Below are 72,089 nucleotides of genomic sequence, written 5' to 3'. Positions count from 1 at the left end.
GCAAAAGTATTTTCAGTTATTTGTTACAGATATATGTGACATATGTTAAGATAACTTGGTAAATTTTCCCACACTTGGCTTTTATCTTCCTTTTTATCGTCCTCTATTCCATTTTAAATGAATTTTAACATTTTAGTTTGTTTCTCAATTTATGTCCTTTCCGAGGTAACAATAATTTCGGTGTTAAAACCTAGTTTTATCGTTCATAAATATGTATAAACATGATTTTGAGTTCATTTAATTGAAAATTTTGTAAAATTTTACTAGAATTGGGTAGTTAGTATATAAGACTAGGGCGGTTCTTTATTATCAGAGAGCACTAGATTCTAATACAACTACTGCTTTACTAGTATTTTTAATGGTAACCAAGTGTATAAAGTAAAAAAAAAAATTTAAAATCCGAAAGAATTTAACCCCTTCCCACACTTAAGATCTTGCAATGCCCTCATTTGCAAGAAATCAGTAACAATTTAAATTATTGAGGGTGATTTGTGTGAAAATGATTAAATTTTTACCAAAGTCTCCAAATATATTGGCGTTTGTTTGCTGAATGATAAATGGTGCACGTCATTTGTTCATTCCGTCTTGTTGTTATTTCACATATATTTTGCATCTTGTCTTCAAAATTACTTGCTTTTGCTGAACTTAATGCCAGTCTTTGAAAACGCGTTGTTTTACCCTGTTTTGTGCATAAAAGAGAATACATACAATACAAATACAATCATACATGCAATTTGAAATGGAACTTTGGCATCCCACTTTCAAACTATGAGAAAAATATTAGTACACAATAATAATAAGAATATCAAACATTACATAAACGTAATAAAAATGTTAAGTGTTTAAAATAATAAAAATATAAATTACCAACTTATCTCTACTGATCAGGAGGTGGGTTAGGAGGAAAATTAGGATATGGATCCCAATTCATGTTCGCGTCCGGGTTCCATGGCTGATTATAGGTGAACTGGTATGCTGCGTCATAATCATATGAATCATAGGGTGGTCTCATTTCTGGCTGATGTGCGGAATAGTATGCGGGTCGGGTCGGATAATACATCTCGCCAGGCTGCAACTGGCTTATAATTTGGCGCTGATGATAATCCCATCGGCCATGCTCTCGTTGCCGGGAATGCTCGTAGTCATTCCGACGTTGCCATGCCTCGTACTGCATATGCCTATCATAGTTCGTCATGTATTCATCCTCCATACGAACGCCTAAATCAAGAGCAGTCTCCCGAACAACTCCTATAATGTTGTTCGCCTCCTCCATCTCGTCATCCGAACCTCTCTCTACCTGTCGCTGAGGTCCCTCGTATCGATATACCCGACCACGTCTCATCAATAATACCCTTGCACCGTGATAAAGATTTGAACTTATAGTTTCACCTTCGTCCTCTATTTCGTTCATTGGACCCCCTTGGTGCTTATCCACACCTAAATACTCTCCAATGAGAGTAATGAAAATACCACCACCTATAATACTCCCCGATTTCATCCCCGAAACTACATTAGCGAGATAATAACCAACACAATAGAGAATGTTAACGAAACTCCTCGGGTCTCTAATACACTTGAGGTAGAACAAATCGTTTACGGTCAATTTCTCCTTATTTTTACCCCTTTGTGTAATTGTGTTTGCTAAGAATCTATGAATCACCCGGAGTTCGGCTCTGTCTATATCTAAGTATGTATGATTTCCACTGGCGTGAAATTCATTAAAGTGGGACATACGCCTCCAGACGGCGTTAATATCAAATTCCCTATCTATCCTTTCTCCTTGGGCAATCAGGCTATTACAGTCGGGGCTCAAAAGTTCCGCAGGGGTGTAAATCTGTAAGGCCCTGGCTAAATCTATCATGGACATTCTGTACATGCGTCCACCTAACAGAAATCTAATAAAGTTTCTATCATCTATCCTCCTAACATCACTGTTTAACTTAATAGTACTAAGTAATTCTATACACCATTCCCTATATATGGTTCTACGAATGGAAAATAGGCGCATCCAATCGTTAAACTGAGAATTACCATACCTTTGCACCAATAATTCCCGAATCGGTTCGGCAAGGTCAACTGTTTCCAAAGGTACCCAGTCAATTGCCCTTGGCATTTCAACAACCTTAAAGTAGAGAATGTGCATGTTCTTTTGATAATCTGGATACTCTATCCAACATCGATCAAATCTTAGATTTGGGTGTAACTGATCTTCATTAATGTCTAAGCTCAGAATCATTTGATGTGGAGCGAATTGACGAAACTGATTCATGAATAATTGATCTTGATCGTGATAAGGAATATGTTGCTCCTCATGTTCTTCTTCTTCTTGTTGCATATGTTGTTCTTGTTCATGAAACATTTCCGGTTCGGGCTCTGGTTGTCTGGACGATGATGCACCGTCCGTATCTGTATTTCTCTGCAAAACACATTAAACACAAAATTTGTGCATCCAAATATGCATTAGTGTTAGCAAAATAATAACTTGAAACAATTATGATGACATGTTCAATTCATAACACATTTTATACACATTTTCTTAACAATAACAATTCTACACTTTTACATACGAAAATGTGTACAATGTTTTATCACATTTAAACTCTTAACCATGTCAACAATAATCATTATAGCAATTAAACACTTGTTACATGGCATTCAAATCAAACTAGTGCTCATTTTCATATTTTTGTCAAGTCTACACTTTGTCAAATAAGCATATACGAAAAATGTACATCAAGTTCATAAGCATTTATCTCAAATAACATGCCAAAATAATCACTACTAGCAATGAAACAAGTTTCAAATGGCCTTTATATCAAATTATCCAAGTTCATGAATTTTTAGACTTAAAAAGTCCACTTTAATTCTCAAAAACATGTTTAGGCTCAAAGTTTGGATCAATTAACTACCTAAACATGTTACACTACTTAATTTAGCAACAATTCATGATAAAAATCGGCCATAACCTGTTTATATCAAAAAGCCCCAAATTGCTCAAGAACACAAACCCTAGATTCTTAAAAATTTGAAGTTTTTAGCTTCAATTCATGTTAAATAGCTTCTATCTAGGATATACATGCATAATATAACAACAATTTAGCTCTAATTACACCTAAATTTAACAAAATCAAAATATAAAATTTCTAGCTCAAGAACACAAAAATTCGAATTTAAAGAGATTAGGGGTGAAATCTTTACCTTTCTCCTGAAGGGGTTGAGACTACTGAATCTAGGCATGATTATTGTGAAATTTTTGCAAGAAATTTGGTGAAAATTGGTGAAAAATTGAGAGAGTTTGGGAGGTTTTCGTGTTTGTGTATGTGTGTTTATTGTGAGAAAGAAGCAGGTCGACTGGAATTTTGATCCTGGCCAGTTTTTATTAGCCATGCGAGTCGCATGGTTTCCTGCCCATCCCCATGCGACTCGCATGGGGTTAAATTCCAGGTATATTTTTTTTTTTTTTTTTTTTTTATTAAAACCTTAAGCTTTTAAAACATAAAATTTAATAAAATTTTAAAAATTTTGTTTCTTTTTAAGACGAGGTCGTTTCGGGACGATGCCCTAGTCCGTCCCTCGACAAAATTTTAAAATTTTGTCATTTTCAAGCGATTGTTTTAAAAGCTTAGATTTTTGGATTTTTTTAATTTTTTTGGCATACTTTAAATCAATAAGATTAAAAATAATGATAATAAAAGTTCTCGTCCCTCCCTTGGGTAAAGCAATTTCGGTTCAAAGACCTAGTCTTCAACTTACGACGAATTTTAAAAATCATATTCTTAACTTAATGAGATAAAGTAAATTTTTTTTTTTTTTTTAAATTCACACAACTTAAATATAAAATTCAAAATTAATATTAAAAATTCACACCAAACTTAAAATTTGAAATGCATAAAATTAAAATTTCATATTTTAAAAATTAAAAATTCACACCAAACTTAATTTAAAAATTCATATTATAAATTCATACCAAACTTATATTAATTTTTTTTTCAAATATTTACAATATATTGTTTTTACAAAGTTTACAATATTAATTTAAGATTTATATTAATTTTAAAAACATGGTAAAAAAAATAAAATTAAAAATCTTTTTGTCTTTTTATCCCACTTTAATCAATCAAATATTATCAAAAATATGCGCCCCTCTTTTCGGTAAAGTAATTTCGGTTCCAAGACCTAATTTAACTCATGACGAATTTTTGAAATATTTTGGTTTGATTGATTAAAGATATTTATACCTTAAGAATAAACGTTAAATTTCGCAGGGATGTAATAAATTTTTGAATGATATCAATAATTTCGGTCGCCAAACCTAATTTTATTTAATACCAATTTAATACTTTTTAGCGAACAAATTAGCGTTTATTATCAAAAGGTTAAAAATAAAAATAAAAACTAAAAACTGTACAGACATACCTGTGAAATAGATTTCTTAGTTATATGATCTATTATATTCATAAGATAGTCGGTTTAATTGGTTTTCCATGGCTCCAAAGGCGTAACCTCGAGCATTCAGTGTCTTTTCTTCTAAACATATGAACGGTCCGTCTCTGCATAAAGTAACAAATTCGGTATTTGAATAGGTTTGATTATTTGAACATTTACCTCCATGTGACCATTTTCCGCATTTGTGACATCTTTCTAGGTGTCGTGCTCTTCTTTTCGCTGCGGATTTTGATTTTCCTTTACCAAATTGTAACTTATTATCTTCGCATCTGGATCCTTTTCTAACTCCGTCCATTCTTTCTCTGATTACTGATACTAATTCGCTCGGTAGTATATCATTATTTCTTTTAGTGATCAAAGCGTGTAGCATTAGACCATGGTTTAGTTCACAGGCAGTCTTCATTTTGTAAAAACCTAACAAAAATAAAAATTCAGAATGGGGTGAGAAGACTAGTTCTTTAGGGTCTGCTAGGGAAAGACCATACGTGTTCCATTTTCGAGGACTACACGAAAACAGACAATCTAACTCTAACAGAAATACATATTATCCTTTAAAGACTTGATTCTCCCCACACTTAGTTAGCTGTGGTGTCAAAATTGTGATTAACTTCGTTGTCGATTTCCATTGAACCATGTATGTAATGTTTAACTCTGTGACCATTAACTTTAAATTCAATCCCATTTGAATTTATCAATTCTATCGTTCCGTATGGGAAAACTCTTTTGACTATGAATGGTCCAGACCATCTTGATTTCAATTTTCCAGGAAATAGCTTGAATCGTGAATTGAAAAGAAGAACTCTGTCTCCTTCTTTAAATTCTTTTGAACTTCTGATTCTTTTATCATGCCATTTCTTCGTTCTTTCTTTATAGATTAACGAATTTTCGTATGCTTCATGTCTTAATTCTTCTAATTCGTTTAGTTGACTTAATCGTAGACGTCCGGCTTCATGTAAATCAAGATTACATGTTTTCAAAGCCCAAAATGCTTTGTGTTCAATTTCTACTGGAAGATGACATGCTTTTCCATAAACAAGTCTAAAAGGTGTGGTTCCAATTGGAGTTTTGTAGGCTGTTCTAAAAGCCCAGAGTGCATCCTCCAATTTAATGGACCATTCCTTCGGATTTGATCCTACGGTTTTCTCTAGAATACGTTTTAAAGCTCGGTTGGTATTTTCAACTTGTCCACTTGTTTGTGGATGATATGCGGTGGAGATTTTATGAGTTACTCCATATCTTTTAAGAACTTTCTCAAGTTGATTATTACAGAAATGAGTACCCCGATCACTTATTAAAGCTTTCGGTGTTCCAAACCTCGCAAAAAGACGTTTTAAAAAGTTGACTACAACTCGTGCATCGTTAGTTGGGAGAGCTTGTGCTTCCGCCCATTTAGATACATAATCAATGGCTACGAGTATATATAGATTATTATGAGATTTTGGAAATGGACCCATAAAGTCAATACCCCAAATGTCAAATACTTCACATACTTGGATGACATTTTGTTGCATTTCATCACGTTGACTTATTTTTCCGGCCCTTTGACATGCATCACAGGATTTGCAAAGAAGGTGTGCGTCTTTGTAAATTGTAGGCCAATAGAATCCAACTTCATAAACTTTTCTTGCTGTTAGTTGAGGCCCATAATGCCCTCCTGTTGGTCCTGTGTGACAATGGTTTAAAATTTTACTAGCTTCATCTCCAAATACACATCGGCGTATTATTCCATCGGGACAACTTTTAAACAGATGTGGATCTTCCCAGAAATAGTGTTTTATATCACTGAAGAATTTATTTCGTCTTTGGTATGATAATCCTTTTTCAAGGAATCCACATACTAAATAATTTGCATAGTCTGCAAACCATGGGATTTCTTTATAATCTATCTTCAATAGATATTCATCAGGAAAGTTGTCTTGTATGGCCGATTCATTTAGAACTTCTAATTCGGGATTTTCAAGACGAGAAAGATGATCAGCGGCGAGATTTTCTGCTCCTCTTTTATCTCGGATTTCAATATCAAACTCTTGTAAGAGTAAGATCCAACGGATTAATCTTGGTTTAGCATCTTGTTTTGAAAATAGGTATCTAAGAGCAGAATGGTCGGTATAGACCACCGTTTTTGCTAGAACTAGATATGATCGAAATTTGTCAAAAGCAAAGACAATAGCAAGGAGTTCTTTTTCAGTAGTTGTATAGTTCGTTTGTGCTCCTTGTAATGTCTTACTAGCATAATATATAGGTTGAAATCGTTTTTCAATCCTTTGTCCTAAAACGGCTCCCATTGCAAAATCACTTGCATCGCACATTAGTTCAAATGGTAGATTCCAATTTGGTGTTATCATGATCGGCGCATTAGTGAGTTTTTCTTTAAGAATATTAAAAGATTTGATACATTCATCTGAAAAGATGAATGGCGCATCCTTTTCTAGGAGTTTATTCATAGGAGTGGCAATTTTAGAAAAATCTTTTATAAAACGTCGGTAAAAACCGGCATGCCCTAGAAAACTCCTAACTCCTCTAACATTTGTGGGATGTGGAAGTTTAGCAATTACATCTACTTTAGCTCTATCCACTTCAATTCCTTCTTTTGAAATTTTATGTCCAAGAACGATGCCTTCTTTAACCATGAAATGGCATTTCTCCCAATTAAGTACTAGATTTGATTTTTCGCATCTAATTAGCATTCGTTCCAGATTAACTAGACATGATTTAAATGTATCTCCGAAGACTGAAAAGTCATCCATGAATACTTCCATGCATTCTTCTATCATGTCATGAAAAATTGCCATCATACACCTTTGAAAGGTTGCAGGGGCGTTGCAAAGTCCAAATGGCATTCTTTTGTAAGCAAAAGTACCATAAGGGCACGTGAATGTGGTTTTCTCTTGATCTTCGGGTGCTATTGGAATTTGAAAATATCCGGAAAATCCATCTAGAAAACAATAGTAACTATTTCCGGCTAATCTTTCCAACATTTGATCTATGAAAGGTAAGGGAAAGTGATCTTTTCTGGTGGCGTCATTTAATTTTCTATAATCAATACATACACGCCATCCTGTTACAGTCCTAGTAGGAATAAGCTCATTTTTCTCATTTGTGATGACAGTCATGCCACCCTTCTTAGGCACGCATTGAACTGGGCTTACCCATGGACTATCAGAGATTGGATATATCAAACCTGCATCTAGCAGTTTAATAATCTCTTTCTTAACTACATCTTGCATATTAGGATTTAGTCTTCGTTGACGTTGCACATACGTTTTATGACCTTCTTCCATAAAGATTTTATGTGTGCAATACGAAGGACTTATTCCTTTAATATCATGAATTTTCCATGCAATGGCTGGTTTATGAGCTTTCAACACAGAAATGAGCTGTGATTTCTCATTTTCAGTAAGAGAAGACGATATTATTACAGGTAATTCAGATTCACCATGTAAATAAGCGTATTCCAAATGGTTTGGAAGTGGCTTTAACTCTAATTTCGGAGGTTCTTCTATTGATGATTTATATCGATATCTGTCTTCTTCTTTTAGCATTTGAATTTCTTCTGTTGTTGATTCATATCCATTAGCTATAAGTGTAGCTAACATTTCAGCTTCATCAATTGGTTCATTACCTTCTCCTAAAGAACATTCTCCTGTTCCTTGTAATTCTGGAAATTCTTCTAATAATTCTGCATGTGCATCTATAGTTTGAATATAATAACATGTATCATCTGCAGATTGTGGTTGTTGCATTGCTCTATCAACTGAAAAGGTAACACTCTCATCCTCTATACTTAGGGTCAGTTTCTTACCGAACACGTCTATCATTGCTTTAGCCGTGTTTAAGAATGGTCTTCCTAATATGAGAGGAACTTGAGAATCTTCTTCCATGTCTAAAACAACAAAATCTACTGGAAATACTAAAGTACCAACTTTAACTAGCATGTTCTCCATTATCCCTCTAGGATATTTTATTGATCTATCGGCTAGTTGTATGCTTATTCTGGTTGGTTTCAATTCTCCAAGGTCTAGTTTAGCGTATAGTGAATACGGCATTAGATTTATACTAGCACCTAAGTCTGCCAATGCTTCTATTGAACTAAGACTACCCAGAAAACATGGAATTGTGAAACTTCCTGGATCAGATAGTTTTTCTGGTATCTTATTCAACAGCACTGCTGAACAATTAGCATTCATAGTAACAGCCGAGAGTTCTTCCATTTTCTTTCTATTTGAGATTAGATCTTTCAAGAATTTAGCATATCTAGGCATTCCTGAAATCACATCAATGAAAGGAAGATTTACATTTATCTGTTTAAACATATCCAAGAATTTGGATTGCTCGGCTTCAAGTTTTTCTTTCTTCATTTTACTCGGGTAAGGAAGTGGTGGTTGATATGGTTTAACATAAGGTTTATCCTTAACTGTGTTATCTTCATTAACCTTCTCAACTACCGGTTCTTTTTCCTTATCTTGATCAGGTTGTGGTTCTTGTGGAGTAGGAATAGTTTCATCAGAAGTTACAGGTATTTCAGGTGGTTTAAGTGTTGTACCACTTCTTGTGGTAATAGCTTTAGCTGTCTCATTCCGGGGGTTAGCATTTGTATCACTAGGTAGACTTCCCGGTTTTCTTTCACCTATTAACCTTGCTAGGTTACTTACTTCTTGTTCCAGATTTTGAATAGAAGCTTGTTGATTTCTAAATGCTTGAGCATTTTGTTCATTAGTTTGTTTTTGAGATGTGAAAAACTGCGTTTGAGTTTCAACTAGCTTCGTCATCATATCTTCTAAATTCGGCTTTTTATCATCGGTTTGTTGTGGTGGTTTGTTTTGAAAATTCGGTCTTTGCTGATTGTAAGTATTATTGGATACTTGTTGATTGCTAGGACCTTGTTGGTTGTTGTATGGAATATTTCGGTTATAATTTTGGTTTTGATTGTAAATCGGTCTTGGCGATTGATAATTATTCTGATAATTATTTCCAGGCCTTTGGTTTATGTATGAAATATTCTCTCTTTGTTCCATTGTTAATTCAATACTGAGACAATCTTTTGTCAAATGTGGTCCTCCACACTGCTCACAACTAATTCGTATTGAGTGAATATCCTTAGTCATCTTTTCCATTCGTCTCTCGAAAGCATCTATCTTTGCCGAAATGGAATCTAAGTCATGGCTAGAATCGGCTCTAGCTGCTTTAGATGATCTAATGATATCTTTTTCTTGGTGCCACTCATGTGAGTGGGAAGCAGTGTTATCAATAATTTTGTAAGCATCAGTTTCGGTTTTCTTCATAATAGAACCACCAGCTGCTATATCTATGTCTTTTCTTGTAGTGATGTCGCATCCTCGGTAGAATATTTGTACTATTTGACAGGTGTCTAAACCATGTTGCGGACATCCTCTTAACAACTTTCCATATCTTGTCCACGCCTCATATAGAGTTTCATTTGGCTTCTGTGTGAACGTAACAATTTCTGCTTGAAGTCTTACGGCTTTAGATGCAGGAAAAAATTGTTTAAGAAATTTGTCAACTAAAACATCCCATGTATCGATCGCCCCTTCAGGTAACGATTCCAACCAATCTTTGGCTTCTCCCTTTAAAGTCCAGGGAAATAACATGAGATATATCTGTTCATCCTCCACTTCTCGTATTTTAAATAGTGTGCAGATTCTATTAAAGGTACGTAGATGTTCATTTGGATCTTCCTTCGGCGCACCACTAAATTGGCATTGATTAGTCACCATGTGTAGAATTTGTCCTTTGATTTCATAATCTGGCGCATTAATGTCTGGATGAGTAATTGCGTGACCTTGGCCAGTGCGTTTAGCTCTCATTCGGTCTTCCATACTTAAAGGTTCCAGATTCTCCATAATTGAATTTGTTGAATCGGTATCACTAGATGATTCTGATTTAATAGTTCGTTCCTCAACAATCTCTGTTTGAATGATTGGTGGCTCCGGAGGAAAGTTTAATGGTTCAGGATCTATGAACCGTTCCTGAATATTTTCCGGATTCTCAATTGTGAGGTTGGGTTCAAAAAATGGATTATCGGAAATTTGAACTGAAGTACTTGGTCGACTGGATGACGATTCTAAAGAAAAATCAACGGCGGCGATATTTGTTAAACGATGTCTTGATCGAGTTACAGGTGGTGAACGTACAAAAGGTGATGAACGTCTTGCTCGGTGCATTCACTGAATATCCTATTAGTTTTTAAAAGGAAAGAAAAATTATAATAAGTTATCCAATCAATAGACTTTTCTGATTTTGCCCACGTTTCGAATAGCCAAAAGATGCAGCAGAGGGGCAGGATTCGTTTGGTCTCAATATAATTGAGGACTGTTTGGCTCCAATAACCCGGTCCACGTACAAATTCAACTATTACTACGAACCAGAAAATTTTGATGTCTATTAATTTAACTACTTAAAATAAATTTTCGTTATTTTAAGAAATTTAGATAAGAAGTAGAAAAAAATTCTAAGTCCTAAAAACTAGAATGGCGAGAAATAAGAGAGAAAAAGAGTTCGTCGAAAAAGGTCGGAAAAGAAAAAATGGTTGAAAAATAAAAGGTGACGGAAAAATAAAAGAAACTTATAAAAACTTAAAAATACTTGACTAACCTAACCTTATTACTACAACTAACTTAAAATTATAATCGCAAATTGAAATTACTAATTGGAATGATAATTGGTACATAGTAAAAGGTGTCTAAAAATATTAAAGCTTACAGGGAAAAACTAAATCCCAAATGGAAATAACTTAAAAAGAAACTAAAACTTAAAAAGGCGTCGCAAAATTCTAAAGCACCTAAATCTTAGTCTAAAGAAAAAGCACTTAAGGAATTCTACGACAAAGCCTAAAAATCTAGGAGTAAAAATAACTATAGCAAAAACTAAGTTTAAAATTAAATATGAGCTAAAAAATACAAATATTACGCTACAACGATTAAAAAGGTACAAAATATAAAAGTTATAAAAAGTTATAAAAATATTAGATTTTATAAAAATATTATTTTTATATTTTATAATAAAAGTATTAAGTTTATAATAAATAAAACTAGTTTAAAAGTAATATAAATAAAATAAACTAAAAACTTAATTATAATAATAATAATAAGATTAGGGTTTAATAATAATAATTAAATAATAACCGTAATAAATGCGTTTTTAGGGTTTGGTTGTGGTCTTGTCAGACCCCTCATGCGAGTCGCATGATTTAAGGGGGTGGGTCATGTGAGTCGCATGGATACCCTGAACTGGTTCAATTGGACTGGTTCAAATGACAGGTCACGTAATATTTAATATTTTATTTTCTTTTTTTTTTCTGTTTTAAATTTAAATAAAATATATATATATAATCAAAATAAAAACTTAAAAATAAACTTAAAATACTTTATAATTTTGTAAAAATAAAAGAAAAACTTAAAAATATACTTAAAATATTTTTTTTTCGATTTTAAAAGCTTTTTTTTTATATATTTTTTAATTTTTAAACAAAAATATAAATTTTACAAAAACTAATTATAACTTAAAAATTAAAAATATGGCGTTTCGCTTCGGCGAATGTCCCCGGCAGCGGCGCCAAAAATACTTGATGTGAAGCGAGGTGTATATAAAATAGTTATTAATTTTACTAGGAAATACTATTAAATACGATACAATTTTACACAAGATATTTATTTATTTATAGAATGGATATACCTAAACCTTGCTACAACACTTATAGGCAGTGTACCTAATCGTACAGTAGTGTAGTTTTTAGTAAGTCCGGTTCGTTCCACAGGGAAATCTTTAAACAAAGCTCAACGCTATATTAGTTTACTTTTATAAAAATACAAACATATATATAAGTAATATTATTATTATAAAGGGGGGTTTTTACCGTTTAATGACCGGTTTGTCGATTTTAAGATTTTAGTCGCAGTTAAAACCTAATGTAAAATATAAAATAAATACAAGACTTAAATTAAAGCGTAAAGTAAATAACGATAATGAAATTGCGAATAATAAAAGTGCGATAAAATAAAATTACAATAAATAAAAGTGCGATAATTAGAAGTGCAATTAAATATAAAATAAAGGAAATTAAATATGAAATAAAAGAATTATGCTTATTTAAACTTCCGTAATCATGATGTTTGACGTGTTGATTTTAGTTTTATGCCCATGGGTTAATTGTCCTTTGTCCTGGATTATTCAATATGTCCGTCTGGTTTTTGTCCATAACAGTCCATCAGTCATAAATATAAATTGCAAGTGTCCTTGTCAAATTATTATTATACCCGAAGTTAAATATTCCAACTAATTGGGGATTCGAATTGTAACAAGGTTTTAATACTTTGTTTAATGAATACACCAGGTTATCGACTGCGTGTAAACCAAGGTTTTACTACTTTGTTAACAATTACACCAATTACCCTTGAATGTAATTTCACCCCTGTTTTAATTATTCTAGTGGCTATTAATCCATTCCCGTGTCCGGTTAAATGAACGATTATTCGTACATATAAATACCCCGCCCATCGTGTCCGATCGAGTGTATATGGTAATTTATAGGGACGCCCAATTGTAAATCTTTATATTAACATTAACAAACTTTCATTTAGTTAAACAAATATAAAGCCCATTAATAGCCCATAGTCTAGTTTCCACAAGTGTCGTTCTTTTGTCCAAACCCCAATTATGGTACAAAGCCCAATTACCCAATTTTAGTAATTAGCCCAACATCATGATTACTTCGTTTTAAATAAGCATAATAATAACTTAGTTACGAGACATTAATGTAAAAAGGTTGAACATAACTTACAATGATTAAAAATAGCGTAGCGTTACACGGACAGAATTTCGACTTACACCCTTACAACATTCGCTAACATACCCTTATTATTAGGATTTAAAATTAAAATTAAAATTAAAATATAAATTATATATATATATATATCGTATATATTGAGAGAGATTAAAATTATTTGTTATAAAATTCGGCAGAAAACTGGCTTTATATAGGACCTGACCAGCAATTTCACTCCATGCGACTCGCATGGATTTGTGCCTCTGGCCATGCGAGTCGCATGGCCACCCTGGATCCAGCCAAATTGATTTGTTTTCTTCTTGCCGACGTAATATAATAATAATATATAATATAATATATAATTATATATAATTATATATATATATTATATTATATTCTTGTGCATAGTAGACTAGATATTTTTGGTCCGTTGCGTCGGGCGTTTCTTCTTGGCTCAGGTCCCGGTTCCGGATTTTCGGACATCTTCGCGTATTATTTTATATCGTGTACTTTGCGTCTTGTAACTTGTACTCTTGTCATTTTGAGACGTTCCTCATCAATATTTTGAACCTTTTTAATTGTATCTTGTACTTTTTAGCTCTTTGGACCTTTTTGTCTTCAATTTGTCGAATCTGTCTTTTGTCTTCACCTTTTATTATTTAAACGAATATCACTTGTAAATAGAACAATTGCAACTAAAAGCTTGTCTTTCTTGAGGAATAATGCTATGAAATATATGTTCGTTTTTAGCATTATCACCATAGTTCCATCATCAACCTTCACTCGACGCCATGAAACACTACCCTAATCAACCGAACCATCATATCATGATCACTGTTTACTGCAGGATCGTTCGAACCATTAACCACTTCACCACATTCCCTTTCCATCACCTCCCTTTCTCTCTATCATTTATCTCTTTCTATTTCTCTTCATCGTTAAACCACAACATAAACCTTCATCTTAAGAAACATACAAAACAGGCTGCTGCACTCCTATTTGTATTCGGACCACCTACAACCCATCTCACCATTAAAACACCACCGGAGCACACCATTGAACATCACTTTAACTACTGCTGTTATATCCATTTGTAAGATTCTTTTCTGTTTCAATTCAGTGATACACCAAAACATTCATTATCACAATACACCATCATCCATCACCTCCTACCACCACCATCATCTTCATCAAATCGACACCCAACACCTTCACCACTACGATAACCAAACCACCACAATCTATGTTGACTGCTGTACGATTATTCCCAGCTGTTGTTACAATCTGTTTTCTGTTCAACCTGCAATGAAAACCAAAAAGCACCTACTACTCATTGATCACCTTCTGTTTGGTCTCCACATCATAAACAGGTCATTAACTTACAAATCTTTATCATCTAATTAATTTAATAAACTCAATTTTAATAATTTAGATTTCAATTAAATAATTCCAAAGCTCAACTAATTATTAAAAATACATACAGAATATATATCAGAAATAATAAATTGAGCTTTACAAATTAACTTTAAAAGCATATCAAACTAGCAACTGCAATATCAAGTATATATATTGTATACTAAATAACTAAGATTTAATGCATTGATAAATAACTCAGAATGTATAGAAAGCATACCTAACAGATATGAATAGACATAAGATAGATACAAGTGAATTGTTGCAGACTTATGTGAAACGAATTTAGAAGAAATGAGCCAGGAGATGAGCCTGCAAAACAGAAAAAGCTGATGACAGTTTCATAGACGGTTTGATTTTTTTTTTGGAACCAAATTAGGGAAAATTATAGAAACCAATTTTATTAGTAAATAAAGATATAATTAGATAACTTATTGTGATCGATCAAATTAAAGTACAGAAAATAGAGGAGATAAAGAGGTTAACAGACTATTAATGAATCAAATAACCTAAATCACAAATTTATAAATCGATTGATTGATTTATTGATGGAGGATGATGAAGACCGATAATAAAAATTGAACAAGGATAATGACGATTCAACTAACCTGCTAATTCAGAGATGATTGCAGTTTGATTGATCTATTGACGACGATGATGATGATTGTTGATCGATTGTTTGATGGTGATACTCTCCTCTGCGTACCTGCTTCTACAATCTCGATCTGCTTTATGAGTTAAACAAAACGCGTAATTTCTTTTATTAGGTATAAATAAATATAATAATAATAATAATAATAATAATAATAATAATAATAATAATTATTATTATTATTATTATTATTATTATTATTATTATTATTACTATTATTATTATTATTATTATTATCATTATTATATACAAGAAAAGCAGAATATATGAAAAGTATATTATGAAAATATTGTAAGTGTTTCTTATTAGTAGGTTATAATTATAAGTTATATAAATATTAATAATCATAAAACCATTTATTTATTTATTTATTTAATTATTTTAAATTTATATAAGCTCAAATATATATTAGTAAGTGTTTAACATACTTAATTAACTTTTAACAATTAAAATATTAAAGAATTATTGATTAAAATATTCTAATTAGAAATTAACACTAATAATTTACTATGATGATAAATATGATGATCTAAAAATTGATAAACCTATTTAATTACTAACAGAACATATAAATTAATAAAACATAAAAACGGATATGAAAGTATAACTATATACATATATATAGCAGATGAAATATATATATATCGTACTAATAAGTAAGTATATTATATAATTAAAAATTGTTTTATTACTATTACAAATTAATTATATTATTTAATATATTTACATGATATAGGTTCGTGAATCTGAGGCCAACCCTGCATTGTTCAGTTGTTCAATATAGTCATATGTATTTTTACTACAAAATACATTAGGTGAGTTTTATTTGCTCCCTTTTTAAATGCTTTTGCAATATATATTTTTGGGACTGAGAATACATGCGCTGCTTTTATAATTGTTTTACGAAATAGACACAAGTAATTGAAATTACATTCTATGGTTGAATGATCGAAGCCGAATATGCTCTTTTTGCTTGGTAACCTAAGAATTAGGAAACCGATCTACTAATTGACGCGAATCCTAAAGATAGATCTATGGGCCCGACGAACCCCATCCAACGTACCGGATGCTTTAGTACTTCGATGTTGTTTTATATCATGTCCAAAGGATTTCCCGGAATGATAGGGGATATTCTTATATGCATCTAGTTAATGTCGGTTACCAAGGTTCAATCCATATGAATGATATTTTTGTCTCTATGTATGGGACGTTTATTTATAAGAATTGAAAATGAAAATCTTGTGGTCTATTAAAATGATGGAAATGATTATTTATGTTAAACTAATGAACTCACCAACCTTTTGGTTGACACTTTAAAACATGTTTATTCTCAGGTATGAAAGAAATCTTCCGCTGTGCATTTGCTCATTTTAAAGATATTACTTGGAGTCATTCATGACATATTTCAAAAGACGTTGCATTCGAGTCGTTGAGTTCATCAGGATTATTATTAAGTCAATTATAGTAGGATATATTGTGAAATGGTATGCATGCCGTCAACTTTCGATGTAATGAAAGATTGTCTTTTCAAAAACGAATGCAATGTTTGTAAAATATATCATATAGAGGTCAAGTATCTCGCGATGTAATCAACTGTTGTGAATCGTTTATAATTGATATGGACTTCGTCCGGATGGATTTGGACGGGTCGCTTCAATATACACATGTCCTATTATGAAAGGACCCGTCCTAATCCACCTGGACGAAGTCATCAACATTTGGTCCCATTACGATGATCGGCTCCAAGTAATGTCCTTATATTGAGCAAATGCACAGCGGAAGACTTAATTCGTACCTGAGAATAAACATGCTTTAAAGTGTCAACCAAAAAGTTGGTGAGTTCATAGGTTTATCATAACAATCATTTCAATATGTTAATAGACCACAAGATTTCATAATCATAAACATAATACACTCGCAAGTGTATGTAAAGCATTCTAAGTGGTTGAGCACTTGGTAACCATACTTAACATTTAATCAACGTCGCATATTCCCTTTATTATGAAATCTCACTACACCGTACCAAGTGTAGTCACCAAAACGAAGTACTGTTCAACCGTTGAATACTGGTCGTCCAGTCCGGTTGGGGTTGTCAGGCCCGATAGATCTATTAACAGGATTCGCATTTACAATACCCATGTAAATAGTAGTTACCAAGCTACAGGGAAATATGCCAGTGGTACAACTCAACGTAGAATATATTTTAAGTACTTGTGTCTATTTTGTAAACATTTATAAAAGCAGCGCATGTATTCTCAGCCCAAAAATATATATTGCAAAAGCAATTAAAAAGGGAGCAAATGAAACTCACTTTTGCCTTGAAGGTATTTAATTCAACTTGGTCTCCGATAGATATCACGAACCTAACCATATATATAATATATCAACATATTTTCTTTTTAAGTAATCGTTACATATATATATACTTTTAATACTTTTAATATTTTTCTTAGTCCGTAGTTAGCAGTCCGATGTTAGTGGTCCACAATTAGTTGCTTAAATAAAATAAATAAAGACTCCATCGTATTCGTATTGATCAGAATTAATCTCGACCCATGGTACCATGTTGTCAAATGACGTGTTGCGTACATAAAGTACCGTGTTGTCAAATGACTTGTTGCGTACAATCATGAGGTCTTATGATTAATCTTCTCGTGTTGTTTACGGGTGGTCCTGAAATATATAAAATCAAATCATAAGTAATTATATATAAAATATCATATTAATTAGAAAAGATATGATTAATTTACTTTTTCTCCAAATATTTTCGTAGCTAAACTAGCTTCGGATACCCAATCTTGTTTTAGTCGTAGTTTCTTCATTACAACTCCGTTTTTGTTGGTTCAACTTGCCACTTCCTTGGATCGAGTCAAATTTTAAGAATATGAACTGAAAATACCTTAGTTTGTATTCGAAATTATAGGTTATAGGTCAAACTTTTGTGAAACTTATGAAAGTGATCATTTTCCATCATAAAAACAACATTTAATGATCATTTTTCTAAAAATACTTACACTTTGAGTTAAACCATGAAATTTTTATGTGTTAACATATTCATAAGAAATATCATTTTTCCAGAACATGAACTTCTAATTCAAAGTTCAAGATGATTTTTAATTATCCAACCCAAAACAGCCCCCGGTTGCACTCTGAAGACGTAGATTCAATTTTTAAGATGTTCTTTGTAAAACCAAGTTATATCCTGTTAGGTTAGCATATCATTATGATATATTACAGGTCTTGAAGTGTTTTAAAAGTCAAGTTAGAAGTATCTATTTAGTTTGCAAACAAGTTTGAAATCATTCAAACTATGTTCTTGTTGTTAAAATTTTATACCACAAAATAAGATAGCTATATGAATATGAATTGAATAAGATTATGAACAAGGTTACTACCTCAGGTTACTTGGACAAAGTTACTGCAAAAGATAAAAAATAATCTTGGAATCAAAGAGTGGTGGAGTTAGATCAAAAGGTTGGAAGTAAACTTCTTCAAATGGGTGGTTATTTTGATATGTTCTTGAAAGAGTTTTCTTATGGTGTTTAAGGCTTGTAATTGAAGCTAAATGATGGGAAAAATGCTTGGAGATGATCAAGTATGAAGTTAGGAGTATTTTGAGAGAGAAATGAGGGTGTAGGTATGAGAAAATGGAGTGAAGAAATGGTGTTCATTTATAAAAACGTTTTTAGTTTATAAAGAAAGAAAAGGATTCCTAATTTTGTTTTCTTACTAATAATTCATACTACTTGACAAATTCTAGTTACCTCATATCTAGGGCAGTAATAATGTTGATTAGGATATTGATTTGATGTGTATATACCAATAGTAAATACGTATAGAAGCTGTGTATGATACGGGTACATATACCCTAGATATACGTATAGAAATCTTGAGGAAACGGAATGAGAATTCAAATATAGCTATCTTTTGGGAATATACTTATATTGTTTTATGTATTTAAGTCCTTAAAAAGTGATTAAATACATTATATATACAATACATGTATAAGCATTATAGATTATAAATATATATATCAAAGAATGTTACGTATAGTTATCGTTTTGAAAACTTAAGTTAGTAGTTTCAAAATATACTTATAACTCATTGTCATTAGTACACAATGAGATGTTAAACCATCCTTAGATCATGTTAAATATATATAAATACATATATATACACAAACGTATAATTATAGTATGTTATATAGTTCGTGATATCATCGGTCATATTGGATGGTCAAACGTTGTGTAAAACTCTTTTCAAAAACACAAGTATCAACAATTTGGATTGCTTATCATGTTGGTATGGTTTAATTTATGTAAATATTAATCTCATAAGTATAATTTGGTCGGAAAATTCCGGGTCATTACATATTATTAGAGTATATTCAGACACATACAATATGAAATATATATGTATTTTATAGTCGCGTTAAGCTTAGTTGTCATTAGCTCCATATTAGTAGCATCTCATGACAAGTGGAAATTACACATGTACAATTAACAAAATTTATGATTTTAATAATAAATAATGATAATTAATTGATTAATGATAATTAACAAGGTATGGATCATGTCAATAACAAGTTATGAAAAAATGCTAATTATCAAAGGCATATTAAATAATCATAATTATTGATATATAACAGTCATGTTTAATGGATAAATTTTAACTTTCTTTTATCTCAATTAATTTTTGTTTCTGTTTGTTTCTAAATGATCTATTTTAGTTTAAATGTGCCTCCCGTCCGTAACCTGTATCTATTTTGTTATTATTTAATGGGTAAATTTTAACTTCCTTTTATTTTGTTACTGTTTGTTTCTAAATGATCCATTTTAGTCTAAATGTGCCTCCCGTTCGTAACCCGTATCTATTTTCTTATTAATATGTAGTTATCGAAATTAACAGGTACATATATCATATCACTTATCAAAACCATTATATAACGGTTTTTAAGTAGCCGTGCATAGCACGGACTTAAAACCTAGTTTAGATATATAGATAAATCAGGAAGAAGCCATCACGTGTAATGTTTGAATTAGTTAAAAATATCTTGAACAGTGTGGTAGTAGCCAATAAAATTGGAGGATTCACTTGTGTTATTAGCTGATATGATAATTAGTTCGTAGTGGTATACTATAATAATAATAATAATAATAATAATAATAATAATAATAATAATAATAATAATAATAATAATAATAATAATAATAATAATAATAATAATAATAATAATAATAATAAATATAAGATATAAATAAATATAAAAAATATTCGTTTTTTGAAAAAAAATCATGACTAATGCTAATTATGATTTATAGAAATAAGATGAAAAAATAAATATTATTAATTCATCTCTTTTGATATACAATTTTGTAAAAAAATTTGTAATTATTTTCTATAAAGTTATTCTTTTCTTACAATATACCATGATTAATGATTAATTACGGTCATTATTAGTAACTTCAACTTAAATCCATAGTTACACAAAAACTCAATAATAAACACAAACTGCATGCTAAACACGGTCATTAATTAATTATAGGATAATACAATACATAGTCGCAAAGTAGAAACAGAAGACACCATTAAACGACACTGTAAATTCAATGCGATCGAATATTAGTAAAGTTAACAACCTACTACGTACACGATGAAGTAATAAATTAAAGACAATAAGTATGATAGATTAAGTCCAAAGAAAGGCACCCATGGCAAAGTTTCTCTTTTGATGAACATCACCAATATTAGTAGTAGGGAGTCCATATTCTTTAAAAAGGCAATCAAGCTTCCATTCAGGCATCTTCTCATAATCTTGTTTTTTGTACCTTGGATAATGAAGTGGCATCTGAAAATTACATGATGTACTATTCTTCTTGTATTCAGATGATGATGATGATGATACTTCATGATTCACCATGTTCATGTTATGATGATTATGACCATTGATCTTCAAACCTGTTGCAGAATTACGGCTAATTGTTTGACCCATGTCTAGCTTTCTTTGTGTGTTTATGTTATTGTGATCAAAACTTATTGCAGTATTATGTTATATATAGACAGACATGACCTAAGTTTTTTATTTTTAGAAGTTGAGATCGACAACTTGGAGGAATTTAATGAACATTAATTCAAAATTCCATCACTATTTAGTTTCCAAAGTTGGGGGTAATCTATTTTTGAACATATATATTGGGGTATAACATAGAGGCACATTGATATGGGAAGATGCTCGAGTGCAAATGATAGCAAATAGCAAATCTAATTATAAATGGAAATAAATTAGTGTTTTTGCATATAAATGATCAATAACTCAATTAATGAACTCGTACATAGATTGATGAGATCATGGAAATTAGTATATCTGTATATAGGATTTTTACTCTTTGTTTATATGTGTGATAAATAAATTGTTATGATTTGATTTTTAATAAGAGAATCCTAAACGTTGTTCTTGGCTACAATTAGACTTATAACATCTTAATTTATAATTTCAATCTCAATTGAATCAATTATGAAATATAAACATTCCTTTTTCATACCATTTTTTCTTATATTAAATTAATTTGATATTAGTATTTAATCATAGTAATTTTGAGTTATAAATGACAAGCTTATAATTTCAAGGTCTACGTTTATTAATACCCTTAAATTAAATTAATATGCTAGAATAAGAAAAGAAGGAATAAACCTGAAAAATACTATACTTTATTTGAGTTATTAATAAGTTTAATACTCTATTTATCTCACTTTATTGTCCATATTAATTGAATAGGGCAAGATCATTAATTACTTACATATTATGTCTTCATTCAAGGATAAAATATGTTCATGTTGTTATCTAAGATGTACGCGTCCTAACTCCTAATCAAGTTGTTTCCTGACCGTTTCAAACCATTTCAATGTTAATCTCAAGATATGTTAGTACTTCAAATTAAACATGAGGCCTCTCATGAGAATATCAAGACTCCAATTACTACAGTCTCTTGAATGGTTACACGCCTGTTATTCTATGATAAAAAAAAAAGTGCTATCAATTTCCAAGTGTCCGAATTCGCGTACCATAATTATAATGACACGACCTAATTGGTGAGAATGAACTACAAATATCAGGGACGGATCTTGAACGACTTTAGTGGGAGGACCAAAATCATTTCAAAAACTTATATAAGAAAAATTCTAAAATCTTGGAGGGGCTATTATATAAAATATTTATATTTTAGATCCCAAAAAATAAAACTTACACTAAGAGAACAAATTTTTGGAGGGGCCGCTGCTGCCACCCCAAAGATCCGTCCCTGACTACAATAATAAAACAATAGTCATAGTGATCATTTCGTGATATATTTTATATTATAGTAGTAATCAATGTTTTGATATAGAATGTAGGAAGGGCATTGATGCATTTAAGATGATAATACTTGCAAAGATCAAATTCATGTATTAAGGACAAAAATGAAAATTTAAGATGGCTAAATGGTCCATTTGTTGACTTGTGTAATTTGGTTGATGGATCTATTCGGGGCTAATGGATATGAATGTACATGTGTATTGGATTTTATTCACACAAAAATGGTGGAGTATTAAATTAATGATGTAAATGATAATAAATTTGAGAAGTTGTTGATCAAGAAAAATGGTTACATGTATTTAATTCAAAATGACATATAATGGATAACAAGAATGTTATGGAATTTAATCTAAGGTCTAGAAAGAAGGCGAACGAGACATCTATTTCGGGTATTTATAATCTTAAAGATATTGTTAATGACTTGAATAACGGGGACGCAATTCAAAACTTGTTAATGAGTTGGACAGGTGCAAGTTTTCTCGTTTTCTTCGTCCTTTTGTATTCCTTGTGAGTATTCGTCATTTTCGGAAAAAAAAACAAGAATGTTGTGGAATTGTCGATGCAATTTATGTACTTTATTGAAAAGGTAACATTACATTAATGATTACATCATATAACCATAACAAACTAAACCCATTTTAGAACATAATCTCAACTTATATAATTCTAAAACAATCATAACCCAACATATTACTACTTCTAACAAATCAAGTAATTATTTAGACAACAAAAGAGTAGCCTCCGTCATCCAACACTTTCTGTTGGCAATACGAGTGGTGTTCGATGACCAGAATGGCAGAGTCCAGCGTTCCCTCACTCTTTGCGACGTTTTGCCCCAACGGTCATTATTCAATTATTACTTTTTAATAAACTTAAACACAAAATGGCTAGTTTGTTAAATATACTTTTTCATTTTTTCTTCTTCTATAAATAGAACATTTTCTGACATAAATCAAAACACACCAAAACATGTTAAACTGAGTATTGTATTATTTGTGATCCTTACAAACGTGAATCGCTTCAATATAAATAGCCAAGACTAACATAAAACCTAACGGACTATAGACACAAATGGACCCTTATAGAACACGGGCCAATGATAAATAATGATAAAATGTGGTCTGGACTATATCCGTCTAATAGCCCCCCGCAGTTGTAACGGGAGCAGGGCGGACGCTCAAACTGGATCTAAACTCATCAAAAAGAGCCGAGGGAAGGCCTTTGGTGAAGATATCCGCAAACTGGTAGCGAGAGGGAACATGCAACACACGAACATGGCCTTTCAGAACAAGATCCCGAACAAAATGAATATCAATTTCAATATGCTTGGTTCGCTGATGTTGAACCAGATTTCCAGACATATAAACCGCACTAACGTTATCACAGTAGACGAGGGTAGCTGATGATAGCGGACAATGCAACTGAAACGTCCGTAACTAATCCATCCGGACGAAGTCTTCAACAGTTGGTCCCATTGCGATGATTGACTCCAAGTAATGTCCTTAACATGAGCAAATGCACAGCGGAAGACTTAATTCGTACCTGAGAATAACATGCTTTAAAACGTCAACATAAAGTTGGTGAGATATAGGTTTGATGCTAGCAGCGTTATAACTATGGACCACAAGATTTCATGTTTATACATAATACACTGCTCGTGTATGGAAAAGTCGTTGAGCACTTGGTAACCATACTTAACATTTAAATCACAGCAGCATATTCTTAAATAAACCCTACACCGTACCAAGTGTAGTAACGAAACGAAGTACTGTGCAACCGTTTAAAACTGGTCGTCCAGCCCGGTTGGGGTTGTCAGGCCCGATAGATCTATCAACAGGATTCGCGTTTACGCTCCTCACGTAAATATTAGCTACCAAGTATAAAGAGATATGCCATGGTACAACTCAACGTAGAATTTATTTTTGATCACTTGTGTCCATAACGTAAAACATTTATAAAAACAGCGCATGTATTCTCAGCCCAAAAATATTTAGAGTTTAAAAGGGACTATATCCTCACCATACTGTATTTTGTAGTAAAAATACATATAACATCATTGAACAAGTGTAGGGTTGGCCTCGGATCCACGAACCTATACCATTTATTTATATATATATTAACACACATATTTGTAATTGAAATAAATTTATATATATATATATAATAAATATATATATATATATATATGTATTTATATATATATATATAATAAATATATACATATTTGTAATTGTAAGATATATATATATATATATATATATATATATATATATATATATCTTAAATTATATACACCTTATATATTTAGTTTGTAATAATAATATTGTTAATATAAAAATAATAATGATAATAATAATACTAATATTGATAACAATAATAAAAATGTTAAATATTAAATATTAATAAAAATGATAGTTTTTAATATTAATGATAATAATACCTATATTAATAATGATCATGTTATAATAATAATAATAATAATAATAATAATAATAATAATAATAATAATAATAATAATAATAATAATAATAATAATAATAAGAGTAATAATAATAATAATACTACCTCACATGAAAAGGCTCTAAAAAAATAACAGCATTTGACAGGGCTCGAACCCTAGACCTCTTGCTTCTCAATCACATCCTTAAACCAACTGCTCTGTTTATGATTTTCTGTTCTAATACGGATTTAAATTTTTTTATCCCTTATTTCAGTTTTCTTTTTCTAAACCCAATTACGTAACCCATTCTTATTGTGATCATTATATCATCATCATTATCATAGAACATGAATCTGATTATCACCATAAAATCAAGATCTTAACCTCATCTAATCATCCTTTTATCATCTTCAATATCATAACATCATGATCATAATTCCTTCGTCACCATAACCTAATCATTTTTTTTTTTTTTTTTGGTTTTGAATCGTCCTAATCTGTCTTCTACCTATCCTCATGTATCATTTTATTATCTTCGCATCATCATCATAAATAAGTGTATGTGTAAATTTGTTATCGTTGACAGGAACAAACAACAACAAAAATAACGATGTGCTTGTAATTCGTGGCCCAAGCTTCTTCATGAGCCCAATGACAATTAAAATCTCGGCCCAACCATATTATTAAGCCCAAAAGAAATCAAGTGTATCGTGTGTCGGCTGGAACAAGGAAAAAAAATTAAAGCGTAGCCGTCTGGTTAACTTACACGTATCATTCTTATCCTTTCCCTCTATCATCATAACTCGTCCAAATTGTGATTCAAAGGCCAGCTAGGATTTCCATCTAAACCTACTAATGGGTTGGTGGGGTTGTATGTTTGCTAATTACTTGATAACCGACCCACACATGCGTTTTATATAATTTCCCACATGACCATATTTCATTGATATCCCTACTACCCAATCCTCCCTTATTTTAACCATGACATCATATAAAAAGAATTCAATGGTTGTGTTTGATCAACGAAGAGGAACAAAAGAGAAAGAAATCGCAGATGATGTTTGTGGGTTCATGAAACAAGGAGTAAGAGAAAAAAAATATGGTGATTGACATGGTTGTAGATGGTGGTCGACATGGTGATTGTAGTGGTGATTAAACTGAACACAAGTACAGTAGGTGTTGATGATGACAACCGAAAATGTTTTAATGGGTGTTTTAAGTGGTGATCAAGGTGTTGAGAGTGGCGGTGAGGTGACGATTTGTTGTGGGTTTGATCTTCGAACGAAACAGAAGTAGTTTTGGTGAGGTTGTGTTGGTGATCGAATATAAACAGAAATCAATAAGCAGTGATGGTATAAGGTGGTTGTTTGGTGGTCGTGTAGGTGTTTGTTTGAAAGAGGAACGGAAGTAGCAATAAAACGGGAACGAGGTGATGATAGTTCAAAGTTTCTACTATGGTGGTGAGGTTTCTTGAACGAAAAGGGAAGAGAGAGATAAATGAGTGAGAGAGAGATAGAGAGGTGAAGGAGATGGTTAGGGTGGTGAGATTGATCGATCATATGAAGTAGTATATATATATGTGTGTCTTATATCTATATGTAATATTATAATATTTATCAACTTTAATCAAATAAACTTGTGAATATGATAAGAGATTAGTAATCGAAATTAATCATAATGCATAGTATAGCAGTCGGACTTTATAGTCTTCTTACCGACAATGAATCACGGATCAACAGATACGTAGGAGAAAAACAAAAAACAGATATCGAAAGATACCTACTTGTAATCCGTTTCCATATATATATTATGTATATATAGTTTAATATTAATAAATATAATTAATAATAATTAAATTACTAATAATAATAATAGATTTAATAATAATAATAATATTAGTAATAATATTAAAATAATACAATTAATATTAAGAACAAGGATTAAAAGTAATATAAATAATATAACAAAATACATGTGTTCACTTTCATATATTAAAGATTGGAAATAGTAGAATAACTAATACACATAATAGTTCGTGAATCGTCAGGCTTAGTTAAAGGGTAACTAATTATTCGAATGTAAATTTCAAACTTTCTAGACTCAACATTACAGATTTTTGCTTATCGTGTCGGAAACATATAAAGATTAAGGTTTAAATTTGGTCAGAAATTTCCGGGTCGTTACAGTACCCACCCGTTAAAGAAATTTCGTCCCCGAAATTTGATAGAGGTTGTCATGGATAACAATGGGAATGTTTTCATGACGAATATGAGGTAGTAATGGAGTTTTATCATTATTAAGAGATATAGATAAAATAATTCGATTATGTGAAGCGCACGATTGAAGCTATCACAAAAGAGTGAAATGAGTAATATGGAATCGTTTTAACCGATGACGTGGTTATGATTGATTTCCGGATTTTAAGGGATTTAGGGAAAATCTTACGTAATAAGATTTGGCGATCAGAATCTTCTTTGATTTAATACGGCGATCTGTTTTGATTTCTCTGTCGGATACTTTACTATAAATCTACTCCTTCGTTTCCTCATTTTTTTTTTCACAATTCACATTTTCTACTTCTTCTCCTTAATTCCTACTTTAAGACATTCGTCAATATGCTCCATCCCATTCTAATCCTTGATATATTCTTAATTTTCACATCTGCCATTCTCCTTTTTCATCTACCTTCAGAATAATCTATTTACTTCTACTATACTCTTATGTTTATAGTGTTTCTAGTTCTCCCGTGTCTTTATATCGCTATCTGCAACGATATACACGGTTTGTAATTTCGGGGTTGTTGTTAGGTTTTATATCTTCCCTTATTTTTCGGAGCCTCATGCTTTTGTTTTCTCTTCCCGACTTCGAGTCAAGCAAGTAATGGTCCGGAATTTGTAGGTATGAAATTCAGAATGGATATAGCTAATGTTCTTAGAAAGAAATGGTAATGACACGATTCTGATTTGTCAAATTACCAGAATATCCAGGAAAATAGAACTATCAAGATGATATGTTCCTAATACGTTTCGGGATTGAATAGAATGTAAGAGCCGTGTAACATGGCACATGATGACAGTACTGTGAATCATCATGCTTCATTAGAAACTCAACATGAGTTACTGTAATATAATGAAGTTGATCAAGTTTCATTATATTATACTAATTCATGCATCAGTTCCCAACACTACTTCAAAACATTCCTATTTTAAACTTGAAGGTTTCAGAATTTAGAAACTAACACAGTTTCTTTTATGTTGTAACGCATATATTACGGAGAGATAAATGATCTCGGACAAGAATAGTTGTGAAATATCTCCAGAAATATGGAGAATATGTATAACGGAAGATATGAAGATATCTTATAGTATCTAAGATAAGATGATGATGAATAATATCATCTGAAAAATTTAGAATACGGAGTAGGGTTCGTACTGACGGTTTCAACAGACACTGAATTATTTGGATTATTTGAAAGCAGGTTCAGTCGTTGTATTTGTTCTTTGTTTCCTTCACGGTTAGCTCAATTCATTTTTCAGTACTAAATTTTCTATCGAGCGTTCCTATCACTCCCTTATTTGTTATCAAACTTTTGGCCATTTAGGCCCTCTACAATTTTACTGTTTCCTCTGCATTTAATGCAGCCATATCTGAATCGTCGGTTATCAATCCGAGGTGTTTTCGGGCGACTTGTGTTTTCAGATAATTAAACGCTTATGGTAGTATGGTGGAATATAATAGGTTCTTCGGTAACGACGGCGAAAAGACAACGTATATATCGAGACTAGTCTTACTGAGAAGTCGAGGTTAACTTGCTGAAGCTGTGATAAAATTAACTAATTTGGAAAGGGAGTGCAACGTTATTTAGGGTAATAATAACACTAAAGGAATTAACACTGCTACGTGTTAAACGTTGACTCAGTCTCCGAGAGTTTTCGAGTGCATAACTATATGCAAGAATCTTTTCTTCCATAAATGAAGTGCGGTTGGTTCATCTTCCTGATCGAGATGTTTTCAAAAATCATGAAAGATTTGAACACGGATTGTAATTGTCGAGGTACAAATGAGGTTTAAGAGGAAATCAAGTGGCAAACTTGAAGATTAGTTTAGTTTCATATGTTATAATCAACATTTTAATTCATTTTAATTGTCCAAAGTTAGCAGTCCAATAGTCCGATATATTCATATATAAATTAAATATATATAATATTCGATTTAATTAATACGTATCGTTACCCGTGTACCGGTCTCGGTGCCGATCACAACTCAAAGTATATATATATTTTGGAATCAACTCCGACCCTGTATAGCCAACTCCCACCTTCACATATAGAGTGTCTATGGTTGTTCCGAAATATATATATATAGATGGGTCAATATGATAAGTCGAAACCTTGTATACGTGTCCCGTTATTTAAAATGCGTAAAATAAATAAATATATATCATGACCCATTATACAACGTGTTGTCTCAGAATTAATCCGACGTGTTGTTGTACATGTGTCCCGACGGTATGTAAAGTGCGGAAATTAAATAACAATAAATAAAATTGCGAGAATGTAAATTGCGATAAATTAAATGTTAATCAGTTAGCTGGGAACAGTTAGCTAGGAACAGTTAGCGTGGAATCTTAACAGAATTTCAATTAGTTAATTCGTTTGTTTCTAATAAATTTTATTATACCTAATGTTTTCTTCATTATGCCACTTGTTGGATTCTGATAGGTCAAAATCCAAATATGAAATTTGAATGGAAATGGTTATTCTGTGGTGAACGGATACGTATATCGGTAGTTGTAAGTAGGATAGTAAATGACCGTTGAATCAGATTCGAAGAATGTACAGTGTAACTTATTAATGTGAAATCTAAATATTCCTCGGGTATTACCTACCCGTTAAAATATTTTCATCATTAATAGTCTGTACGAAAAAAAAAAAATTTAATTACAATCTTTATGAAATATACTTGCATATATATTTTCTTCGGATGTAATCATGGATCTAATGAGTCAATAAGATATTAAACTCATTTGATTTATCGATAGTACTTGATTATATGATCTCTAAATCATTAGAGATTACATATTCGCCATGTCGAACGAAGATAAATGAGGTAGAATGATATGTAACGCTAAGATAATCGATGTAGAACAATATGTAGAACGAAAATCATATTCGAAGTATAGATGGTGATATTGAGGCGTGTGATGTTGATACTCGAGGTACAGATTGTGATGTTGAGGGTTTCGACGCGGTTGTGGTTATGCAGCCGGTGCTGCTGCTGGTGTTTGCAACCTTTGCACCACGTTTTCCAAAGCCGTCACGCTAGTGCGAAGTTTGTTAATTTCTGCTAATACACCGGGATAATTGGCGGTTGGAGCGAGCGGATGAATAAAATTCGAAATATGGGATGGTATATAATCGTGACGAGATACTCTAGAAATGAGAGAGAAAATGGTTTCTCGAACAGGTTCGTCGGTAAGTGCTTCAGGTTCACCACTAAGAGGGCAATTTAGTGGATGGAGAGGATCTTCGATGTGAAATGATTTTCGAATATCGGATGATATTCTAACTATATAGAATATATAATACTAAAGATTTCGTAGACTACAGAGGAACCTACGGCATATGTCAAGCAAGGCTACAGATGCGCTAAGATATGAATTATGAGATACGCTAAGGTATAAATTTATTGTCTATACACTATCGATGCACTAAATGCAGTAAGACGTGTCTAGACTTATGAATGATAAGCAGACAATTCCCTAGGGATGATAAGCAGATGATTTCCGACGAGATGTGATAAGCAAAACTTTTTGACATGCAGACATGGTCAAAGTCCAGACTCACTAATGTATCCTAACAACTACTAGTTAGACATACTAATGTAAGGCCTGATTCGCTAAGACCACCGCTCTGATACCAACTGAAACGTCCGTAACTAATCCATCCGGACGAAGTCTTCAACAGTTGGTCCCATTGCGATGATTGACTCCAAGTAATGTCCTTAACATGAGCAAATGCACAGCGGAAGACTTAATTCGTACCTGAGAATAACATGCTTTAAAACGTCAACATAAAGTTGGTGAGATATAGGTTTGATGCTAGCAGCGTTATAACTATGGACCACAAGATTTCATGTTTATACATAATACACTGCTCGTGTATGGAAAAGTCGTTGAGCACTTGGTAACCATACTTAACATTTAAATCACAGCAGCATATTCTTAAATAAACCCTACACCGTACCAAGTGTAGTAACGAAACGAAGTACTGTGCAACCGTTTAAAACTGGTCGTCCAGCCCGGTTGGGGTTGTCAGGCCCGATAGATCTATCAACAGGATTCGCGTTTACGCTCCTCACGTAAATATTAGCTACCAAGTATAAAGAGATATGCCATGGTACAACTCAACGTAGAATTTATTTTTGATCACTTGTGTCCATAACGTAAAACATTTATAAAAACAGCGCATGTATTCTCAGCCCAAAAATATTTAGAGTTTAAAAGGGACTATATCCTCACCATACTGTATTTTGTAGTAAAAATACATATAACATCATTGAACAAGTGTAGGGTTGGCCTCGGATCCACGAACCTATACCATTTATTTATATATATATTAACACACATATTTGTAATTGAAATAAATTTATATATATATATATAATAAATATATATATATATATATGTATTTATATATATATATATAATAAATATATACATATTTGTAATTGTAAGATATATATATATATATATATATATATATATATATATATATATATATATATCTTAAATTATATACACCTTATATATTTAGTTTGTAATAATAATATTGTTAATATAAAAATAATAATGATAATAATAATACTAATATTGATAACAATAATAAAAATGTTAAATATTAAATATTAATAAAAATGATAGTTTTTAATATTAATGATAATAATACCTATATTAATAATGATCATGTTATAATAATAATAATAATAATAATAATAATAATAATAATAATAATAATAATAATAATAATAATAATAATAATAATAATAAGAGTAATAATAATAATAATACTACCTCACATGAAAAGGCTCTAAAAAAATAACAGCATTTGACAGGGCTCGAACCCTAGACCTCTTGCTTCTCAATCACATCCTTAAACCAACTGCTCTGTTTATGATTTTCTGTTCTAATACGGATTTAAATTTTTTTATCCCTTATTTCAGTTTTCTTTTTCTAAACCCAATTACGTAACCCATTCTTATTGTGATCATTATATCATCATCATTATCATAGAACATGAATCTGATTATCACCATAAAATCAAGATCTTAACCTCATCTAATCATCCTTTTATCATCTTCAATATCGTAACATCATGATCATAATTCCTTCGTCACCATAACCTAATCATTTTTTTTTTTTTTTTTGGTTTTGAATCGTCCTAATCTGTCTTCTACCTATCCTCATGTATCATTTTATTATCTTCGCATCATCATCATAAATAAGTGTATGTGTAAATTTGTTATCGTTGACAGGAACAAACAACAACAAAAATAACGATGTGCTTGTAATTCGTGGCCCAAGCTTCTTCATGAGCCCAATGACAATTAAAATCTCGGCCCAACCATATTATTAAGCCCAAAAGAAATCAAGTGTATCGTGTGTCGGCTGGAACAAGGAAAAAAAATTAAAGCGTAGCCGTCTGGTTAACTTACACGTATCATTCTTATCCTTTCCCTCTATCATCATAACTCGTCCAAATTGTGATTCAAAGGCCAGCTAGGATTTCCATCTAAACCTACTAATGGGTTGGTGGGGTTGTATGTTTGCTAATTACTTGATAACCGACCCACACATGCATTTTATATAATTTCCCACATGACCATATTTCATTGATATCCCTACTACCCAATCCTCCCTTATTTTAACCATGACATCATATAAAAAGAATTCAATGGTTGTGTTTGATCAACGAAGAGGAACAAAAGAGAAAGAAATCGCAGATGATGTTTGTGGGTTCATGAAACAAGGAGTAAGAGAAAAAAAATATGGTGATTGACATGGTTGTAGATGGTGGTCGACATGGTGATTGTAGTGGTGATTAAACTGAACACAAGTACAGTAGGTGTTGATGATGACAACCGAAAATGTTTTAATGGGTGTTTTAAGTGGTGATCAAGGTGTTGAGGGTGGCGGTGAGGTGACGATTTGTTGTGGGTTTGATCTTCGAACGAAACAGAAGTAGTTTTGGTGAGGTTGTGTTGGTGATCGAATATAAACAGAAATCAATAAGCAGTGACGGTATAAGGTGGTTGTTTGGTGGTCGTGTAGGTGTTTGTTTGAAAGAGGAACGGAAGTAGCAATAAAACGGGAACGAGGTGATGATAGTTCAAAGTTTCTACTATGGTGGTGAGGTTTCTTGAACGAAAAGGGAAGAGAGAGATAAATGAGTGAGAGAGAGATAGAGAGGTGAAGGAGATGGTTAGGGTGGTGAGATTGATCGATCATATGAAGTAGTATATATATATGTGTGTCTTATATCTATATGTAATATTATAATATTTATCAACTTTAATCAAATAAACTTGTGAATATGATAAGAGATTAGTAATCGAAATTAATCATAATGCATAGTATAGCAGTCGGACTTTATAGTCTTCTTACCGACAATGAATCACGGATCAACAGATACGTAGGAGAAAAACAAAAACAGATATCGAAAGATACCTACTTGTAATCCGTTTCCATATATATATTATGTATATATAGTTTAATATTAATAATTAATAAATATAATTAATAATAATTAAATTACTAATAATAATAATAGATTTAATAATAATAATAATATTAGTAATAATATTAAAATAATACAATTAATATTAAGAACAAGGATTAAAAGTAATATAAATAATATAACAAAATACATGTGTTCACTTTCATATATTAAAGATTGGAAATAGTAGAATAACTAATACACATAATAGTTCGTGAATCGTCAGGCTTAGTTAAAGGGTAACTAATTATTCGAATGTAAATTTCAAACTTTCTAGACTCAACATTACAGATTTTTGCTTATCGTGTCGGAAACATATAAAGATTAAGGTTTAAATTTGGTCAGAAATTTCCGGGTCGTTACAGCAGCTCCCGAAGTAAGTTGCGAATCCAGCAAGTCTCAGCAACGGCATTTGCAACGCCTCGATATTCTGCTTCGGCACTGGAACGGGACGGAGTGTGCTGCCGCTTAGAGGACCAGGAGAGGAGATTATTTCCCAAAAACACACAATATCCAGATGTGGATCGGCGAGTGGTGGGGCATCCTGCCCAATATGCGTCGGAGTATGCCACCAAGGAGGTGGTGGAAGAGGCGAATAACTGAAGACCGAGATCCATGGTTCCTTGAATATAACGGATAATCTGTCGAAGAGCGACCATATGAGGCTCCCGAGGATGGTGCATGAACAAACATATCTACTGCACGGCATAAGAAATATCTGGTCGAGTGAAGGTGAGGTACTGAAGAGCACCTGCAAGACTACGATACAATGTAGGATCCTTAACCGGAGGACCACTCATAGTTAGTTTGGTGCTAGTGTCAATCGGTGTCCTACTGGAGTTACAACCAACCATGTCCGCACGCTCGATGATCTCAGAGGCATACTTCTGTTATGATAGAAACATCCCAGAAGAAGTGCGAGTAACAGAAATACCCAAGAAGTAGTTGAGCGGCCCAAGATCTGTCATCGAGAATTCCTGATGCAAGGAGCGGATGACCCGCTGAAGAAACTCTGTAGAAGATGCATTCAAAAGGATGTCGTCTATGTACAATAATAAATAAGCGGTATCCGTTCCCAGTTTATAGATGAATAAGGAGGTGTCACATCTGCTGTGCTGGAAACCAACACGCTGAGCATATCCAGCAAATCACAGGCACGTGGTGCCTGTTTTAGACCATAAAGGGACTTCTGCAAAAGACAGACATGATCCTGGTGAGCAGGATCACGAAAACCTGGAGGCTGATGCATGTAGACTGTCTCAGATAAGTGACCATGAAGAAATGCATTCTTGACATCTAACTGATGAACGGGCCAGTCTCGAGAAGCAGCAAGACTGAGAACAGTCTTGATAGTAGCCGGTTTAACAACCGGACTGAAAGTCTCATCGCAATCTATACCAACCTGTTGGCTGCGACCGTTAGCAACGAGTCGAGCCTTATACCTGCTCAGTGAACCGTCTGCATTAAACTTGTGCTTAAATAACCACATGGATCGAACTATGTTCGTGTTCGATGTCTGAGGCACAAGGGTCCAAGTACCATTTTTAATTAAAGCATTATACTCTTCGGTCATAGCGTTTTGCCAATTAGGGTCGTTATGAGCTTGAGAGTAGTTTTTGGGAACCGGAGTGGGAGAAGAAACAAGTAGATTTAGACGCTGAACAAGTTTGGTGGTACCGAGACGGTGGCGGGTGACCATGGGGTGAGTGGAAGTGGTGTTTTGTGGTTGAGGTACAAGTTGGGGAGGTTCTGGTATGGGGGTGAATTTTCAGGTGTAGGTGTAGGTGTTGGAATATGGACTGTGGGAGAGGGAGCTGATGGTTCGGGGGATGGTATGTCAGGGAAGTTACGAGAGTAGAGGTTGGGTGGTGGGTCTAGGAACTCATATGATGGTGGTGCCGAATTAGTGGTGGAACCGTAGGGGAAAGAGGTCTCGTCGAAGGTGACATGTCGAGACAAGATGATCTTGTGAGTGGCAAGGTCATAACAACGGTACCCACAATGATTAGAAGGGTACCCGAGGAATATACAGGGTGTGGAGCGTGGTGCAAGTTTGTTGGTGGTGTTGAGGTGAGGGTAGCAAAGACATTCGAAGACACGAAGAGTAAAGTAGTTTGGTGGATATTTGTATAGGCGAGTGTGTGGGATATCATGGTTAATAGCGGATGATGGTAGAAGGTTTAAAAGATATGTAGCCATGTGGAGGGCTTCCACCCAGAAAGTAGGAGGTAAATCAGCCTGAAAAAGAAGAGTTCGAATAAGATTTTTAACGATACGAATCATGCGTTCAGATTTACCGTTCTGCTGAGAAGTTTGGGGACAAGAAAAGCGTATTTGAATGCCATTGTTTCGGAAGAGTTGGTGAATTTGATTGTTGTCAAACTCCCCACCATGGTCGCATTGGAAAGATTTAATTTCACAATTGAATTGAGTTTTCACATAAGCACGAAATTGTAAAAAGATATTAAAAACTTCAGATTTATTGCGTAACGGAAACACCCATAAATAATGTGAAAAATGATCCAAAAAAATAACATAGTATTTATAACCGCTAAGACTCGGAATGGGAGATGTCCATAAGTCCGAGTGAACAATATCGAAAGAAGACGTAACATTAGAAACAGAACTAGAAAACGGAAGTCTCACATGTTTACCAAGTTGATAAGCATGGCAAAGCACGGGAGACTTCGTATTATTATTGCACGAAATAGAACGACTAGAAATAAGACGACGAAAAAGATCAGTGCTTGGATGTCCGAGGCGCTGATGCCATATACTGGGAGTGGTGATGAGAGCATGATGAGCTGGTGTCGATGGTTGATGCGTGAGAGGATAGAGATATCCGCTGCTGTCACATCGGAGGAGCAGGCGGCGAGTCAAGTAATCATTTACAGAAAAACCAAATTCATCAAAAGAAACTGAAACTTTATTATCACGAGTGAAACGACGTACAGAAATAAGATTTTTAACTATGTCAGGTGTAACAAGAACATTAGATAGGTGAAGTGGGCGGTGAATGTTAGGCAAAACGCTATGGCCAGTATTGACAACGGGAATTGAATTCCCGTCACCAACGGCGACCGAAGGATACATGCAATGATTAAAAATAGTGCTTAAATTATGAATGCTAGACGTAAGATGAGTGGACGCACCAGTGTCCATAGTCCAACCTGCATTACCATAACCTGGAAGTGTACTTGAAGTGAACGCGTGGGGCGCTAACGTCTTTTGATTGGGCTGCAATTGTTGTTGTCCACTAAATAAGTAATTAGGCCTTGGTGGTCCATTTGTTTTGTATTGACATGTAGGTCTATTATACATAGACTGGGCCAGGCCAAATTGACCCAATAGGCGTTGTTGGGCTTGTATAATCTCAAGCAAATAGACAGAATATTGATCGTTTTCATATAATTGTGTGCGAGGTCCATTACGGTGCTGAGTTTGCTGGACCATTTTCAATGAGATATTTGTCTAACTTTTAATTATTTGAAACACAACGTCGATTGATAAAAATCAATAAGAAATTTGAAACACAACGTCGATTGATAAAAATCAATAAGAAAGATAACGTAAGTAGATTGAAATGAAAGTGCTGATCGGTTGGTACAATAATTAATTGTGAGAAGAGCAACTTCTTTGTGTTAAAAGCCAAAATAAAAGGAATGAGCAAAAAGAGACGTAAACAAATTGACAACCTCAAATGAATGGAGTAAACGACAACGATACAAGATGCAATACGAATATTGTATGACGGAAAAAAAAAAAAAAAACAATAGAGAATAAGGTAGTGGCTGAATAAAATATTGAGGAAGCTTTTTAATACTTTACCGATGATGATGATTGATGCGTTCGTCGACTACAGCGCTGAATTGTGACGGAAACTTTATTTATTTAGGGTTTGAGTATGACCTGATACCATGTTAAACTGAGTATTGTATTATTTGTGATCCTTACAAACGTGAATCGCTTCAATATAAATAGCCAAGACTAACATAAAACCTAACGGACTATAGACACAAATGGACCCTTATAGAACACGGGCCAATGATAAATAATGATAACACATTTTTAAATATTCAACTGTTCTATATAATTCACCACCACTTTCATACGCTATTAATGAATGAACGAATGAACGAATGAACGAACGAACGAACAACGTTACATTTTTTAGTAAAATCTCTACAAACTACTGCAAATGCTAGATTTGAGTATAAAGTATTGCTTCATGCAAATGTACATAGATATAATTATATGTTTTGATTCACGCTCTCGGTGACATTTCTAGCCCCTTCTGCCTCTGACTCAACAGGTGGCTCAGAGTCGCTTGATTTTGCAATCGGTTTCACGTCTTTAGGCTTCGAAACCCGAAATATGGGCTAGATTTGTGTCACCTGCAACCATGGTTAACACAGAAACATTAGGCTAAAGTGCACATTTCACAAACTTTGGACCTAAAAAAAAAAAAAAAAAAAAAAAAAAAAAAAGATATGTGTACGTATACATAACACTTACGAGTAACATTTGATATGATTATGTAAATTTTGACATGGGCTTCGTAACAGTATACTATGTGGTCAAAGTTATGTTGTGGTGAATCAGATATCGTGCTTTAAATTGGGTCTGTTTTGTACCCGACCCACGACCCGTCAGGTCTGACCCAGAATCCATGATCTTTTAGTTCCACTTCAGTTACAGCAAGGGTGAATAGGAGGTATAATTGATACATCACTGATCATTTTGGTTAAAGATAATAATCTTCTTTGATTAATATTAATAAATAAGTTTATAATAATATTTGAAAAACAGAAAACACACGCAAATACTACTGTGTTCAACACTTGCTCTGAAAATTACTACAACTTACATCTTGATTACTTGGTTTCTGTTTGTATTTTCAGTTTCGTTTTATTCACTTTGTTCTACATAAACTTATGGTAAGTAGTTAACACTAAGTTGTTGCCGTATAAATATGTAAACAGTGATTGAAATATTTGTAATTAATAACAAAGGAACAAATATCACACCGGATGTTTTACTTTATCTTATTACGGAGTACTTACTTTTTGTTGTTTAAGTTAGTAAAAACATGATCAGGTAATACATCTTTTTCCATCTCAGTGACTCGACGTTGTTAGTGTTTTAAGCTATCACCATTATGATTATGATTATGATCAATGATCAATGATCAAAAGTGGGTACAAATCAACGAGTTGGAACTGTTTTTCTGAGTTTAATGTAAAGTAGAATAGAATAGAATTATAAAGAGAAAAATGAAGGGGTGTGGGATTTGGGTATGTCCCACATCGACTGGTTTAAGAAACCTAAAGAACTGAAAGTGGCTATAAAAATGCAAGGAGTTGCTCAGTGAAAGGCACGCAGCCACGCAGTGTGCACATAGCGAACTATTCTTTCGCTTTTTACTAAAGAATACCGTGTGCACGTTGCTTTAAGTGGCATACTCCTATTTTTGGAGAGTCTCTTCATCTAGGGCTCCAACTAATTTTCCAGTTCAGTCTTTTGTCTTTTATTGTAATGTCTAGCGTTTTAATTAGCCAGCTTAGCTTGTTTGTTTACAAGTTAATTTTGTTTGTTAAAATTAGCTGTTGTCTTTATTATTATTTTTTATTTTGCTTTTCTGTTTTATTTTTGTGCAGTTTGTTGATTTTAATGAACATTTATTTGTAGTTGGGAGGTATGATGATTGACATCTACTTGAAGAAACGAAAGCTCCAGCCAGCTGAAGGTAATGTGTCCTCTCAGTTGCCTTAATTTTTACGGAGTACTTTTTTTTTTGGCGAAAAAACGAGAACTTTATAAAAACAGAAAACGTTTTCGAAAAGAAAACGAATTCGACATGAAGTACAATAGAGGACCTTGGCGAGGCTCGTACTAAGAAAGTGACTATCAACCAACTATCTATAATACCGAGCATCGCCTAACCTTAATTTTACGGAGTACTTATAATGCACTAATTGTGAACATCATAATTAATCAATATTGAAGATGAAGATATTACACATAATTAATCAATTAGTTCAAAATATATACATTCTATAATGTCTTGGTTGTCCGTACATGAAACAATTGGTGATCTGCAAACCACTTTTGACCCGCGTTGACCCGACTTTTTTTGCATTTGACTCGACTTTGACCGTTGACCAACTTATTAGAAGACGGGACGGGATCGAGACGGGCTAGTCACTAAAACGCCGCAACGAGCGTTGCAACAGACGTCGTTTACATCACTAAGTATACCTTGTTCATGATAATGTAGTTTCTTATTGTCACTTGTTTTTCCTTTTTCACTGATCTTTTTTGTTTGAATTGCACAGCCAAATTTGGTTCTGTTTACAGGCAGGTGTTCTTGTCCAATGCTTGTTTAAACACAAAAACGACTAGTTTTTTTTTTTTTTTTTTTTTAATACTTTTTCTAGTTTTTCCTTCTATAAATACACAGACACAAATCAAAACACACCGAAATATTCATTCTATACAATTCACTTCCAGTCTCAGATATTCACCTATTCTATATAATTCACCACCACTTTCATACATCATTAATGAAAGTACACCAAGTGCGTAACACATTCCTGAACAAACGAAAAACGTTACATTTTTTAGTAAAATTTCTACAAACTACTTCAAATGCTAGATTTGATTATAAAGTATTGCCTCATGCAAATTATACATTGCATATAATTAAATGTTTTGATTCGCGCGCTCTGTGACATTTATAGCCCCTTCTGCCTCTAACTCAACAGGTGGCTCAGAGTCGCTTGATTTTGCAAGCGGTATCACGTCTTTAAGCTTTGAAACCCGAAAAATGGCTAGATTTGTGTCACCTGCAACCATTGTTAACACGAAAAAATTAGGCTCAAGTGAAATTTTCACATACTTTGGACCTAAATATGTATATATGTATATATAATACTAACGAGTGACATATCATATGATTATGTAGCTTTTGACAAGGGCTTCATAACTGTATGTTATGTGTTTAAAGTTATGTTGTGGTGAATCAAATATCGTGCTTCAAATGAGGTGTTTGATGTTGGAACTAAAAGAACAATTTGGGTCTGTTTTGTACCCGACCCATGACCCTTCAGGTCTCACCCAGAACCCATGATCTTTAGTTCCGCTTCATTGCTGATACAAAAGTTGATCATTGCTGATACAAAAATTACTACAATTTATATTTTGATTATCTGGTTTCTGTTTATATTTTCGATCAGTTTCGTTTTATGCACTTTGGCCTATATAAACCTATGGTAAGTTGTTAACTAACTGATTGACATTTAAAGTAACTGTCAACAACGATTAAAAACATTGATGATAATATCAGACCGAATGTTACGTATCTCCCAGGGGGGACAACGTAGGGAACACCAGGTGCAAGCCGTTTTTCATCAATGAATGTCCCGTTTGTGCTGTTTAAATCCGTCAGCACAAGATCACCACCTTTCTTTTGAAATTTAGCATGCGTACCAGATACTACATCGATACACACAACGACATTAAAACAACTAAACGGAACAATAATTGAAAATATATAAACACATTAACACTGGTGGCAAAATGGGCAGGTTGGTTAACGGGTCAAAACACATTAATCTGTTCCTAAATAGCATGATGCTAGCTATAAATGTATTACTATAATGTCATATAGTACTAAAGTGTCGAATAAGTACCTGTTGCGACTGGGATTACTATATCAGCTTTCTCAGGCACACGTCCAACAGTCACCTCACTCTAGCTCATGCCAGGAAACGTTGCAGTCAGAAGTCTTATTCTTACAATAGAAACAGCACAATGTACAAGTCTAACAAAATTACTTACTGAGACTATCTCAAAAGCCGATGGCATGGTAACCTTAAAGCCTATGTGACTTGAATCCCCATCACCTGTACATAACCATATTTTCCCTTAGTTTGTGAGTTGTTCGACTTTCCAGACCGTTACAGTTGACTTTTCATTGCATATAATGATATAAATCATGAAAAGGGCTCCCACATAAGCAGAATAGTGTTACAAATCAAAGTGAAATTTGGATATAATGAAAACTTAACTGTATAACGCGACGGCTGATGTTACCAAGCAAACCTTTCGTAATCATAAGCATAATTTGTTATCATAATATCAAGAACTTACTCCTACTTGTATCTGATCTATAAATCTTGATAAACATTTGTCTTTATAGCATTAATAAACAGATGGTTCAGTATTATAATCACTCATGCGTGTCAATTTGTATATAATTCAAATAGCAGCCCATTAATCCTTAACCATTATATATCCAAATATAACCAAATACATACAATACTTATTCATTTATTAATTTGTAAGATTTATTAAAGAAAGCATGAAAAAAAAAACTCACCCACAGGCTCAAGAAGCCATCTCTGTTCATCACCAGTAGAATTACTTTGACCTGCCAATGAAGCCCCTGTTACATAAGGTCCAAACCCTTTTTGAGAACTTGACTTTTTGAAACAATATTGAAACTTTACAGATGGTTGTAGGGACAACAAGTTGTTTCTGTTATGGAAGAATGACTGGGGAAGATGAGATTTTGAAGAAGTGTTATTGAAAATGAGAGATGAAACAGAGTGAGATGTGATGAGAGTTTCCATTTTTTGTTGCAATTTGATCAAGAATCTTGTGGATAGTTGACACTGGATCAGTAGTAGTAACAAGATTGAAATCCTGGGAAGTCATTATTTGTGGAATAATTGTGAAGAGGATTATGATTTATGTGTGGCAGAGAGTTATTGCTGTGATGACATGGATTTTGGATAAAAATCATAATTTACTTCTGACCCCACATACATATGCTTACATTATAGTTGATGTAAACTACCAATTTTTGTATCCAGATGTTTTACAGTGTTGTACTATACAACATTTTAAATTATGTTTGATTGTGTACATATAAAAAATGATTGTATATATATCACTACTCTTGCATTATACAGTATTAATACTGAAACAGTAAGGAACACTATATTGGAGGTTGTGCTTCATTTTTAGAAGTGTACTTCAGTGTTTGAATAACTTATTAATTGTTAAGACTTATTATTTGTTGGTGATAGCGTGATATGGTGTGATAGAGTGTTTTTATAACGTATAGTGTTAATGTGGCACGTGTGATGGTGTGAAAGTGTAATGAACTTTGTAATTGTATGGGTTGATGGTTGTGTGATAGAAAAATATACCTCACTGACTATCATTCTTAGATCCACCACTGACGTAACCCAAGGCGTAGCGATTGAAACGAGGAAGACATATATAACATAGAGTTGTTTAAGTGGCAAATGACGTCATATGGATAAATTATATACGTCCTTAGTTTTATTAAGAAAATGAAAGTTAATTGGCAAATGACGTAGTATAAATATGACTAAGTGACCTACTTTGACTATTTTTATAAAAATTCACAGACCTTGGACTGACGAACGGGAAAAGCCGAGAGCCTCTCCTTACCACAAAGTTACAACATGATTTATTTCAGCATATAATTCGTATTCAAATGAGCTCGACGATCGAAAAGATTTTGACATTTTAAGTTTCTGATTTTCAGCATTTCAGAAAAAATGTACAAGTGCGCTCAGGTGACCCACTTTGACAATTTTTAAAACAACGCTCGATAAATTCTGGTCAACATATTACGAAGTAATATGAATAAATCATTGGTCAAGATATTAATTAAATATTCTTCATTTTTGGTACCTCTAAAGATCGGAGCAGCAAAAAACTTACATGCGTAAAAGTCAGCCAATAGAGTTGGTTAATAATGGTCATTACATGTAAATTGTTTTTCACTCTAATCATCCCAAAATTAAAATGATTACAATCTAGAAAAACAACATATATATATATATATATATATATATATATATATATATATATATATATATATATATATATATATATATATATATTATCCTCTCAACCCCTTTCTAATCTACTCATTTATTTTCCAGAAAAAAACACAAGAATCAATGATTAGTCTCCCCTCGTTCGAAATCCTTTCCTTTCATTTTTTTTTTAAAAAAAAATATGAGAACACAGCCTAAAGGTCGATTAACCCACACACATATCTGCCACATTTCATAGAACTTCCTTTGTAAAGTGTGTATTGTGCGGGAATTAGATTATGACTATTCACATGTACTTGTAAGGGGTAAATATGTAATTTGAACAAAAACACAATTAATTGAAGGCTTAACCCAAAACCCAAAAACCCCTTAAAACTTTGGGGGAAAATTAGTGAGTCACGAAAACCTAGAAACCAAATTTGATGGAGAAATCAGTTGCGACGTTAGATAAAGGAACGATTTGTTCTTCATGGAACTACTGCGCTCAAAGATTAGCTACTGGTTCAGTTGATGGAACAATAGCCATCTTCGATACCAGTGATCCAGCTTCTTCATTCTTCACATCCACTTTCAGATTCAAGGTTTTCAATTCGATTATTTCATCTTGTTAATGTAATAGCCATTTGTGTTTGTTGAAATGTTATGATTAATCTAATTTGTAATAAATTGAAATTTTAGGTTAATGATGGAAGTGTTGTAAAAGTTGTTTGGGTGCCACCTGAGTATGGTGATGCAATTGCATGTATATGCTCTAATGGAAGTTTGTCTATTTGGGAAGAGGTGACACAAGGTATGCAATTTGTTCTAGTATTATATACAGTGGCGGAACTAGACGGGGGTAAAAAAATTTTTTAAAACCGTAGCAATATTTTTAGGCAAAATATGGAGGTTTTGGGGCAAAGAGGTTTCTAGGCAAATTACGGAGGTTTTTGGACAAAATTTGAAGGTTTTTGGGCAAAATTTGAAGGATTTGGGGCAAAAGTTGGAGAAATTTGGGCAAAATTTGAAGGTTTTGGGGCAAAATATGTAGGTTTTGGGAAAGAAAAAAAAATCCATTGGGGCAAAATCGAAAAACTCAAATTTTTTACACTGAACATTGCAAATCCACTGGCGGCGGGCGCCCACCCAGTCCCCAAATAGTTTCGCCCCTGATTATATATACTGTAGTTATTTGTTTTATTACGTATGGTGATGGTGATAGTAATAGTAATAGTATTTGGTTCCAACATACATATATATATATATATACAAAGTTTTGTTATATGCAGACAGTGAGCCTGTTCAGTGGAAGCAATGCAAAGTTTTTGGGGGACCGATGGATCAAGTTCTAGATAGTCAATTTGGGAACTCTCTCTTTGGTTTAAAGATGGTGAGTACTGAGTACTGCGGTGTTCGAGTGATTTTTGTTTGCAGTAGTTCACTAAGATGTGGATTACTATGCTACGTTATGTTTGTTACACGTAGCCATTCATATGTTTAGTGATGTTAAGATCAAAGTATGAGAAATTACATTAATAGAGCTGAGTATACTAATAGCTTTTTAGGTTTTTAGAGCTACATTTACACCTTTGACTATTGTGTGTATTCAACTTTGAAACCTTCTTTTTTATGCATTCAAGTTTTAAAAGCGTCTTTCCTGCTTTCAACTTGCTAATGTATGTATAGAACTTATAAAAAAACATCAACTTGTGTAGCCAGAAACATGCAAAAAACGTACCGTAGACGGTTTTAAAAGTTGAATACATAGAATAAGGTTTCGAAGTTGGATGCATACGATAGTAAAACGTGTAAAGTTGCATAAAGTCATACACTCTCAAACTATAACCGTAGATTTTACTAATCTGTGATTCCATTGGAAGCTCTGATAAATAATTATGTAAATTGGAGTTGCAGTTTTGGTTATGATACCCAAATAAAAATATCATGTGAGCTGCTGAGATGTTGCCTATCTCCAATCTTTTTTTATTGTCTGTACATTTTTTCTTTAATGATGTAACATGCTTTTGCATAGTATGTTACTGTACTGTGCGGAAAAGTTTCGTTTCTGTCACATTATTTTATATAAAACTATATGCGAGGCACTGCAGTTTGGCCTATATATATTATGATTAAGTTTCATCATTTTGTCTGAACTCTTACGGGTGCAGTCATGTGTAGCTGGTTTTCGGTTTCAGTAATTTTGATTCTTGTAAAGTTATAAATACAAACTTCCCCAGTGTTTTTTGGTGCATTGGTTTACCCTATATATATTGTGTCTATTGCTATTAATTTACGTTATACTTTATTATCTCCTGATTTTTTTACCGTATTAAAGCTTGTGCTTCACTGGCAGACAATCGCTTATTCAAGTGGCCTTGTAAAAGTCTACGAGATCTTAGATTCACTGGAATTGAAGAACTGGCAACTTCAGGTGACCTTGTTTTGTAAAGTTTAAGTGATAATTATACATGTGAAAGGGGTCTCCATATTCTTTATTAGGTTAGGGCTTTTTTACTGAACTACTTGGTATCCGCATTTTAAAATGTTACTGGTTATTGATGAGTATGTAGTCCATTAGTTCATATTAGAGGTTAATGGGCTAGAGTAAATACTGGATGCAATGATTCATACAGCATATGAGTTTAGTAAGGAGTTGATACGATGCTATATGACTAATCTTGGCCTAATTGTATATTGCTTATCTATATGTATAACTCTCTTATCTTGTTTCTTGCTCTCACAGAAATGTTTGTTTTTGTTTTTTTTTTTTTTTTTGGCTTGTAGGCTGAATTTCAGAATGTTACAGATTCAGTAACGAAGTATGGAAAGGCATCGTGTTCATCTGCATCTATTTCTTGGAGCCCACAAAGAAACGAGGCCCGTCCCTCAAGTTTCGTCTTGGGTTTCAACTCTGATACTTCACAGTTGAATTCGCCAAAGGTATGCCAAAATTAGATTCAAATCATCTTGTCTTCTTTTACACAGTAGGAAACAATTATCCTTGTGTTATTTTCGCTACTAAACCAATCTTTTCATGTTTGGTAATCTTGATGCGGCCCATAGTAGTTTTCTAGATATAGTTAATGGTTGTTGACTTGAGTTCTCAGTCCAGTTTCTTGCGGATTGGTTTGGTGCAGTGTTGTAAAAAACGGAAAAAACGGGGGTGTAGACGGGGGTGTAGACGGATTTTGGAGTGCCCCGTCCCGTTTATACATAAAACGTTTGAAAAAACGGAAATCGGCCAAAAAACGGTCAAAAGACGGTCAAACACGGTCCGAGACGGGAAAAAACGGGTTTTTCTGATTTTTTTTTCAGGTTTTTTAAAAAAAAAAAAAAAATTTAAACGCTGTGCTATTACTTAGGGTTTCTTTTTTTATGTTTGAAATGTTGAATTATTTAAACATGTGTGAAATGCTTATGTTTGGAATAATGTAATGTACAATATATATATATATATATATATATATATATATATATATATATATATATATATATATATATATATATATATATATATATATATAACATTTTTATTTAAAAGTCAACGTTAGTCAACATCCGTCTAGACCTCCGTCTCGACCCCGTGTCGACCGTCTCGACCCTTTTAGGACCCGACCGTCTCAACCCCGTCTCGCGTCTTTTACAACCTTGGTTTGGTGTTAACTTTTTATGATATAATATTTACTAAAAGATATGTTAGAAGGTGAAATGTGATGCTGATATTTGGTTTTAATTGGTCTATAACTGGCTATATAACACTAACCAGGTGTGGGAATTCGATAAAGATCATCAAAGATGGCTTCCTGTTGCTGAACTAGCAGATCCAGGTGATAAGGGTGATCAAGTATATGCTGTGGCATGGGCTCCAAACATTGGAAGGTAAAACTCTGGCAAAGTCAATTTTCATGTATTTGTGTATGGATAAATAAATATATATTGATAGTTTACTTATAATATCAACTATAGGAATGGGATTCTAAACCTGTAACAATTTCAGGCCATACGAGTTGATAGCTGCTGCGACATCCAAAGGAATTTCAATATGGAAAATGGCGTCAAACCCTGACTCTGATGGAAGGCTCTTCGTCGATAAAGTTGTGACATTCCCTTGTCACAACAATCAGGTATATATAACTTCCTCTATCATTTGTAAGTCAAATGTTGGGATCAAAATTCCACATTCATGTATTAGTTTTGTATTTGGTGCTGAACAATTTCCTGTTCCCCTTGTTGAATAGATCTGGCAGATGGAGTGGGATATGAGTGGAATGACATTAGCTACTACCGGGACTGACGGCAGGGTCAGATTGTGGCAGTCCAACCTTAACGGAGTTTGGCATGAACAAGCGGTCATCGAAACGACCACCTGAGCGTGCTTATACTCTCTCTTAGATTTTATCTACTGAATTCTAGCATATGTATTCATCATTTATTTCCTCAAAGATTCTTGCAAGTAGTGTAAGTAGCACTTTTTATGTTACATTTCACTTGTTAGCTTATCATATAAAGTTGTGCCATGCGAACTGGAGAAGCCTTTCGTTGATAAACTTTGATATTTTTATATAATCTTTAATTAAATTTTCATTGATTATTCAATCTTACACTTTTTTATTTGTACAAGCGTGGTTCAGATGCTTCTATTGGTACAAACAGAATTTAGTGACACTAGTAACTAGTAAGAATCATTATCTGCAAATACTTAACCTGGTACTGCAAAAATTATTGCTACATTTTTTTCGTCGGTGTTATCTATGACTATGATGTTACTAAGATCAGATGAAAAACCCCGAGTTGTTGAACGGGTAATTTTGGTCTAGATCACGATGATCTGCGGTGAAAGCCAACGGAGAATTTGTAGCTGAAGCAGTGCTTGAGATCATTCCAGACAGGTTTGAGTCATCATGATGCTGGAAATCGTTACCCCATTCTATGAAGTAGTTTGACCCAGAAGGCGTATATCCTTGCAAGAAGCTGTTATCGGTTTCATTGGAATAATGAAATTCTTGGTAGTTTTCTACGGATCCAAACGACGCTGACGGGAATGAAAACGAACATGGGACGGTTACATCTATATCTGAGGTACTGACTCTGAGATTTTCTCTGAGGTTTGAAAGCGCGTCTCCAGATTTTGGAGGTGGCGGTATTAGGTGGTTGTGATAATTATTGCTTTGTTTCATTTCATGTTTTTCAGGTGACTCGGGCGGTGCAACCGCAGCTGCAATGGTGGGATTGCAGGTGTGTTGACCTCTGTATGTGATTTCAAATACTGTGGGGTCCTCATCAGTTCTCTGTACTTGTTTTCTTGCCATGCAGTTGTGGACGTAACGGTATGTGCATCTGTAATAGCTTCTGCAAAAGTAAGCAAAAATAGTCATCAATATATGAATATTTGAATCTCATGATTGATAAATATATATCATATTATATTACTCGTTACGACTGTAGGGTCCACACAGAAATGACCCCACACAATCTATTGTGATATTTATGTTTCTTACCTTGGGAATTTAGCGCCCAAAATGTCTTTCTGACCGTACTTCCTCCAACTATAACCGTCATCGGTGTTTCCCTCCAAACCATTTTCGGTCGACATTCTTATTTGGTTTTTCCATGTAGGCATTGCCTTCCTATGACACAAATTCAAAAAAAGATTAGACCTTTTTACCATACTTGATCCATAATGTTAACATTCTAATCCAAATATAAGTTGTACCTTTTCTTGGATACTTTCTGGTCCTGTTGAACTTCAAATGCTTGATTGAACTCCCCACTTTGTGGGCTTTCGACAATGGAAAGCGATGATTCGGGCTGGCTGAGGATTGGCCGGGCTAGTGGTGGTGTTTGAGTATCTGAGTCAACCCAGTTGACCATCAACAATGCTCTGTCATATGATGATATGATCTCTTGTAGCAAAGCATGTTTTGTTTCGGGTGAAGATGCTGAGCCCAAAATGGACTCTAGCTGCTTGGCTAGTTCCATACCTCGTGTTAACTCATTGATGATACAAGCACTAGTGTCCATATCTTTGTTGTGTACAATTTAATATGCAAGGTGTACAATTGAATATTTAAATGTCAATGCTTAGTTGTTCATGTGTGAGGAAGGTGAGAGTTTGGATGATGTGGTGTGTTTGAGAAGCTGAGGAGGAATGAGGTGATTTTAAGGATTTTTAAAGTTGAGAAGATGTTGAAGGTTGACTGAAGAAACCGTGTGAAGTGTTTTTTTCTTCCAAAAATGGACTGGTCATTGTCCCTTTTGCTGATGACCAATTCAAATCTAATTCATTTACTTATTAACCCCTTTTACTTTAGAAACTTTGTATTAACACTCGCAAGTTTTTTTGTTCATACATCAAACCCATTCGCACTCATAAGTCATACCTAACATATTCTTTTACTATGTGTTTTGGCTTGATTTTGGTTCATGTATCTCTTATTCTCTTGCAATCTACGGAGTAATTGATACGATTTTTCATGTTCAGGCTACTCGACCACTCGGGGAGGCAAGTTTTTTTATTCAGATTTACGTGGCTAACCCGGTTATGATGTGACTTTTTTCGGCCCTTTCTTTAACCAAGATATGTTAGTAATGATATTTCATCCTTAGTCCTGAGACCTCTTGTAAGTATATCACCCTAATTATCAAGAAAATCATAAAACTTATGTTATGTTTGACGATACTTGATTGGAGTTAGAATTGTAGCTTGAGCTAATAGCTTGAGATAATTGATTGGTATCATGACCGTAATAGCCTGTTTGAATAGCATTGTAAACCGGCATATAATTACACCTCATATGTTTACTTGCTCTTATGTTGCTAATGCACCCCTTTGTCAAATACTAAACTTTCGATCAACTGAGGTCAGGCACAACTGAATCAATTAAATCCTAACTGTGAATGCTAAAGTTGAATTGATAGTCGTAGCACATCAACAATAGTAGATTAGATAAGGCTCTTGCTATTTCCCGCGGGAGGAGGAAAGTTAAGAGCGTAGATAAGGAAGTGGATGTTCTTGTTTGTTCATGACTCCGTTGCGCTCAAATTCACGGACTAAGTGCCTTTTTTTCGATGGTAATCAAAGTGCATCGTTTCCACAACCACTTTGGTACTTTGTTTATAGTTTTCTTGTGTTATGCAATAGAAGAGCCTTGCGCTTGAATTGAAGTAGCGCCTTTGAAATATTTGAAATATGAGTAGGGCTGCCAGGTTGTTTAAGTGCTATATGTTATTAATGAGAATAATAATCCACTATTCGTGTTACTTGAATAAGCTTTTATTTTAAGAGAAATATTTTTAACGCAAAACAATGTTTATTTTTTTATACGAAGTGATAGTTTTAGAGGAAATGTTAAACGTAGCTCGGGTAATGCCAAATGCATCCATTACCATTACCAATTACCAATAAGTATAATAGCCAACACCAATGAATAGTAACCGGCTGACATCATCACGATGTCAGTTTTTTTTTTTTTTTTTTTTTTTTTTTTTTTTTTACATATTCCAACCCGATTTATTTGGCTCTTCGGATCTCCATCTAATTACCTAATATAAATGAATTCATATTTTTAACTTAAAGTTAACATTAATAAAGTAAACATTAATACTAAAATTAAATAAGAAATGGGTCTTTATGTAAAAGAAATATTCATTCATTAATTCAACCATAAATAAATATAATAATCTTAAACTTAAGCTTAAATGCTACGTTTAAATGCTATGTAACAAAAATGCTATGTTAATCTATCACTTTAAAGTATATTAGAAATTAGAATAGAAGTTAAAGTCCTTAAGTCTTAAAAAAAACCTTTGATAATATGAGATAACACGCCATAAGGACCTATTTGCAAGTTTTAACACTTTAGCACTATTAGAAAAAAAATTCTAATCTAATCTTTATCTAATGAAATCGTGATTATTGTGCAAGTAAAATAGAGTAATAATGCAAGAAAGTGACAAGAAAGTGATTGTTAAATGCTGACCAATTCAATATTCCATCTACAAATGATTCACCCACCTTTTCTACTTCATTACAGAATATTTTTTGGTACTGACCATTTCAAACTATATTTATCACATGTGGTACCATTCGTACCGCATATGTTTAACTAGATATAGTTTGAACGTTAGCTTCAAGTCAGCCACTAGTTTATCGTTACAATACATGTTCTGTTTTATTGTCTTTCTGTTGTATAAAATATTCTAGAAGTCATGAACGAGATATCACTACAAGAAAAATGATAATCTGAGACTTATTATTTGATCACTAATAATCCAATTTTCTTAACATAAAAAAGTCGTCACTAAAATTTAGTTTTTGAGATATATATTAGTGACCAAAGCAATGGCCATTGTAGTGACCCTATTTTAGTATGTTGGTCTCTAATAATATTTTGTGATAAATTATAGTGACAAGAAGTTACCAATCTATCTTGGTCACTAACTTGATTAAGTGACCAATTTAGTGTTGTTACTACCTCCGTCCCATCTTAAGTGTTCACTGTTGACTTTTCAAAGTCTTTCTTTTGTAAACTTTGACCGTAAATATTTTTATTTGTGTTATATAATATTTGATGAAAATTATATAAATGAAAACATATTTAAAACTCAATTCATTCATATAATTTTTATCAAATATTATATAGAACAAATAAAAATATTTACGATCAAAGTTGATAAAGAAAGACCTTGAAAAGTCAACAGTGGACACTTAAGATGGGACGGAGAGAGTACTTATTAGTGACCAATAGATCTTGTCACCACAACCCTTTTTTCTTGTAGTGTATACATTTATTTTTCTTTCAAGAATTGAACCCACGATTTCATGCGTGAAAGGTCGCTTCGACACGACGACACCGCTGAGTCAATGTTGGTATTCAAGAAGTCATGTAACTATTTTGTCTATTTATTTATGTGTGTGTGTTATTGGCGTACTGCCGTTTTAGAGCTTAAATTGAATCCAGACATGATTTAAAACCCATGAAAATTTGATTCTACAATTTTCATGGCATCTCAATTTTAATTTTAATTTTATTTTACTATTTTTTTTTTAAAAAGTTCCTACTTATTGGCCGGAGGTCAACTCGGAAGCAATCTCTTTATCCGTCGAATAGAGAGAGGGATGACTTTCTCTATTTTTGAGAGTGTTTCACTCTGGGTGGAGAAATGACTTGTTTTTATTCTCGAATAGGGGAAAGATTGTCTACATCTCACGCTCCCCATACACCACTCATGTGATCAGGGGCGAATCTAGTTTGAGACCCGTGGGATCACGAGATACCATTAGTTTAAAATTTTTACGTAGAAAATACTCTGAAAATTGTATAGGACACCATCAAATTTAACTAGATGACCCCATATATTTTTCGAACTTATAGCTTTTCCTTTAAATTGTATAGAACACCACTAAATTTAACTACTCGGACCACATACATTTATAGAATTTGTAAATTTTTTAAGGTAAACAACTACTAAAATAGTATTCAATTATAAGTAGCAGTGGAAAAAAATTTGGAATACCATTGAGTATTGATTCTGGAATTGCCACTACATGTGATATTGGATTTTGTTGTTGTTGCTGCTGCTGTTGTTGTGTGTGTGTTATCTTAGAAAGATCAAAACATGATGACATAAGGTTTGTTTGACAAAAGCTTAGGTGTTAAAAAACCAAGATTAACGGTTTTAGCGTACATCAAAAGCTACTAAACTTTTAAAAGCTAAAACTTTCAAGCCTAGTAAAACATGGCTTTTGTTACCAAATGGACAAGTTATGTTGTACATCTTTTCATAATAATAAAAAAAAGGATTCAAAAGTAGAGCGTGGTCAGAAAATAAAATTAATTTGATATAGTGAAGCAGAGCTCGTCTTGAGAATTTAAAGGCTCTGAACGAAGTAAAAAAAAAAAAAGGTCTTTAGGCCCTAACAAATATTATAAACTATTTAAACAAAACTCTTTCGGTTATACTAGAATGCTAGTGGACTTTGATTTCTTTTATTTCCGTGGCCTTTGATTGTTGTTTTTGGGCCTATTGTGCTTTGTCTTCGTTGCTTCATTTGAGTTTTCCTAGTTCTCCTACTTTGCAAATCTCCGATTATATAAAAAAATGGGTCTCAGAAAATCGTGAGCTCTGAGCGGTCGATCACTTTACTCCCCCTCCGGACCTCCCCTATAGTGAAGCTTTAGTTGGTTTTAAATTTGGTTCTTATACTATATTGGTAAAAAACTTAATACTCCGTATACACGAGTAGTTTATAAAGTATGATGTGGATCGTTTCAACTTATTATTCCGTATTCACTTAATTTATTATGTCAGGGGTGTTACCTCAAAATGTGTCTCCATCAGCTACTTACATTTGTTTAAAGTAATATAGTCAGAATATTAAAAGGCCGTACACATAAATATCAAAAAAGTGTCGCGGATTCCGATTAAAAAACTTGTAAGTGAGAGATAAAGTACAATTGAGAAGAAATCATACATTTGTAAATGAGAAATAGTGAAATGAGAAGAATTAGTTGTTAATATCTCTTGTTTTGTAGCTGCTAAATCAGTGTAGAAGATAAACCCCAAGTCGTCGTGCTAAATCGATGTAGAGAAAAAACCCTAAATTTTTTGAGGAGTCGAGTACTAAGGTCGTGATAAAAGGAAGTTTCAATTTAAGAAACCCTAAGTAATATCATACCACAAGTTTTAATTTTGAAAAAAAACAAAACGTGAAAAATTGGGAAATAAGCAAAAACCCATTTTAACCCGTGTTTGACCGTCGTTTGACCGTTTTTTGGTCGATTTTCGTTGTTCAAACGTTTCGGGTACAAACGGAACGGATCATTGAAAAATCCGTCTAGACCCCCGTCTAGACGGCCGTCTGGCCCGTTTTTTACAACCGTGCAGAAGCATCACTATTTCTTTTAAAAAAACAAAAAACTCTCAATTCGTCTTTATTCGTCTCTATTGCTTCTGTATTGCTCTGCATTCAATTTCGTCTCCAAGTCTCTATTTGTGTGGAACATATGCATCCGAAAAATTTAAAGATAAACTACAAACATATATTGATGTTCTTAACTTGTACATAATAAATGAACTACCTTAGCATACATGTAACGACCCGACTTTTTCGACTTGCTTTTGTGCCTTGTATTTTAGCGAAACTGCGTATTTGTGCGTATTGTGTTACTTTATTACTCCGGAACCTTGGCACACGTGTTTTATATTCATATATACTTAAAAACGTGCCCTGGGGTATGTAGAATGCTTAACTTGTCCATTGGATGCTTTATAACCGTTAGTGTTACTTGTCGTTACGAATAAACCGCGGACTGCGCGCACGTTTGACTTTTGTCGGAACCGGAACTTTTGGACTGCGAAATATTAATTATTATTTTCTAATAATAATTACCTGGGCTTTTGGATGCTTAATTTTATTTATTTAATTGCTAAAGCCCAATAGTTAGTCTTGTTGGACTTTCTACCTTGTTGGGCTTAAGCCCACCCTACTCTAGCTAGTGACCCAATTAATTAGCCCAAGTATTATTACTAGTGGCCCATAATAATAAATAAATAATAAATAAATTAATTAATGAGTCATACTAGCATAATGGATAAGGTTTATCTAAATGTTACATAAGATTCTAGCAAAAGGACACAATTTAGACATCATTAGCCAAAAAGCAAGTTTTTGTCTCCCCCTCCCCCCTCTAATGCCGTCCACCACCACCACCATGGTCTTGGCCACCTCATCAATCCATGTGATCTTCATTTGCCTATAAATACTAGCCTTTAGTCCCTCATTCCAACACTTGATCATTTTGACTTTTCACACACTTATTCTTTCTTTCTTTCCTAGCTTGTAAGTTTTTCTTTTCCTTCCTCTTTCCTTCTTAAATTCGTGTACATCATCATCATTATGTGGAAGATCAAGTTCTTTCTAGCTTTGATCTTACTTATATCTTGTTGATTCAAGCATGAATCTTTCAAGAACATGGAAGATTCAAGCTTTTTAGCTTGAATCTTCATATCTTTTGTAGATCTACTTTTTTTATACTTTAATCTTTCTATTTTGTGATAAAGATTCAAACTTTTGTTTGTAATCTTCATGCATCTTCAAGATCCAAGCTTTATGCTTCAAGATCTTCAAGAACAAACAAGATGCAAGCTTTCTAGCTTGAATCTTCATATCTTTTTGTTAGATCTAAGTTCTTTTTGCTTTGATCTTGTTATTTTGTTAAAAAGATTCAAACTTGTGTTTGTTATCTTCATATATCTTAAAGATCCAAGCTTTATGCTTTAAGATCTTCAAGAACACTTAAAGGTTCAAGCTTTCTAGCTTTGCAACCTTGTAACTTGTGTGAAATGGATCCAAGCTCTCTAGCTTAGGGTTCCATCACCTCATTTGACTTAGATTGTGTTCATACTTGTTTGATTGATGTAAAGTTTGTAGCTTTAGTTGTTATTGTGAATTGAAATTGTGTTAAGACTAAGGATATGATGTAACCTTGGTTCATCATCCATCTAAGACTCATGAATGAGTTGTGTTCTTACTTGGTCATAACATATTGTGTATTGATGGTGAATCTTGGTCAAAAGTGATGCTAAACCATCAACGAGTTGTACACTTGAAGCTACAAGCATCAAGGATGAGAACCGTGATGAGCATCAAGCACCAAGAACCCCACCGGAGCACTTGTCCACTGATTTTCGTATCTGATCAGACCACATGGGCTACTGGAAAGTTGATTTTCAGTTAGTTCGGTTCGAGTAGATGATTTTCCGTTTAGGCCTCGTCTTAATCCGAGTTACGGTTTAGGATTTATGGCCCTCCGATAGTCACTACACCCTATTAACGTTGTGCTGAAATTTCTAACCTACTCGCACTTAAACCGTCACCACGGTCAAACGAAGACGAGTTAGGTTCTGAAAATTGGTCAGCTGTTAGGGGACTCATATACGGAGCAATAGCCACTGACCATGCATCTTTTCGATTTACGTAGAGGTCGTAGCAGCTGACCGAATCAGCCTATTGTTTCGATCTCTATTCTCGTCAAACTTACTTAGCTTTTATGATGATGAATGATGATGATGATGACACTTAAACTTATTTTATGCACTATTAGAATTTATAAAGACAACCTACTGACCTAGTAACATTTGATTTAGGTTGACGACCTTTCGGACCGACTTACTACTTGCGTACTTTCATTACCGACTTTACCGCTTTTATCACTGTGAGTTATACCATCCCTTATTACTACTTTTACTATTTTTGGGACTGAGAATACATGCGCTTTTTACGATTTACGTGTTAAGCACGAGTACTTAAACTTTATATGTGTGTGGGTTATATAACGGCATAAACATTCTGTGACGACCCGGAAATTTCCGACCAAATTTAAACCTAACCTTTATATGTTTCCGACACGATAAGCAGAATTTGTAATGTTGAATCTCAAAAAGTTTGGAACTACATTCATGTAATCAATTACCCTTTGACCGTGTTTGACGATTCACGAACAATTATGTGTATATAGATATGTATATAATATATAATAACTGAAAACATTAACAAAGTATTTGATATATATGATACTTTACATGAACGTATTTGTTTCGATATATTTATCGACAGAATTAAGAGATAATATCAAATGATTGAATTATCAGATACATGATGATATGATTATGGGCCAATGTTATGAGGTCCACTGTGATTTTAAGAAATCTATTCTTTTTGACAATATTCGGAAAATGGTAAAGTGATCTATAAGTAAGAATGTGGAGTGTAAATAACTTAGATGTTGGATATCGACAAGTTAAGTAACTCGACATTTTTCATTAAGATGATTTCATACGTTTATTAAACCTTTGGACTTTATCCCATGCTTCACCAACAGACTGTAATTTAAAAACTTGAAACCTATTATGAATATATATATAATTCTACTTTTCTAAAATGTTTTATGATATAACGATTTAAATTAATATTAAATATATTTATACGCGTATTATACGTACATAGTTTTATACTTTTACTATACTTTAACTTTACCTTTACTTTACTTTTACTTTACTTTAACTTTAATAATTCACTTTAATAATTCACTTTAATAATTCATACTTTAATAATTCACTTTAATAATTCATACTTTAATAATTCATACTTTAATAATTCACTTTAATAATTCATACTTTAATAATTCACTTTAATAATTCATACTTTAATAATTCACTTTAATAATTCAAAAATCTATTATAAATAGAATTCAATAGGTTTCATTATTTCATAGAAACTTGAAAATATATTTCTCTAAACTCTCTCAATCGAATTACATATATATATTTACTTAGTATTATTTCAAGATATTATTAGTATACATAAAATACTACGACGGAGTTATATTCAGACGATTTCAAAATAAGTTTTCAAACGGGATAGAGCTAAGGAAATTATGGGTTATAGCTATGGAGGTTATGGGTATTGTTCGAGGGTATTGCTCGTGAGGTCAACCTAACGTTTATCATTTTCGTTGCGTCTACGTACTTTCCTGCAATATTGAATCACAATATTGATACGTGAGCATTCATATCTTATTTTTTTTATATTCATAGTGTATCCCTGACTAGTGCTCGAGTATATATGATTATGCATGTTTGTATGCTTAGTTTCGTCGTTAAATAGTTTATGATAAATCACGAATTTGATACATATGCTACTGAGATAAGGTATATGATATGCATGTCGTTAAAAAGCTAAAGAAAAATTAATAACTTTTCATTTAAAAATCGTGTGGGTTCGATGAACGGATTAAAAGATATGGCCAACTGAATTATTATTAATTTTAATATTATTATTAAAACTATTATTATAATTGTTATCAGTTGATGTTATTACTAAAATTATCTTTATTACTAAAAATTAATATTTTTATTGAAACTATCATTTTATTATTTGTATCATTATTATTATTATCAATATTATTTAATCAAATAAATATGCGTACAAAGATATTTTTACCACACGTAATATAATTACATTAATAATACATACCACTATATTTTTATGATATCAAGTGAATTTTATAAATTTTATTACTTGAGATATATAAAAGTATATTTTTATCATATATGAATTTAAATATAAATTTTTATTTATTAATAAATGACTTGTATTATTTAGTATAATAAGATCTGATAAATATATTTAAATATATAAAACGACTATATATAAGTTATATAATAAACATGTATAGATTTTGGAAGTCATTTTGGGTCAAGTTGACTTTTGTTGACTTTTGCATGTCGGTCTCGAGCATTAGGATTGTGATACACTACGACTTGACCTAACTTGTTAGACAGATATTGACCAACATATAAATATATATACTTAATATAGGTTCGTGAATCCGAGACAAACCCTGCACTTGTTCAGTTCCGTCATATACACAATTGCTACGAAATACAGTATTGTGAGTTTCATTTGCTCCCTTTTTAATTGCTTTTGCAATATATATTTTTGGGCTGAGAATACATGCGTTGTTTTATAAATGTTTTACGAAATAGACACAAGTACTAAAACTAATTCTACGTGGGTTTAAACCAGAAATATACCCTTAGCTTGGTAACATTAAACTACTTGTCTATGTACGGTAGACGCGAATCCTAAAGATAGATCTATTGGGCCTGACAAACCTCATCCTGACTATGGGATGCTTTAGTACTTCGAGGTTATATTAAACACACCTGATCTGGTGTACTTCAGAGGGTAAAACATGAACGTTAAGGCTTGTTACCGGGTGCCTACAACTTATAGAATACTTTTATACACTTGCGAGTGTACATATATTTATAAACAGAAATCTTGTGGTCTATTACTATTACGAAAATGATTGATTATGATAAACTAATGAACTCACCAACCTTTTGGTTGACACTTTAAAGCATGTTTATTCTCAGGTATTAAAGAAATCTTCCGCTGTGCATTAGCTCATTTTAAGGATATTACTTGGAGTCATTCATGACATACTTTGAAAGACGTTGCATTCGAGTCGTTGAGTTCATCAAGATTAATATTAAGTCAATTATAGTTGGATGTAATATAAAATGGTATGCATGCCGTCAATTTTAGATGTAAAGAAAGTTTGTCTTTTAAAAACGAATGCAATGTTTGTAAAACGTATCATATAGAGGTCAAATACCTCGCGATGTAATCAACTATTGTGAATCGTTTATAATGTATATGAACGGGTTCTTTCAGTTGGTATCAGAGCGGTGGTCTTAGCGAACCAGGTCTTGCATTAGTGTGTCTAACTGATAGTTGTTAAGATGCATTAGTGAGTCTGGACTTCGACCGTGTCTGCATGTCAAAAGTTTTGCTTATCATTTTTAGTCGGAAATCATCTACTTACCATCCTTAGGAAATTACCTGCTTATCATTCTTAAGTCTAGACGCGTTTTCCTACATTTATTGCATAATAATGTATAGACGAATTCTTATCTTAGCATATCTGTTACTGTGAACTTTGATTGACATCTTTCAAAGATTCCTCCGTAATTTATGGGATTTTGGTATTATATATACATATATAAATTATGTATTGAAGAATACCAAATCTAAATTCTACAATCTATTTCATACCAAAAATTCTTTCCCTGATCATACAAGATGGATCCCTCAACCAGTTCGAGTTCCTCGGATTCCGACAGCTATGCCGATATGGATTTTCACATGAGCTCCGAAAGCAGCGTGACCGAAATGGATCAACCAATTAGCCATCATCTATTTTGGATGAATTGCGGATGAGTTCGTAATCTACTTAACCATTGGAGACAAGAAGAAGGTGATCCCTTTCATCCACCACATTGCCCTCTTGGCAATGAACCTGAAGCATTTACCGGCGAACCTGTCCGAAACACCATTTTCTCTCTCATTTACAGAGTATCTCGTCATGATTATATACTATACCAAATTCTAGATCTTATCTATCCGCTCGTTCGAACTGACAATCACCCCGGTGTAATAGAAGAAGTCAACGAGCTTCGCGCTCGGGTAGTAGCTTTGGAGAATATGGTGCAAAGGTTACAAACACCAGCAGCATAACCAGTACCACCATCAACAACATCAACAGTACCATTACCACCACCAACAACAACCGCTTTGCAAACCTCAACTTCACAATCTGTCCCACGAGCATCGACGTCATACGCCATGTAGATACCAAGGAATACCACAACGATGAATTATTGATTCATAACTTCATTGGGGAAACATTCTACGACGATTATGTAATTTCTAAAGTTTAGAAATTATCTATCCTAGCCTTAACCATAAATCAAATGAGTTTAATTTAATATTAACTCATTAAATCTATATTACATCTTAAGAAATATACACATATATATTTCCATAAAGACTGTAATAAAATTCGTTTGTACAAAATATTAATTGTGAAATTTTTTTTTAACGGGTAGGTAATACCCGAGAGATACATAAATTCACAATTAGTATGTTACATTTTTCGAATCTGATTCAGCAAATCATCCATTATACTCCCTACTTTCACAACAATATACATTCTTTTATAGAAATCAAAACAACCATACTCATTCAAAATCTAATTACATATTCTGAGTTTGAAATCTCAGAATTCGATTCAAGATATAACCGAAATCATCACTCTTAGATTTCTACATCTTTTAAAACTATACTTTGACTTCAAAACTGTCCTAGAACCTCATTTCTATTCATGAAACTCACAAAAATATTTGTATCATTCAAAATCTTAGAACATCATATGTATATTAACAATTACAATATGTGTTCAAACACTTCGAAATTCTTAAAGACATGCGAGATGATGATCCAACCACACATTACCCACTGTCATGCACCTGAAAAGTTCTCGAAACCAAAGTTATAGTTTAACACGTATCCGTGTCAGATCCTTTGATATTTATTACCAAATATAATTTTTCAATCTCTTTTCAAAATAGACAATTTTGTCATAGCTTCAACAAATCACCTTCATTTGTTTATACGAATAAACCTTATTATAACAATTACCCCTTCATCATTGTTACCGGGGAACCTTTCATATCTCGCCACATTAGCAGTAAACTTATCAACAACTTCATTAACCTTCGACTTAAGCCTCTCCGAAAAGCCACTATACTTATTCATTAAAACCCCATCATGTACTTACCTACATCCTGTAACAATAATTGTCACACCAACTACTGGGAATTAGCAATCAGTATTTTGAATTTCGCTACAATTTTACGTCAAAAGTTATATGTATACATATAACGTCTATCTCCTAGACTTACATACTTCGAATGTGAATTTTCTGAAAAACATCCCAAACTATGAACTAGTTCTCCGAAATTGGAAAAATGCTGATGAAGCAGCAAAAACTGTAAACGACTTTAACAGTCAAAAGTTTGATGATAAAGAATAGTATGGTGGTAAAGTTGAGAAAAAGAGAAGGTTTGAAACTGGAAAACGGATTGAGCAGACCATGAAGGAGGCTGTGGACAAATCACAAAGACTAATCCTGCCTTCAAAGGATCCAAATGATTCAGTGTCTACTGAAATCGTTAGCAAACACCTTACTTCTTATTCTAAACCTTCACAGACAAATCTTCTTCATCATCCATCTATGTTAAGAATTCTAAGATATCATCGTATCTTTTATTATAAATATCTTCGATATTCCTGAAGATATTTTCACAACTATTCTTATCCGAAATCTTCTATCTATTCGCAATATATGCGTTACAACATAAAAAGAAACTGTGTTAGTTTCTAAATTCTGAAGAAGAAAAAAAATTCGAATTTAAAATAGGAATGTTTTTGAAGTAGTGTTGGGAACTGAAGCATGAGTTAGTATAATATAATGACACTTGATCAATGTGATTATATTACAGTAAGTCATACTGAGTTTCTAATGGAACGTGATGATTCACAGAACATACCGTCATCATGTACTATTTACACGACTCTTACATTCTACCCAATTTCCAAACATATTAAGAACATATCATCTTGATAGCTCTATATTTTCGGATATTCTGGTAATTTGCCAAATCAAGATCGTGCCATTACGATTTTCTTCTTGGAACATTAACTATGTTTATCCAAAAATTCATATCTACAAATTCTGGACCATTATCCGCTTGACTTAAGGTCGGGAAGAGAAAACGAAAGCATGAAGCTCCGAAATATAATGGAGAATATAAAGTCCGATAACAACCCCGAAATTATAAACCTTGTATATCAATGTGTATAGCAATATAAAGATACGGGAGAATGAAAAACACAATAACCCCAAGGTAATGGTAGAAGAAAATAACTTCCTCCGGTGGTAGATGAAAAAGAAGAATGACAGATATGAAAGTTAAGAGTATATCAAGAATCAATACTGGATGAAGCATATTAACGAATGCTTTAAAGTATGAATTGGGGAGAAAGACTAGAAGGTGTGAGCTGTGGAAATAAAGAAACGAAGGGGGTGGATTTATAGTAAAATATCAGACAGAGAAATCGAGACAGATTATCGCATTTAATCAAATAAGATCATGATTTCCTTAATCGCCGAAGAACCAAATCTTATAGCAAAGATTTTCCTTAAATTCCATGAATTCCGGAAATCAATCATAACTACGTCATCGGTTAAAACGAATATACGTTTACTCATTTCCCTCTCTTGCGATAGCTTCACTTATACTATTCGCGTAATCAAATTGTTTTATCTATATTACTCAATGATGATAAAACTCTATTTATCAACTCATATTCGTCATGAAAACATTTTTAAAGTTAGCCATGACGACCTCGATCAAATTTCGGGACGAAATTTCTTTAACGGGTAGGTACTGTGACGACCCGGAAATTTCCGACCAAATTTAAACCTAACCTTTATATGTTTCCGACACGATAAGCAGAATTTGTAATGTTGAATCTCAAAAAGTTTGGAACTACATTCATGTAATCAATTACCCTTTGACCGTGTTTGACGATTCACGAACAATTATGTGTATATAGATATGTATATAATATATAATAACTGAAAACATTAACAAAGTATTTGATATATATGATACTTTACATGAACGTATTTGTTTCGATATATTTATCGACAGAATTAAGAGATAATATCAAATGATTGAATTATCAGATACATGATGATATGATTATGGGCCAATGTTATGAGGTCCACTGTGATTTTAAGAAATCTATTCTTTTTGACAATATTCGGAAAATGGTAAAGTGATCTATAAGTAAGAATGTGGAGTGTAAATAACTTAGATGTTGGATATCGACAAGTTAAGTAACTCGACATTTTTCATTAAGATGATTTCATACGTTTATTAAACCTTTGGACTTTATCCCATGCTTCACCAACAGACTGTAATTTAAAAACTTGAAACCTATTATGAATATATATAATTCTACTTTTCTAAAATGTTTTATGATATAACGATTTAAATTAATATTAAATATATTTATACGCGTATTATACGTACATAGTTTTATACTTTTACTATACTTTAACTTTACCTTTACTTTACTTTTACTTTACTTTAACTTTAATAATTCACTTTAATAATTCACTTTAATAATTCATACTTTAATAATTCACTTTAATAATTCATACTTTAATAATTCACTTTAATAATTCATACTTTAATAATTCATACTTTAATAATTCACTTTAATAATTCATACTTTAATAATTCACTTTAATAATTCATACTTTAATAATTCACTTTAATAAAATCTATTATAAATAGAATTCAATAGGTTTCATTATTTCATAGAAACTTGAAAATATATTTCTCTAAACTCTCTCAATCGAATTACATATATATATTTACTTAGTATTATTTCAAGATATTATTAGTATACATAAAATACTACGACGGAGTTATATTCAGACGATTTCAAAATAAGTTTTCAAACGGGATAGAGCTAAGGAAATTATGGGTTATAGCTATGGAGGTTATGGGTATTGTTCGAGGGTATTGCTCGTGAGGTCAACCTAACGTTTATCATTTTCGTTGCGTCTACGTACTTTCCTGCAATATTGAATCACAATATTGATACGTGAGCATTCATATCTTATTTTTTTTATATTCATAGTGTATCCCTGACTAGTGCTCGAGTATATATGATTATGCATGTTTGTATGCTTAGTTTCGTCGTTAAATAGTTTATGATAAATCACGAATTTGATACATATGCTACTGAGATAAGGTATATGATATGCATGTCGTTAAAAAGCTAAAGAAAAATTAATAACTTTTCATTTAAAAATCGTGTGGGTTCGATGAACGGATTAAAAGATATGGCCAACTGAATTATTATTAATTTTAATATTATTATTAAAACTATTATTATAATTGTTATCAGTTGATGTTATTACTAAAATTATCTTTATTACTAAAAATTAATATTTTTATTGAAACTATCATTTTATTATTTGTATCATTATTATTATTATCAATATTATTTAATCAAATAAATATGCGTACAAAGATATTTTTACCACACGTAATATAATTACATTAATAATACATACCACTATATTTTTATGATATCAAGTGAATTTTATAAATTTTATTACTTGAGATATATAAAAGTATATTTTTATCATATATGAATTTAAATATAAATTTTTATTTATTAATAAATGACTTGTATTATTTAGTATAATAAGATCTGATAAATATATTTAAATATATAAAACGACTATATATAAGTTATATAATAAACATGTATAGATTTTGGAAGTCATTTTGGGTCAAGTTGACTTTTGTTGACTTTTGCATGTCGGTCTCGAGCATTAGGATTGTGATACACTACGACTTGACCTAACTTGTTAGACAGATATTGACCAACATATAAATATATATACTTAATATAGGTTCGTGAATCCGAGACAAACCCTGCACTTGTTCAGTTCCGTCATATACACAATTGCTACGAAATACAGTATTGTGAGTTTCATTTGCTCCCTTTTTAATTGCTTTTGCAATATATATTTTTGGGCTGAGAATACATGCGTTGTTTTATAAATGTTTTACGAAATAGACACAAGTACTAAAACTAATTCTACGTGGGTTTAAACCAGAAATATACCCTTAGCTTGGTAACATTAAACTACTTGTCTATGTACGGTAGACGCGAATCCTAAAGATAGATCTATTGGGCCTGACAAACCTCATCCTGACTATGGGATGCTTTAGTACTTCGAGGTTATATTAAACACACCTGATCTGGTGTACTTCAGAGGGTAAAACATGAACGTTAAGGCTTGTTACCGGGTGCCTACAACTTATAGAATACTTTTATACACTTGCGAGTGTACATATATTTATAAAAAGAAATCTTGTGGTCTATTACTATTACGAAAATGATTGATTATGATAAACTAATGAACTCACCAACCTTTTGGTTGACACTTTAAAGCATGTTTATTCTCAGGTATTAAAGAAATCTTCCGCTGTGCATTAGCTCATTTTAAGGATATTACTTGGAGTCATTCATGACATACTTTGAAAGACGTTGCATTCGAGTCGTTGAGTTCATCAAGATTAATATTAAGTCAATTATAGTTGGATGTAATATAAAATGGTATGCATGCCGTCAATTTTAGATGTAAAGAAAGTTTGTCTTTTAAAAACGAATGCAATGTTTGTAAAACGTATCATATAGAGGTCAAATACCTCGCGATGTAATCAACTATTGTGAATCGTTTATAATGTATATGAACGGGTTCTTTCACATTCCCTTTAGCACGGTAACGTTTAGTCATTGGTTTTTGAACCGGTGAACGCGAATCTTAGATATGGATCCATAGGGTTTGACATCCCCACTCGGGCTAGTCGCGTGTGATGACCCGAAAATTTCTGATCAAATTTAAACTTAATCTTTATATGATTAACATTTCAGACACGATAAGCAAAGTCTGTAATATTGATTCTCAAAATTTTTGAACTAATGTTATAAATTCAGTTAACCTTTGACTATTGACCAACGATTCATGAACATCTATTTGAAAATAGATATATATATATATATATATATATATATATATATATATATATATATATATATATATATATATATATATATTGGAAAGCTGGTGAAAAATCAATAAATTTTCATTTAGATATCGAATAGTTTCGATGAACGGGTTAAAAGATATGATCAACTGAATTATAATTGACGTTAATTGGAATTGCTTTTGAATCTGCAATTAATATTTAAACAACTTGGTTGTAAGATTGATAAATTGAATTTTTGAGTATTACCAACCGAGTAAATGAATCCTTATATAAGATACATCTCGTTTTGTTGAACTATTGTCAAAATTGACTTTTTGAAACAACTTTGGATAACTTTTGTATGTCGATCTCGAGCATTAGGATTGTGATACACTATGACCTGACCTAACTTGATAGACATTTATTGACCAACATATGTTCTCTAGGTTGAGATCTACGGTTATTTGGTAATCCGTGTTTCGGTCACATTTTGGTGAACGACTTTATATGCTGCTAAGGTGAGTTTCATTTGCTCCCTTTTTAATTGCTTTTGCAATCTATATTTTTGGGCTGAGAATACATGCGCTTTATTTTAAACGCAATGGATACAAGTACATACTAAATTCTACACTGAGTTTGAACCGAAAATCCCTTAGCTTTGGTAACTAGTAACTGCCAGTTATAAGAACCGGTGGGCGCGAGTAGTAGTATATGGACCCATAGGGCTTGATATCCCTGTCCTAGCTAGAGCACTAGCCTTTTAACGGACGTATGCTATTTGAGAAGCGTACACGTTGGTTTGCGTGTATTATTAAGATGATTATACAAAGGGTACAAATTATATATATGTTAAGTTTAGTTACTAGGGTGCTCAATTTCGTAGAATATTTTGATAAACGTTTCTGGATGAAACAACTGAAATCTTGTGATCCACCTTTATATACAGATTATACGAAACATTAAAACTATGAACTCACCAACCTTTGTGTTGACACTTGTTAGCATGTTTATTCTCAGGTTTCCTAGAAGTTTTTCGCTGTTTGCTTAGATGTTAGACAAGCTATGTGCATGGAGTCTTACATGACATATTTTTCAAGGAAACGTTGCATTCACCAAATCATCACCATGTATCTTATTTGGACTGCATTGTCAACGGAAGTACTGTTGTAAACTATTATTTATGGTGATTGTCTATATGTAGAAATCATCAGATGTCGAAAACTGTTGATTTAAATATTCATTTATGGTGTGCCTTTTCAAAAGATTGCAATGATTACAAAACGTATCATATAGAGATCAAATACCTCGCAATGAAATCGATGAATGACGTGTTCGTCCATATGGATTTGGAGCGATCGTCACAGTTGGTATCAGAGCTTGAGGTCATAGGGAACCAGAATTTGCATTATTGTGTTAAACTAGTAATCGTTAGGATGCATTAGTGAGTCTGGACTATGATCATATATGTTTTTACCGAGTTTTGCTTATCATTTCTTGTCGAAAATTACCTGCTTATCATTCTTAAGTCTAGACACGTTTTCCTGCATTTATTTCATAAATAGTGTATAGACAAAAATTCATATCTTAGCATATCTGTTACTGTAAACTTTTCTTGACACCTTCCGAAAATTTCTCCGTAATTTATGGGATTTTGGTATTATATATACATATGTAAATTATGTATCGGAGAATACCAAACTTAATCCTATAATCTATTTCATATCAAAAACCCTTTATCCGATCATATAATATGGATTTCTCACTTGATTCCTCGAGCTCCGAAAGCAGTGTAACCGGAATAGATCAACCAATCAGCCATCACCTATTCTGGATGAATTGGAGATGGGTTCGTAGTTTACTTAATCATTGGAGACAAGAAGAAAGTGATCCGTTCCATCCACCACATTGCCCTCTTGGCGAAGAACCTGAAGCACTTACCGGCGAACCTATTCGAGACACCATTTTCTCTCTCATTTCCAGAGTGTCTCGTCACGATTATATATTATCTCAAATTCTAGATCTTATTCATCCACTCGTCCGAACCAACAATCACCCTGGTGTAATAGAAGAAGTCAACGAGCTTCGCGCTCGGGTAGTGGCTTTGTAGAATGTGGTGCAAAGGTTACAAACACCAGCAGCGGCACCGGCTGCAACAGTACCACCATCAGCAACAGCAACAGTACCATCACCACCACCAATAACAACATCCGCATCCCACACCTCAACATCACAATCTGTACCTCGAACATCAACGTCATACGCACCATAGATACCAAGGAATACCAACAACAACAAACGATGAAGTATTGATTCATAACTTCATCAAAGAAATATTTTGCAGAGAATATGTAGTTTCTAAAAGTTTTGGAGATTATATATTCTAGTCCTAGTCGAAAACCAGATGAGATTAATATTATGTTAACTCATTAAATCCATGATTACATCTAAGGAAAATATATAAGTAGGTATATTTTCATAAAGATTGTAATTAAGAAAATTCTTTTGTACAAACTGTTAATGGTGAGAATATTTTAACGGGTAGGTAATACCCGAGAGATATATAAATTCACAATTAATATGTTACATTCTTCGATTCTGATTCAACAAATCATCAACTATACTCACTACTTTCACACAATATATATTCTTTTATAAAAATCAAAACAACCATCCTCATCCAAATTTGATTACATATTTTGATTTTGACAAATCAAAATCCGAGTCAAGATTTAACAAAAGACATTATTCTTAGACTCCTAAATCTTTCAAAGCTATACTTTGACTTCAAAACTGTGCTAGAACATTATATGTATATTAACGATTACAATCCATGTTCAAACCCTTTGAAATTCCTGAAGACACTTCAAATAATGAATCATCGAGATGATGATCCAACCACATGTTAACCTCGGTCTTGTACCTGAAAAACCCCCGAAATCAAAGTCATAGTTTAACATGTATCCGTGTCAGACCCTTTGGCATTTATTAGCTAAAATAACTTTTCAATCCCTTTTCAAAATAGACAGTTTTGTCACCACTCCAGCAAATCACCTTCAATTGTTCATTCGAATAAGCCTTATTATAACAATTACCCCTTCATCATTGTTACCGGGGAACCTTTCATATTCCACCACATTAGCAGTAAACTTATCAACAACTTCATTGATCATTAAACCTCTCCTAAAAATCACGATAATTATTCATTGAAACTCTATCAAGTACTCATATACAACTTGTAACAACAATTGTCATACCAACTACTGGGAATTAGCAAATCAGTATTTTGAATTTCGTAGCAATTTTTTGCCAACAGTTATATATATACATATAACGTTTACCTTCAAGACTTACAGACTTCGAATGTGAAGTTTCTGAAAAACACCCTAAACTATGAACTAGTTCTCGAAATCTTGAAAAATGCTGATGAAACATCAAAAACTGTAAACGACTTTAACAGTCAAAAGTTTGATGATAAAGAATAGTGTATTGGCAAAGCTCAGAAAAATTTTGGTACTGAAAAACGGATTGAGCAAAGTATGAAGGAGGCTGTGGATAAATCACAAAGACTAAACCTGCCTTCAAAGAATCCAAATGATTCAGTATCTGCTGAAGCCATTAACGAATACCTTGCTTCCGAATCTAAACCCTTGCGGACAATATTCTTCATCATCTTCTGATATTAGAAATTCTAAGATATCATCGTATCGTTCATTATAAATATCCTCCATATTTTTAGAGATAATTCCATAATCATTCTTATCGGAAATCAATTTTCTCCTTGCGATATCTGTGTAACATCATAAAAGAAACTATTTTAGTTTTTAAATTCTGAAACCTTCGAGTTTAAAATATGAATATTTTTGAAGTGGAGTTAGGAGCTGAAGCATGAGTTAGTATAGTATAATGACACTTGATCAACGTGATTATATTACAGTAAGTCATGCTGAGTTTCTAATGGAACTGGATAAAGGTTCACAGATCACACCCTCATCATGAACCATGTTACATAACTCTTTTATTCTATTTAACCTCTAAAAATATCAAGAAAATATTTTTCTTGATGATTCGGTCTTTTCCAGATATTCTGGTAATTTGACAAATCAAGATCGTGCCATTACGATTACCTTCTCAGAACATTAACTATGTTCATCCAAAACTCCATACCTACGAATTCTGGACCATTACAAGAGATGCCTAATCGCAAGAAGAAGAAACGAAGGGACAAAGCTCCGAAATAGAAATTGGAGTATAAATCGCAGCAAATAGAAGGGAGTATTAACTGTGAACGACAATGATTATAGAAGACAGAAGTAGGGACATTGAAATATAAGGGGAGATATAAAGCCCGATAACAAACCCGAAATTACAAACCGTGTATATCAATGCGTATAGTAATATAAAGACACGGGAGAATGAAAAACACTATAACCCCAAGGTAATGGTAGAAGAAAGTAATATTCTCTGGTGGTAGATGAAAAAGAAGAATGACATATATGAAAGTTAGGAGTATATCAAGAATCAGAACTGGATGAAGCATTTCACAATCTTTTGAAAGTATGAAATGAGGAAGAAGATGTAGGAGTAGTGAAAATAATGAAACAGAAGAGGTCAATTTATAGCAAAATATCGGACGCAGCAATAGAGGCAGATTACGCATTTAATCAAAGAAAATCCTAATTTTCGCAAATTCCGAAAAATCAAATCTTATTTAAATTATGAAGATTTTCTATTCCTTAAAATCCGGAAATCAATCATTACTACATCAAGAGATAAGACGCATCTCTATTCTCCATTTCACTTTATTACGATAACTTCTCTCATACGCTTCGAGTAATTGGATTATTTTATCCATATTATTCAAACATAGATAAAACTCTATTATCAACTCATATTCGTCATTAAAACATTTTTATTGTTAGCCATGATGACCTCACTCAAATTTCGGGACGAAATTTCTTTAACGGGTAGGTACTGTGATGACCCGGAAATTTCTGATCAAATTTAAACTTAATCTTTGTATGATTAACATTTCCGACACGATAAGCAAAGTCTGTAATATTGATTCTCAAAATTTTTGAACTAATGTTATAAATTCAGTTAACCTTTGACTATTGACCAACGATTCATGAACATCTATTTGAATATATATATATATATATATATATATATATATATATATATATATATATATATATATATATATATATATATTGGAAAGCTGGTGAAAAATCAATAACTTTTCATTTAGATATCGAATAGTTTCGATGAACGGGTTAAAAGATATGATCAACTGAATTATAATTGACGTTAATTGGAATTGCTTTTGAATCTGCAATTAAT

At 32.7% G+C, this 72,089-nt stretch overlaps 3 protein-coding genes and 1 non-coding gene across 4 annotated transcripts; 2 read left to right on the top strand and 2 right to left on the bottom strand.

The window, feature by feature from the left end:
- The first annotated feature begins 39,238 nt into the window (after nucleotides 1-39,238).
- LOC139846328 (U5 spliceosomal RNA) lies at nucleotides 39,239-39,354 on the top strand. Its single transcript, XR_011759047.1, has one exon. It is a non-coding gene; the product is annotated as a U5 spliceosomal RNA (small nuclear RNA).
- A 977-nt stretch (nucleotides 39,355-40,331) lies between these two features.
- LOC139839628 (uncharacterized) lies at nucleotides 40,332-42,584 on the bottom strand. The gene is made up of 5 exons (XM_071829751.1): nucleotides 42,239-42,584; nucleotides 41,698-41,762; nucleotides 41,550-41,610; nucleotides 41,206-41,352; nucleotides 40,332-40,703 (listed from the first exon to the last, which is right to left on the bottom strand). The coding sequence occupies exons 1-5, from the start codon at nucleotides 42,489-42,491 to the stop codon at nucleotides 40,561-40,563; spliced, it is 669 nt and encodes a 222-aa protein (XP_071685852.1). The 5' UTR covers nucleotides 42,492-42,584; the 3' UTR covers nucleotides 40,332-40,560.
- A 1,506-nt stretch (nucleotides 42,585-44,090) lies between these two features.
- On the top strand, nucleotides 44,091-48,306 carry LOC139839627 (protein SEH1). Its single transcript, XM_071829750.1, has 8 exons — nucleotides 44,091-44,317; nucleotides 44,415-44,526; nucleotides 45,005-45,105; nucleotides 46,069-46,146; nucleotides 46,500-46,655; nucleotides 47,482-47,594; nucleotides 47,713-47,839; nucleotides 47,954-48,306. The coding sequence occupies exons 1-8, from the start codon at nucleotides 44,159-44,161 to the stop codon at nucleotides 48,083-48,085; spliced, it is 978 nt and encodes a 325-aa protein (XP_071685851.1). The 5' UTR covers nucleotides 44,091-44,158; the 3' UTR covers nucleotides 48,086-48,306.
- LOC139839626 (probable WRKY transcription factor 53) lies at nucleotides 48,273-49,866 on the bottom strand. Its single transcript, XM_071829749.1, has 3 exons — nucleotides 49,429-49,866; nucleotides 49,214-49,342; nucleotides 48,273-49,064 (listed from the first exon to the last, which is right to left on the bottom strand). Exons 1-3 carry the CDS (start codon nucleotides 49,734-49,736, stop codon nucleotides 48,488-48,490), a joined length of 1,014 nt encoding a protein of 337 aa, XP_071685850.1. The 5' UTR covers nucleotides 49,737-49,866; the 3' UTR covers nucleotides 48,273-48,487.
- Nucleotides 49,867-72,089: the final 22,223 nt, after the last annotated feature.

The sequence above is a fragment of the Rutidosis leptorrhynchoides genome, chromosome 4 (assembly GCF_046630445.1).
Source record: "Rutidosis leptorrhynchoides isolate AG116_Rl617_1_P2 chromosome 4, CSIRO_AGI_Rlap_v1, whole genome shotgun sequence".
Lineage (NCBI taxonomy): Eukaryota > Viridiplantae > Streptophyta > Magnoliopsida > Asterales > Asteraceae > Rutidosis > Rutidosis leptorrhynchoides.
The sequence above is the reverse complement of the archived record's forward strand: the minus strand, read 5'-3'. Positions and strand labels throughout refer to the sequence as shown.

Excerpts from the sequence above, each read along its gene's own strand:
- LOC139839628 (XM_071829751.1), bottom strand. The coding sequence starts at position 42,491 with ATGGAAACTCTCATCACATCTCACTCTGTTTCATCTCTCATTTTCAAT. Across the intron at positions 41,763-42,238 it reads ATGGCTTCTTGAGCCTGTGG|GTGATGGGGATTCAAGTCAC; the intron begins GTGAGTTTTTTT and ends GGTTATGTACAG. Across the intron at positions 41,353-41,549 it reads AGTAATCCCAGTCGCAACAG|TATCTGGTACGCATGCTAAA; the intron begins GTACTTATTCGA and ends GTATCGATGTAG.
- LOC139839627 (XM_071829750.1), top strand. The coding sequence starts at position 44,159 with ATGGAGAAATCAGTTGCGACGTTAGATAAAGGAACGATTTGTTCTTCA. Across the intron at positions 46,656-47,481 it reads CACAGTTGAATTCGCCAAAG|GTGTGGGAATTCGATAAAGA; the intron begins GTATGCCAAAAT and ends AACACTAACCAG. Across the intron at positions 47,595-47,712 it reads TGGGCTCCAAACATTGGAAG|GCCATACGAGTTGATAGCTG; the intron begins GTAAAACTCTGG and ends TAACAATTTCAG.
- LOC139839626 (XM_071829749.1), bottom strand. The coding sequence starts at position 49,736 with ATGGACACTAGTGCTTGTATCATCAATGAGTTAACACGAGGTATGGAA. Across the intron at positions 49,343-49,428 it reads CAGAAAGTATCCAAGAAAAG|GAAGGCAATGCCTACATGGA; the intron begins GTACAACTTATA and ends TTTGTGTCATAG. Across the intron at positions 49,065-49,213 it reads TTGGGCGCTAAATTCCCAAG|AAGCTATTACAGATGCACAT; the intron begins GTAAGAAACATA and ends TTACTTTTGCAG.